Genomic DNA, 72,089 nt, shown 5'->3' on the forward strand with positions numbered 1-72,089 from the left:
ACCAGCCTAACTGTAGACCCTCGGGCCCCTTGAAGTGATAGCCACTGCTGGGCGTCTCTGTTGAACCTCCTAGGTCCGTCCAAGACCTGTCAGGAGGCTGTCCATTCCCTGAACCCCGTTCTGTGTCCGGGCTTGTGTGGGTTTCTGTACTTTCCCAAAACTCAGTTACTCCCTGATTTGGGCTAGAGGTGTTGTAGTCGGGACTTCGTTCCTCAACCACCTCCCTGTATGTTTGACCCCCTGTAGGATTTGGGGTAAGGTCAGGCCAACCTTGGGGATTGTGTGCCAGCTCTCTTGCAGGGAATGATTTGTTGGGATGCCCCCGGGTATCCTGCGTGACTGGAGTGCTGTGTGATGTGTGTGGAAAGTGAGTATGCCCCCGGGGTGACTCCCTGGCTGGAGTAGGCGTGGATGCCTGGTAGTTAGGTAGGCTCATAGAATTCTTGTTCGGAGCTCTCGCGGAACCCTGGGATGGGCCGTTTGTGGCTCCATCAGTGGAGATGGGCAGCAGCTCGTGCCCTTCCCTTTGCTCCAAAGGGTCCCCCTCCCCCCCTGGAAAAGACCCAGGAGTCTCATCTGAAAAGGTCCCGCCTAGGGCGGAGTTGGTCGATGTGCCGACGCAGGACACGACCGTTGTCCAGGGCTACCTCGTAGGAGAGAGGACCTGTGACCCTGGAAATTGAAGCGGGGACCAATGTATGACCAGGCCCGTAATTGCGAGCCCAAACTGGGGCACCCACAAGTAGTTGTCTAGGTGCCCTAGGATGTGAGGTAGATGAAGGCAGTCTGTCCGGATGCAACTGGTCAAGTTTAGTAGTAAGTTGACGCCCCCAACGAAGTTCAGCTGGGGTTCTCCCTGTAGAAGTGGACGGTGTGGTGCGATAAGAAAGGAGAAAGTCAGCCAACCTGTGATGCCAGTCCCCGTAGGTGAGTCTTTTCAATGCGTCCTTTGTGATGCGCACCATACGTTCAGCCATACCGTTGGTGGACGGGTGGAAGGGTGCAGACGTGGCATGACGAATCATGTTTGCCTGTAAGAAAGCTTGGAATTCGGAGGAAGTGAATTGAGGGCCGTTGTCGGACACAATGACATCTGGCAGCCCGTGTGCAGCAAAAATCCCCCTCAGTACCTGAATAGTCTTTGCAGTGGTGGTGGATGAGACAGGTACAACCTCAAGCCATTTTGAATGGCTGTCAACAAGGACCAAGAAGAACTGGCCCTGAAAGGGTCCAGCGTAGTCAATGTGCACCCTAGACCATGGGGACTGTGTTTCCTCCCATTTATGCACGGGAGCTTGGGGCATCTCTGGGCGAGATCGTTGGCACAGGTGGCATGCATGCACCTTAGCCTCAATATCTTTATCTAAACAGGCCACCACAAGTGGCTGCGTGCAAGAGCCTTCATACGAACAATGCCAGGATGACCCTCGTGGAGGGATTCTAAGACCCTAGTCCTCATTGAGGTGGGAATGACAACTCTGTTTCCCCAAAGCAGACAACCCTGAGAAAGGGACAGCTCGTTCCTTTTGGACCAGAAACTCTGAAACTCAGGACTAGGGCAGTGCTCAGGCCAACCAGACAAAACCCAGGAACGGACACGTGAAAGTGTGTGATCTGTACCTGTTTCAGCGGCAACATCCCTGGCACTAAGAGGGAGCTCGGGCAAGGCTTGGATTGATAGAATGTTGACAGCTGGCGCAGGGTCAGCTTCTACTACTGGCAGAGGCAATCTACTGAGGCCATCAGCATGGCCCATTTCTTTTCCAGGCTTGTGGAGTAAAGAAAAATCATATGCAGACAAAAAAATAGACCACCTACGCATTCTAGGGGAAATGATTTGGGGAGTCTGCTTACGTGTGGTAAACAGTCCCAGCAGAGGCTTATGGTCAGTGAAGACCGTGAAATGCCTGCCATATAGAAAATCGTGGAATTTTTTAATTCCAGCAACAACAGCCAGAGCCTCCCTGTCTATCTGAGCGTAGTTGCGCTCAGCAGAAGACAATGTTCTGGAGTAATATGCAACAGGAACCTGAGTTCCATCAGACCTGAGGTGGCTCAGGACAGCTCCAACCCCGTAAGGGGACGCATCACAAGCGATGCACACAGGAAGGGACTCGTTGAAATGTGCAAGTACACTGTTAGAAGTGAGCAAGGCCTTGACTTCGTTAAAGCAGGCCTCATGCGTCTGTGACCACCGCCACACTGCTTGCTTGTCTAGTAGCCTGTGAAGAGGCTCAGCTACACTAGCTTTATGTGGAAGAAAAGAATTGTAGAAATTCAGGAGGCCCAGGAAGGCCTGAAGTTTGGCCTTGACTTTGGCCTAGTGCTTCTAAAATAGCAGTTAGTTTGGATTCAGCAGGGTGAATCCCAGCAGCATCAATTTTGAACCCCAGAAATTCAGTAGAAGGCACCCCAATCTTGCATTTGTCTTTTTTGAGCTTGAGGCCTGATTTCCTGAATCTTAACAGAACAGCCCTTAGCCTTTCAGCTAGAATGTGTGTGGAGTCTCCTGCAATCAAGACATCGACATCAAAGTAGGGGCAAACCCCTGGTATACCCGTAGTGTGTTTTCCATTACGCTTTGGAAAATCCCAGGAGCGACATTCACTCCAAACTGCAGCCTTTTTACCTTAAAGGCTCCCCTGTGGGTCACAATAGTCTGAGCTATAGCAGCATCATCATCAACAGGCAGCTGTTGATACGCTTGAGCTAGGTCAAGCTTTGCAAAAACGCGCCCCCCCTTGAGGGAGGCCAGAATATGACTGACCACAGGAACAGGATAGGCATGTTGCTGCAATGCCTTATTCAGAGTGCATTTGTAGTCAGCACAAATGCGAATGTCCCCATTTGCCTTTAGAGGCGTGACAATGGGGGTCTCCCAAGGACTGGAATCAACAGGTTCTAGGATTCCCTGTTGAATCAGTTTGTCTAACTCAGTGTCAATTTTACTCTTTAAAGCAAAAGGGACCCTTCTTGCTTTAATTCTAATGGGAGTGACAGTGGGGTCTAGCTTTAAGGACACAGGGGGTCCTTTGAATGTGCCCAGCTGGGGGCTGAAAACATCTGCAAATTCTTTGCAGACTTCCTGTAGGTCGAGTGTTTGTAAACTGTTGAGTCCTGTGACGTGTATCCCCAGGGCCTCAAACCAATCGAGTCCTATGAGACTCGTTCGTTCACCCCCTACTACTAATAAGTCTAGTGGACCTTCAAAACTCTTGTATTGCACGTTAAGGGTGGCCTCCCCCTTAACACACACTCTTGAATTTTGAAAATCTGTTAACACAATGTCAGAAGGCCTTAACTTGGCCTGAGTTCCACTACCGGAACAAATCTTCCTAAATGTATGCAAGGAGATAATTGAAAAGGCAGACCCTGTGTCTAGTTCCATAGATAATGGAATCCCTTGTAGCTTCACCTTGAGTGACAGCTTTTTCTTAATGGGCTTGTGTGTGCCTGTCCTAAGGATGCTTTTTCGCGAAGCGCAAAACCCTACCCTATTCTGGCTGGGGAATCTGGTACCTTTCAGGCGCAGTTCTTCCTGAGGTTGTACCTTTCGTCGGCCCAGACACACAGCTGCAATGTGTCCTTGTTTGCCGCATGCCCGGCAGGTAGCGGAGCGGAACTTGCAGTCGGTTCTCCTGTGGCGACCTCCACAGCCGATGCACTTGAGCGGAGCTGAAGAGCTTCCCTTCTGTTTTTCTTCCTTCGTGGGGTGGAGACGGTCGACTTCCTCGTCCGGATCCTCCTCGGAGTTTCTTTGGACGTCTTCCTGGTGCACGGATGCAACCTCTGGACTGTTTCTGATCGGCCGCATGTTCTTGACAGCGCCGCCTGCTGCTTCTTCTGCGGTGACTTCCCTTAAGGCATCTTGGTAGGACAACTCTTCTTTAGCGAAAAGTCTCTGTTGTAGATCTCGATGCCTTAACCCGCACACGAATCGGTCCCTCAGTCGTTCTTCGAGGTCTTTGAACTCGCAGTGCTTGGCGGCCTTCCGTAATGCGGCGATGAATTCTTTGGCCGACTCACCGGGCCGTTGATCCCTCTGCTCGAAGGTGTGGCGCCATGCGATGACGGACATCTTGGGGTGGAAGTGCTCCTTCAGTAGCTTCTTCAGATCTGCGTAGCTGACAGACTCTACTGGAACAGGTGCTGCAAGGTTTTCTGCGATGTCGAAGGCGTCTTGACCGCAAACACAAAGCAGGGTGGCAGCCTTCAAGCTCTCTTCCCTCACTTGGTTTGCCTTGAAGTAGTTCTCCACCCTGGCTACGTATGACTCCCACCGCTCTGGATGTGAGACGTCGAATTCCGAAAGCCTTCCGATTTTCGCCATCTTCAGGAGATGGGTCTATCAGCCAGCCTACCCCCGAATGCGCACTGGATTGGCGGGTAGCTGCCGAGTCGACGCCGTTCCGCCGCTCAGGACTCACTTGGGTAAGCTTACACTTCTTCCTTTCCAGGCGGTGTAAGGCAATCCCACCTTCGTCGCCAGTGTTGAGTCCTTGGCGGAAAGCAGACACGAGAAGCAGTTGGAGTTCTCAGTTTTCTTTATTCTGCGTTCAGCTTACAAGTAGATGGCTTCAGCAGCTCCCAAAACCTCCCAGCTTCTTATATAGACATTTCCCGGGTAAATGCGATACTTTTCCCGCGCCAGCACCCGCGCATGCGCACGGTGCTGGCGACAGCCTGTCTGGTCCCGGGCAGCTTTGCACCTGCCCGGGACTGCCTGCAAACGCCCGAGCCATTTGCAAGGCTCGGGACATAACACAACCCATTAATTTACCACCAATAAATTTGGAAGGAATAATTAGAAAAAGTTGAAAGGATCACGCACCACGGTTCTAATTTACATGAAAGCTGGGACATGACCACTGAAATAAAGGCAAGGATAGAGAAAGCCTGAACAGCATTCTTCAAAATGAAAAAGGTCTTCTGCAGTCACAACATAAGCCTAAGATTGAAAATCAGGCTTGTCAGATGTTATATTTTTTCTATCCTGCTCTATGGAGTAGAGAGTTGGTCTCTGACAGAAGGCCACCTGAAGAGACTAGAAGCATTTGAAATGTGGATTTACAGGCGGCTGTTGTATATAAACTGGGTTGACAAGATCAGAAATGAGGAGGTGATAAGCTGCCTGGGAAAGCCAAGGGAAATCATCAAAACAATTAAAAAATGAAAGTTAGACTATTTCAGACATGTGATGCGACACCCAGAAAAATATGGCATACTCCATTTAATCCTCCAGGGAAAGATTGAAGGCAAACGAGGTCCAGGCAGAAGAAGAACATCGTGGCTTCAACATCTAAGGGACTGGTTTGGACAAAACTCAGCAGCACTTTTTTGTGCAGCTGCTGATAAAAACAGGATTACCAACATGATCGCCAATGTCCGATAACGGATATGGCACAAGAAGAAGAAGTGTTCTGCTTTGTTTTTTGTATATTTGCATTAAATATACATTTAATTATGTTTCAAAACCTACTTCAGAAGTCGTCAGTGCCTCTGACCTTATCTGCTATCAGATGGTAAGGAAAATCTGGCCTGATTGGAACTTGGATGGATGATCTCCACATAATTTGTTGTAAGCCCTCCAAAGTTGTTTAAAATAGGTGGTCATAAAATCTTTCTAATAATACTACAGCTGGAAGCTACACTGAAAAAAATATATCCCCATTGCTGTAAAAATAGTACATCTGTCTCAACTCTAATATCTACTCAAGGCAAAATATGTACGTTCTACCCCTCCCATTCCACAGCAAATGTTTTTATTTAAATAATTTTATTAAAAGATTTTATAAAGATTTAAAAATATGGAACTATGTAAGGAGAAATGGAAGACAATTATAAAAGAGTAAAAGGAAAACTCAAGGATAACAAAAAAAGAATGCAAGAAAAGGAAAGGTATATAAAGAAGCGAGTTCAAATCTTCTTTGTAGCAATTACAAATATAGTGCAGCTAGTCCTTGACTTATGAACTGAGCCCAAAAGTTCCGTTGCTAATCAAGCCCATTGATAAGTGAGTTTTGCCCGTTTTATGATCTTTCTTGCCACAGTTAAGCGAATCATTGCAATTGTTAAGTTAGGAACGCAGTTTTTAAGTGAATCTGGCTTCCCCATTCACTCTTATTTGTCAGAACGTTGCAAAAGGTGATCACATAACCTGAGGACCCTGCAGTTATCATAAATATACGTCAGTTAGCAAGCGTCCAAATATTGATCATGCGACCACAAAGATGCTGAAATGGTGATGTGCAAAATGGTCATAAGCCACTTTTTTTCAGTGCTATTGTAACCTCGAAAAGTCACTAAGCCAGGAGTAGGCAACCTTGGCTCTTTTATGACTCGTGGACTTCAACTCCCAGAATTCGTGAGCCAGCTGGCTCAGGAATTCTGGGAGTTGAAGTCCAAGAGTCATAAAAGAGCCAAGGTTGCCTACCCCTGCACTACGCCAATAGTTGTAAGCCAAGGACTAGATGTAGTTACCATCCCTGTCTTCCCAGATTACATAATATAGTTCCCTTCTTCCCATGAAAAACCTTTTTAATCAATAAATCCCGAAACCAGCAGTTCATTTTTATCCATTTTCAGCAAAAAAAAATCTGTAAAGGTTTCCAGTCTTTTCATAGCAAGCCTTTGTGAAAAAAGCTCGTGCTTACAATCTGAAGCTTGTGAAAAAGAATTGTAACTGATAAATTGCATGTTATTTCCTGTGAATGAGTTCATCCATTTTGGGAAGGTGCTCAAGTTATTTCCTTGATGCAACAATCTAGAGAAACTGAAGCAACAGAGCCCAAATCATTTACTTATCCTTTGTGTGCACTAAATGATTTTCAGTGAGCATGAATTAATTGTGGTTCTATCCCAGAGCTAATGTTCAAAAGTGTCATCCAATTAAGAAGTAGAAAAAGGTAAATTGTGAATTGTGAAGCCTAACTACAAGAATTATGTGATCAATTTCTGTTCATGCCTGGAAGGAATTAAGAGATGAACAAGTGCTTTAATTTCTCTATCCTTGGTGAGAGCTGAGAGATTACCTCTGCTTGTTCTAGTGAGGAACAAATTGTATTTGAGATGCTCTCAATATAGCGGGGGATTTTATTTATTTTTTATTAACTCTCCTTCTCTCTCTCTCTCTCTCTCTCTCTCTCTCTCTTAAATCTGAAGGCAGATTCTTCAGTGGTTACTCAAGCTTACCCAATCTTTTCAGAACTACCATCCATCTTTGTGATGCTAGACTGTGTGTCGAGGACATTTTAACTCCAATTACAGTGGTGGGATAGTGGTAAAGAGATGAATTATTTTTATTATCTTCTAAACTAGTTGGCAGCTCTGCCTTTGCAGTTTAATTGGATATTGTTCCAGCAAATCTGACAATGTTATGGGTGAATCTAGCTACTATATTTTATCACCTGTTCACCTTTTTTCCCTTTCTATTTTTTTAAAATGTTCCTTTCTCTTTTAAGTGTCAACAATGTATGGTGGAATAGAGGAAAAATAAGTAGGAAGGTATATTATACCTGGGATTTTTATTTATGTTTACTATTGGTCATTGCTATCATTAGTGAACTGTGGAAGTTTTTCACAAGTCCTTCGATGAAAATTAAATCCATTTTAATTGCAATGGTTATTTTTAATTAATTTAGGTTGATAAAGTTGAGTGTCATGGTTCCGACAGATGAAACTCTTCACAGAACTTCAAGGCATTGTTTACCTTAAAGAATCTTTATTTTGAGTAGCATAGCATCGGCAGTGCATAATCGAAGCCAAAAACTGGATTCCCCTCCCCTGAGCGCATAGTATCAAAGCACAATTCCCTTCTCTAATTAACTGTCATAAACCACATTCCCCAATTAGCTTGAAGCGTGGGCTTCCTCTCCAGTTCTCCAACTGCCAAATCCTTATCAGCTCTGGTTACAATAACTTTTGTTTCTCACCTAGGTTTGATGTGTTACGTCTAGCTAAACTCTGGTTCATATCCCCTCTCCCAGCATCATCTAACTCTAAAAGCAAAAGGAAAAAGATGGCTACATTTCCATCTGTTGTCAATGCAAAAACATCCGATGTTAGCAGCGTTGACATTGAGGCTAATATAGGTAGCCCTCAACTTACAACAGTTCGTTTAGTGACCGTTCAAAGTTACAACAGCACTGAAAAAAGTGACTTATGACCAGTTTTCCCACTTATGACCATCGCAGTATCACCATGGTCATGTGATTTACCCTTGGATGCTTAACAACTGTCTCACATTTATGACGGTTGCAGTGTCCCAGAGTCACGTGAACTCCTTTTGCGATCTTCTGACAAGCAAAGTCAATGGGGAAACCAGATTCACTTAACAACCATGTGGCTAACTTAAGAACTGTGGTGATTCACTTAACAACGGTGGCAAGAAAAGTTGTAAAATGGGGCAAAACTCACTTAACAAATTTCTCACTTAACAAAATAAATATTGGGCTCAATTATGGTAATAAGTTGAGGGCTACCTATATCACGAGTCATAAAAGAGCCAAGGTTGCCTACCCCTGACCTATACTATATAAATCAGTTTTTGATGTTTAGAATGATTTTCTGAGATAACTTTTTTTTTTTTAAAAAAAATCCTGTTACTATAGAGGTAGTTTTTGACTTACAACAGTGACCGTTTGAAGTTACAACAACGCTGAAAAAGTGACTTATGACCGCTTTTCACCCTTGCGACTGTTGCAGCCTCCCCACAGTCACATGATCTACATTCTGACAACTGGATCATATTTATGATGGGGTCATGTGATCCCCTTTTGCGACCTTCTGACAAGCAAAGTCAATGGGGAAGCCAGATTCACTTAACGACGGTGTTACTAACTTAACAACTGCATTGATTCACTTAAGACCTATGGCAAGAAAAGCCGTAGGGGCAAAACTCACTTAACAAATTTCTCACTCAGCAACATAAATTTTGGGTTCCATTGTGGTCAGATCTGTATTCAGGTGCTACTTCTCATTCTATGGGTGGAATTAGCGTAGTGCTCTCAAAGGCATATTTGAGAAACACCTCACTTCATTTTGCCCTTTATAAAGTGCATAGATTTCCTATAAGTGGAAAACAGAAGAGATCAAGTAGGCAGTTTTTATTATAACAAAACCTAGAATATATTAAGTTGTTATTCTACACAAGAAAACTCAATTAAGGACAAATGAGGTAGGTGGGAGAATATGTACCGTATTTTCCAGGAATAGAGTCCCAGCATAAATGACACAAAATCCTCCTTCAGCCGAATAGTCAATGAGCTAAATCTGATCTTTCCAACCCATAGAGGAAACAATAGCACCTTGACAATTAAATCTCTCAAATCTAGTAAGTAGGCAAAGGCAAGCCACTTCAGAAATCTTGCCAAGAAAAGTCCAGTCACCAGGAGTAAAAAAAAAAAAAAAAAAAAGTATGCAATGAATTTATGGTAGATGGTTATAATTGTTATGTCTCTTTTAAAACAGGGACAGTTGTCCTTGAAGAAATGACTGGGATTAAAAAAAAGTAGGGATGGTGGTAACAATCAATTTTTTTTTCTTTTTGCAGCATCCCTGTTTCAAACTCTCTTATGTGAACTATTGAGGTGGGGAGATTTGGAAAAGAAAAGCGATCATCCCTCTGACTGAGATAATTTCTCTGTAAAAGGTGTTTATTTCCTATTTAAAAGGGTATATGAACAATGTTACACTTTCCTAGGTCTTATCTATTTGTGTTTTTTTCAATGAACCGATGAAGGTGTTGTTCACAGCTCTGTGTGTTCTATAAATTCTGTAAAGTAATTCTGTACTATTCACATATGTATAAAAATCAGGAAAGCATAACTGTCTTGAGTCAGATAATTTCTAAAAATATTCTTGCAAGTTTTATTTAGTTTGAAAGTCCAGAGGATCAAAATGAGAAAGTATTGCAAAGGAGACACAAGTGGACTTTTGCTAGGAAGTACTTAGTTTAGGGAGGCAACACAAAGTAACTCTGGCATCAACACCACATCTATAAGAAGCTACAGAGGTGGAACACTCTGCAAGTTCCCCTGGAGATCTATACAGGTAGTCCTTGACTTACGACCACATTTGAGCCCAAAGTTTCTGTTGCTAAGTGAGACAGTTATGAGTTTTACCCCATTTTACGATCTTTCTTGCCATAATTAAGTGAATCACTGCAATTGTTAAGTTAGTAACAAGGTTGTAAAATGAATCTGGCTTCCCCATTGACTTTGCTCGTCAGAAGGTCACATGACCCCAGGATATGGCGACTATCATAAATATGAACCAGTTGCCAAGCATCAGAATTTTGATCTTGTGACCATGGGGATGCTGCAACAGTCGTTAAGTGGGAAAAACGGTCACAAATCACTCTTTTTCAGTGCTGTTGTAACTCTGAACAGTCTCTGAATGAATGGTTGTAAGTCAAGGATTATCTGAACTTTTATTTGGAGCTGAACAAATCATCTTGGTTCAGAAAATAAAGGTAGGCTGGTCATCGTTATCTCCTCTGCCAGGTTGCTATGCTGGTCTATGACCATAATAAAAGATTTGATTTGAATCCCAGGCTGATGATTAAAACATTCAGCTATTGTACGATATCTCCATAATAAATTGTACACACTGCATTTTAAAACATCCAGCAGGAGTTTACCTCTTGATACTTGTTAGTCTGTTGTGTTTTTTAAACCCGATTTGATTGCTTTATTACATTTTTGTTAAATTGTATTGGTTTTTATTGTGCGCCGAGTGCCCTTTCTATAGTGGGCCAACATATTATTACATGAATAGTGTCTGTTTCTCTTTTGCACTTAATATTTATTCACGTTCTCAAGAGACATGGTTCTGTTTAGCTTCACCTGGTCACTATAAAGTTACCTAAACTCTATTTGTTTTCTTCACGATTTTGTGTAAACGCAGATGGGAAACCCTCTTCTAATCCAATACCGCTCCCTCAAACAACTTCAAGCGGACAGAGTTGCAGAGGTTCTCACTCCAGTCGGCTTCAAAACGCTGAGAAGCAAACGGGGCTACTTGACCAATCAGAGTAGAGAAAAGAGCTTGACCCGCGCCACGCTCCAAGCACGTATGGGCTGTGGGAATGGAGGTGGCTGTTAACCTATCCTGCAAGACCGGACCCCCTCGAAGGCACGCAATTCAAGAAGTCGGTGCTGAACGTCTCTCTGTGTGTACAAGTCCCTGAAGTTTGCACTGCCTGGTTCTTAGGGCCGAGAGATTTCCCCAGCTCGCTTCTAGTTCTGCCTCAGGCGGAACTAGAACTCACGGTCTCCCTGTTTCTAGCCCGGTGCCTTCACCAATGTATCAAACTGGCTCTCTGAACTGCACTATAGTAAACGCTGGGAAAGGGGTCGAGAAAGGAAGCCTAAGAGATGGAGACTGGGCGGTAACAGGGCTCATCCCCCACCTCCGCAGAACCTCAAGCTCTTAACCTAGAAAGCGAGGTGGAAGGAAATGCACTGGGCAGCCGAAAGAGGACCACGGTGCAGGCGGCAGGCAGGCATGATGCCAGGCTGAGAGGAGCTGACAATAAATAGCCATATGGAAGTATCCTAAAACTAATGTTGCCATATCTGGATTGTAGAGTTCCAAAATATTCCTTGCCGCCGTTTCGTGGTTACCCCGTTATGGCACCTTCCTTCCTTCCTGGAAGAATGAAAGAGCTCGTGGATTGCTGCGCTTTTTTGCCTTCCTTCCCAATAGCCTGTCGGTGTTCGCGGGGGCAGAACAGCCGCGATGAGCGGCTGTGGTGATGGCCAGAGACAAACAGGGAAGCGCAAAGGACACGTAGGGCACGTCTAAGGCTGAAGTGGCACACGCACTCACACACAAATGCAGCCAAAGCGGCCTGTTTTGAAGGGCAGCGGAGTGGCGCTTGGTGAGCTGGTTCCCTCTTGGCGCAAAGCAGCGGCTTTCCGGACCAGTCACTAAAACAGGGATCTTCAAACTTGGCCCTTTTATGACTTGTGGACTTCAACTCCCAGAATTCCTCAGCCAGCATGCCTGGCTGAGGAATTCTGGGAGTTGAAGTCCACAAGTCATAAAAGGGCCAAGTTTGAGACCCCCTGCACTAAAACTACGTCGAGGATTTGCAGAGGAAAACGCGTAAGAGAGAGTTGCATTCTGGAAAGCCTTTGAATAAGTTTTGAACTGCAGCACATTTAGCATAATATTGAAAGAGGAAAGATAAGTTTATGAACCTTTGTGTGTATCTCACAGATCTTCAGTCTAGTACTTTTTCAATTATTCTGAGCTCAATAGCAAGTGGAAACATTTGGACTGTTGGCTGATATTATGGCAACGTATTATGGGAATTCAGCAGATGTAGGTACAGATCTGGAGGATGCAAGCTGAACAGCAAGACCACTCGATTGTGGTTGGCAGTGGCTGGATTTGCTGAGGATGTTAAACTGAGATAGATTTCATTTTCTGCTCAGTACGAACTCAAGTCAGTTCAAACAAACCACTGTTAAGCAAACCATGGGCTTACCAAAAGAGTGAACAAGTCACCAAATGACTGCAGACTAAATGTATCGATATAATCCATTTGATGGCTTGTATCCATGATGGTGAGTTTAAGAGGATGGAGTTGAACTTAACTCCTCATAACTTCATGGATTTATCCATGCCATTTTTTGGGCAACAGAAACAACTTGCCTTTTTCCAGAATGTTCTTCAGATTCCCAGTCTAGTCAGCATTCCATGGTAGTCTTCTGTCTAGTTACTAGCCATGACTGATCCTGCTTAGTTTCCAAGCCCAGGAGACCTACTGAGGCTTAAGGGAGACAAAATTAGTATTGGGCATAAACAGACTCTACATAATCTTGCCTTCCTCTTACCATCCTTGTGGAACCTTGATTATCTTTTTATCTGTACTAGTAATATGAAGACAATTGCCGACAAAGTCTAGTAACTTATTTACAATATAATCTTTCAGCACTAATACAAAACACTATTGTAACAGTTTTATGTTTCCCATGTGGTCTTCTGCGGGTAAACTATTGATTTTCACAAACATTTCTTAGACAGAGAAATCAGTTCTTTCAATCAGCATGCTTGGAATCAACGAGGAAATGCCAGCTTGTGGGCATTCAAATGTTTGTTGTAATATGTGTTAAGATAAGGCATAATTCATTTCAAGGAGTATTTTATGCTCCCTTTAGCACAGTGTTTCTCAACCTTGACAATTTTAAGGCATGTGGACTTCAACTCCCAGAATTCCACATGCCTTAAAATTGTCAAGGTTGAGAAACACTGCTTTAGCATAAGAGATAGATAGACAGACAGATGAACTACCAGCTGAAACTACTTATTTATTTTTATATTTTTATTCCTATAATCATCCTGCCTCAACATTGAATACTGGGAATTTTAGGAGGAACTTTAGGAGGAATCCTGACATCAATATCCTTTTGAATTATAATTCTAGGGGATATCTAACACTTTAATAATGGTTAGTAAGCAGTTTTTTTCTATATAGCGGAGTGGGAAAATTCTCCCCTGATAGATGCATTGGGACCTCTAAACTTGCAAAAGCTTTCAGTCTCATAAGAATGTTACTAAAAATATCATGCAGCAGAGCTCACATTTTTAATCACTTGAAGATCCTGAAGTACTATAAATGATTTTTTCCAATATACTTCAGTGTCATACTTAAAAAAATCATATCCCATTATTGAATGCATTATTAAAAATATTTAATTGCAATGTGGAAAAAGTGAAATAAAAATGTTTTTTTTCTATATGGTCTTGAGATTTTGTAATTTTTACCATTTTAGAGATCTTATGACTGCCTCCCCTTAAAGGGACGAAATGTGTGCAGCTTTAGTTACTATTTATTTATCTGTTTATTATTTAATTCAATTTGGCACCATGTGCTTTCAATTGATGAAGTTCCCATTTTCAAAAAAGAAAAAAAAATGAATCCAGGAAACCACAGCTCTATCAGCCTGACATTAATAACTGGAAAGAGTCTGGAAAAGATAATCAAGCAAATAGGTAGAGGCAAACAAAGTCACAACCAGAAGCCAACATGGGTTTATCAAAAACATATTATGCCAGAAAAATCTTATTGCATCCTTTGACAAAGTGACAAAATTAGTGGGCCAGAGAAATGCTACGATATGATTTACTTGGACTTCAGTAAGGCATTTGATAAAGTAGACCACAACCTATTTCTTAGTAACTAGAAAAATGTGGGATAGACAGGATGGATGGATTCGTAATTGGCTGAGCAACTGCACTCAATGTATAGTCTTTAATAGAACTGCATCTACATGGAGGGAAGTATGCAACGGAGTACCCCAAAGTTCTGTCTTAGACCAGTACTCTTCAATATCTTCATCAATGATTTAGACCAGTGGTTCTCAACTTTTCTAATCCGCGACCCCATAATACAGTTCCCCATGTTGTGGTGACCCCCAACCACTTATACATCACCGGGTGCCAGGGGCGTGGCCAAAGAAAAGGGGAAAAAATGGCGGACAGCCTTGTTTGGCGACCCCCGTGAAATGGTTGTTCGACCCCAAATGGGGTCCGGACCCACAGGTTGAGAACCACTGATTTAGACAAAGGGATAGAAGGGGAACTCATCAGATTTGCAGACAACACCAAGTTGGCAGGAATAGCCAATAATCTGGAAGATAGATTCAAGAAACAGAAGGATCTTGACAGACTTGAACACTGGGCTCTATCTAACAAAATGAAATTCAGTGATGAGAAAAGTAAACTTCTACATTTTGCCATTATGAAAAACTATTAGCGGTATAGAATAGGTGGTACCTGGCTCAGTAGTAGTAACTGCTAGAGCAGGGGTGTCAAACTACTGGCCCTTGGGCTGGATGCATCATAGCGAAACCACGCCCACCCCTTTGACGGCAATGGCAAAAAAGTCGTGATATGTTGCGACACGTCATGTGACGTTGCGAATTTGACACCCCTGTGCTAGAGGGATTGTAGGATCTAGTGGACAATCACTTAAATATGAGCCAGCAATGTGGTGCAGCAGCAAAAAAAAGCCAACACAGAACTAGTCATCTATTGGCTTCTCGTGGTCAATAGTTAACATAACACAAATGCTCTGTATTATCTATACTAGAATCATGGAGTAAGATAAACTGTCACTGTTTATGTCCAGTTCTTAAAATTTTGAAACAAAATGTTCCCTCTCATTTATTTCCTATAATCTACTCTTAGTTCAAGAATTTGTGCACGTACATGAATGTACATATATGTGTATTTAAAAAGTCACCTAAGGATCATATGATTTATGAAAACCAATAAAAAGAACAATGTTTTATTTTCTGAATTATTAGAGAAAATTGCAACATTTATTGCAAGAAGAAATGGGTAAATGATTTTGAAAACGGCAGTAAATTTTAGACTTTGCATTTCACTTTTGTAATATATAAACATTAGTTTGTTTTAAAAAAGGAACGCTGAGACCATTAACAACAGGGTAAGTTCCATTAATAGAGAAGTAATATGGACTTAAAGTAAATGCTTTAAAATTGCAGCCTTAATACAACTGTCTTCACAACATTTTACAGATGGATAACTAAAGCACAAACAGATTAGTAACCCTTGGTGCATGTTATTAGAAGGAGACTTCCTGTTCTTATCTGTCTGAGCACAGAAAATTTCTAATTTAGTTATCCAAAGCAAAGCGTCTTGTAAGCTGCAAAGATCTATGTTCCTGTTAAAGTCCATAAATGTTACTTACAGTGGACCAGTTTGCAGTAAAGCAAATCATTCCACATTTGAGTGAGATATATTGTTTTACATAGGAAAAATATGAAATTAAAGTGAAGCTTCTCTAAACACACAATGTCTTGTAGTAGCAGGGATATAATGTGATGCTAATAAGGCAGTTTACCTGTTGCCCATTGCTAATATTAATAAGAATAAAGTCACTGAACATCTCATTGGCCTCATTGAGAAAGTTATCTCTCTCACACACATGGACAGACAGACAGACAGACACACACACACACACACACACAAACACACGCGCACACACACTGAGTTATGCTGCAGTAGATTATTGCAGTATTAAAACCATGTGGATCAGTCCTGTAGTATGGAAAATCTTCATACCAAGGTATACTTTGCTAGTGGCACTAGCATTCTCAGTGGGTAACTTATAGAGAAAGTTCTTGAAATCTAACCTAGACAGTGAACCTTGATAATAGTTTGCCATTTTATCATTTAAAGTGTAGAAATCTAGGTTTTGACTGCATTGAAAGGTAGATAATATTAGTACAAGCCTGGTCTCTAGGGGGATTTCCAAAATGAGACAATTCTCCAAGCTCTAACTTTAGCTGAATTCTTTCTTTGTCATATGAACTGCTGTGCTGATTTTTGGAAAGGAGGTCAGTTTATATTTCAAATGTATCTGCAGCACTTCAATAGAGTTAGCTCCTAGAATGTAACATTTATTTATGCTGATTACTTAATCAGACCCTGTTCCATTTGCTATATCTAAATTTATTTAATTCAGTTTATAGACTGCCCAATTTCTTCCCCCTCCCCAAAAAACCCCTCCCTTGTAATGGTGTTATGAAATGATTAGGGAACTTAGGGCAGACCACTTAAAAGCAGTATAACAGATGTTTTTATGCTGAATAATTGTATTGATCCATTAATGTCTAGTAACATCTCTTTAGATTTCTAGGCAGGAAGTTTTTAAATTTCATTCATTCATTATCCATCCATCCATCCATCCATCCATCCATTCATTCATTCATATATATTTATCCATAAACATTCATTCATATATATTCATAAACATTCATTCATATAAATTCATTATTTACATATTTATTCACCCAGATGTATATATTCCTCCAATCCAAAGCCTTTGACATCTTGTTCAGCTATCACCTTGAGAAATAAAGTAGAAAAAAAAAATAAAAACAAAGAATATCTAACACCTTATATCTCTTTTTAAAATATTATACACCAATGTACTTAGACGTCTGAGGGAATGTAACTTTCTATCCTATCCCCACATTTTCAAAGGTCTTAACAGAGAGAAGACAGTGTGGATATCCAGGAGGAGGATATTCCAGAGAAGTGGACCTTCACTGAGAAGGTTTGACAATGGAATCCCTGGAGACTTTTCTTCTGTGGTGGAATTATTAACAAGCCACCTCTCCTTAATCTTATCAGATGAATAGATGTCACCCAGAATAGTTCATAGGCTCTAACTCATATAAGGCCCTAAAGTTGAAATCCAGCACCTTGACTTGATTTGCACTGAAAAGCTAACTGGCAGTTGATACAATTCATTTACTAGATGAATACATGGTCTAAGACTCTAAGTCTTCCCCACCCAGACCTTAACAGCTTCTGGACACTGAGACAAGACTTCATCTGCCTCTTTTGTCTAGTCTGGAATGGAGATGTATTTGATCCTCATCTGGATATTGATGATACTCAAACTGTGTGGATGGATGACTTCATGGGTTTCGCTCTTTAAAACATTGTCTGTTATTTATTTGTTAAATTCATTATCCTACCTTTTTTCAGGAAACAAATGTAACTTATATGGACTTCTTTCATTTGATTTGTGTAGCAAATATCCTGTGAAATAGGTTGGGCTGAGTGAGAGTGATTGGTTCAGAGTCACTCAGTGAGTTTCCATGGCTCAGGGTGGATCTGAATCTGGGCTTGTTTAGTACAAAATTTTGGAGAGAAATAAGTTTATCCTGTGACATTGATATAACTATTTGTCATAAATAAGCTATCTGCATTATGAAAACATGTGCTTTTCAATAGCTCTCTGACAATTGAATACTGATTGTCTTTTGAAATACTTATTGGAAAATATGTCTAGCAAGAAGTAAGTCCTAGTATTCAGAGAAATGGTGATGTGGTTGAACAGATAAATACCAGCTCATACCATCATAGATCTTTCAAATCATTTTATGAATTTTTTTTTAAAAATGAATTTCTTAAAACACCCTAGAGAGGACTTGCAAAGGTATTCTCTTGATATCTTTCAGCTTGAAAATGTATACTCAGTGCTGCCATTTCCTTGTCCTTCTTGTCAGTTTTGGATCAATATTATAAGGGAGATACAGATTAGTATTCCTAGCACACAGAAAAACATGGTCCAGCTGACTCAAGCAGTTTAAAAACTAATCATTTTAGTGTTCAGTGTTTATTTCCTTTTTCTACCAAAATCTATAGAATCTGTGCTGCTCAGACATGGTTAACTATTGCTTAAAGTTTCGATGTTACCAATGGTAAATGGAGTAAAATTGACATTGGACCCCAGGAAAAGAATCCCAACCTTTCTGCTAGACATCAGAAGGAATCTGTTATCCCCACATTAGGAATTACCACTTTTTATTGAAGGCATAAGCTTTCATAAAACACATTACTAGATTTTCTGATTATTGGCTACCCTAGATTAACATGGTTGTTTTCCTATAATAAATATGTTAGGTTCAGCTTTGTTAGGCTTCTCTCTAGTTCTGTTTTTACTCACCAAGGAGCTTGCATGTTTAGCTCAAGGAAAATTTAGACTGACTTCATAGCTGCATCTCTATGCTTTAAAAGATAAGAGATCAATATTTTTATTTTTGCCTGATTTTGATCCCCCAAATCCTTGGGAGAAGATTTCCAGGGAAACTATTTTAGTTTCTGGCAGAATCTAATCTGAATGCCTGAAATCAACTCCCAGTTTCTTTTAGAACAATGAAATTAGATTCATCTGCTTGGGCCTATCACCCTCCACTTTGTTTACCACTGCATTTGGGGAAAAGTTTTAGAGAACTCAAAAGCTTACATGTTATTTTTCAACCTTGAGCTAGCTTGGTAAGGTTAGTCTGTCCTTAGTATGAATTCTGAAATTCTTATCCACTGTATTTTTTTTTTAAATGTGCACTCATTGTATCATGCTTTATTAATATAATCAACAGAGCAGGATCAACTAAGACAACTCTTGATACGGTCTGTAAATTCTGATATTCCACAGGGACATAGATTATGACAAAAAAATCTTATTCTGTTATGCACTCAGGATCATAAATATTCTACTATACTTAAACTTCTGCCTCTATATGGAACATAAAGATCTTTATTAATTTAAAAAGAAGTTTTGGTTTATTAGGGTTGAATAACACATGATATTAAATAGTCTTTAAATCAGTTTTATTTTGTTTTTCAAAATAAATAAATAATTGGTGCTATAGTTGTCACCAGGATTCCCTGGGAAATAGAAGCTCTAATCAATATAACTTTTAGTAGTAGTTCTTCACGAAAACAATCTGAAATCCCTTCAGCCTAACTTTGGTGTTTTGTAGTATTGTTCATTCCTAAATCCATTGCTTCAGCATCAGTTTTCTAGAAACAATCTCCATCTCTGAGCTGCTTGTTCAGGGATCCACTTCTACAGAACTGAATTGTCCATGTCACATTAGGCCTGCACTTCTTCATATACTCCTCAGGTATCTGCCTTAATCTATGGATATTGGGGGATGTCCATGGGGTCGCGATGGGTCGGACATGACTTCGCAATTAACAACAACAAAAGGATAACAGGGCTGCCTTGTATCTGGAGTAGAGCCAGCATTAAGCTCTTTTCTCCCATGTGTGAATGTGCCAGAGTTGCAAAAACACAAATAATTATATGCTGCTTAAGGCTTAAGCATAGTGGTACTATCTAAGTTGTGTTTGCATATGCTGGGGGGCAGTAAAAGAGCAGCAAATGTTGTTACCCTGAATAAACAAAATGTGTTATTCTGTTTCTCTTTCACACTGAATTGAATTGTGGATCCATTTGTGTTTATGTGTCAAGGCAAAAAATAAAATAAAAAAATAAAAATAAGCTTCCTTTTAAAAATAAAAGCGTAAAACTTGAAGGTGAGATTTCCTTCCTTCCTTCCTTCCTTCCTTCCTTCCTTCCTTCCTTCCTTCCTTCCTTCCTTCCTTCCTTCCTTCCTTCCTTCCTTCCTTTAAGAAAATAAGTAATGGCTTGTACTATAAGGAGAAATAATAAATATTCCATAAAGTGAGGCATATCTATTTTGATTTCAGTCCAAAATTTATGATGTTCTTAAAAATATTGGTTGTTTTTTCTGAAAAACCACCTGTAATAATTACATTTTTATGTATGCGTCTCTCCGAAGTATATATTTTATTTTATAGAACCTAAAATTTATCCTTATATGTGTTGCATGCATCGTTCCCAATAATTTTATAGGGAATTATACTTGTGAAAAATATGTATGTAAAGAAATCACCTGATGCATGCCCATCATTTAATCTGCTATCAGCATTGGTTGAAGATAAGCTCTCTTTCGTTAAAAAAAAAATTGGATACCAAAGCTATTGGATCTGTGAGAGCTGTTTCCTACATAATAGTCAACATTTATGATCCATGCTATGGTAACAGCCATAAACCAGTAGAACACATGTTTTTGTGTACACAGAAGATTATTGGTCCAACTCTATCCTTCCCATCTGCAGTCTGAGACAGCTAGCCCACGCTAATAGTAGGATCACCTGCATTACAGCTTTTGAAAGCTATAATCATCTGAGACAGAAGCTGGAAGTGCTACTCAGGACAATGCTAAGTGCTTGGGGGTTTAGGAAACAAAGCAAGACACTGGCTGAATTAGACACAGAGTACATTTAAGAAGAAAAGGAAAAAAATATGACATTGCTATGGCTTAGTGACTAAGGCAATTGTTCAGGAACATTTCATGCTTACCTTGTGGCTGATTACTCTTGAGTGCTACCAAGGTCGGTGAAACCTTGGGTTATTTGACATATGAATGCCAGTTACATCAATTAATGACCCCAAATGCAGTAAGCCAAGTTTGCTCAGTTTTAAAAATCATAGTGCAAGTAGATGTTACCCCCCCAAAAAACACACAACAAAATCCATCCCAAATTCCATGTGCCTCTTAATCTCTTTGTAATAAACATACCAGCCTGCAATCTCTCACTTAAATGGCTATTCTAAGACAGGGTTCTTCCTTACGTGACCCTGACCACAGCATGAACATGCCTCAGTGGTCACTTTCTCCAGCATTGGCCATCGCCTTATAATGTTGCCTTCATTGCTTCCTCAGCCCATACCTGAGGCTGTCCTGACCCTTCCAATGTCAAAAGGAGCATCTTCTCTCTTCTGATACAATTTTTGCCATGAGGATCATTTGGTTGATCTCATATGGCTGTTGCCCTTGCCAAGAATTGGAGCCACCTACAGTACTTGTCAATTCAAGATAATGTGGACATGTCCCACCCTCTGGTAACTATTTTGGCTTGGGCTGCAGGAGAGGTCCAACATCTGGCTTTTTCAGAGGCATCTGTCCACGAAGTGGTCTCCTGATGCTTCTCATCATACTGTCTGGTCTTATATGACCTCCTTCCAAATGCAAAGTAATTCTTTAGCACCTGAAAAAGTGCTTATCTTATTTTATAAGCACAGGTTCCATGCTCCTTTGAAAGAGCACTGACCCTATGCTACCCAGAGGGCTGATTTAAACCAGGAAACAGAAACAGGCTATGTGTACAGTAGTTAGTTCTGCTGCTGCTTCCAAGTAAGAGTCATTTGTTAACCTGATTGACAAAAGAAGAGGACTGGAAAGAGAACAATACAGGTTAGACTGGCATAATTTTCTGCCACACACAAAGTACTGGATGGCAGATGAAGAATTAGAAATATAATATAAATACAACTTCATACCCATAGAAATAAAATAAAAATAATAAATAAATAAAAAACAGCAACGAAAGTGTCAATTTATTGGCACATTAAACACAGAAACATATATATATCGAGAGAGAGAGGGAAGGAGGGAGGGAGGGAGGGACAGAGAGAGGGACAGAGAGGGAGGAGGGAGAGAGAGAGGGATAGAGAGGGTGGGAGGGAGGGAGAGAGAGAGGGACAGAGGGAGGGAGAGAGAGGGACAGAGCGACAGAGGGAGGGAGAGGGAGAGGGAGAGGGAGGGAGGGAGGGAGAGGGAGAGGGAGAGGGAGAAGGAGAGGGAGAGGGAGGGAGGGAGGGAGGGAGAGAGAGAGAGAGAGAGAGAGAGAGAGAGAGAGAGAGAGAGAGAGAGAGAGAGAGAGAGAGAGATGGTCATGTCATCTGTCTCCTGCCTAGAAAAAACAAGCTGGAAACTCAGCAGTTCACAATGAGTCACAAAAGAGGGAACTGAGGGCTTTAATAAAATATAATTTCCGATGGGTTCCCTTAGGTTTGTGAAAAAGCTGTTTGCAGCTTTCCTATCCCATGCCATATACATACAACTCTCACAATTCCCAGCCACCTCACCAACAGGTGTGGCAGTTATGGGCACTGGTACCGTAGTTATAATTCAAAGTGTTTGGATGGTTCTGGGTTGAGAAAACTGAATTGCATCAAAAGTGTTATTTTCATTTTGCTACAGTTTTATTAGCTAGGGTACTTGGGAGAACCGATGCATAGGCTTTTAATATAGATTTATTTTTCACATCGATTCCAGTACAGTAACATATTATTATGTAACAGCAGAGGAGAGCTGTTAGTAGCTCTCCTCTACTAAGGTTGCTTAGCCAGGCTTAGCCATTTGTTTTAATCTCTTGTTAAAAAGCAGATTTCTTTGTCCAGATTTTCATTTATAAACATGCAAGGAGGTTTTTTTTTATCTCCCAGTATTAAGTGAAATTTAAAAAAAACTTTCATAGTCAAGTGAATTTACTGTTTAGCATGTAATCTTTAGAATTGCATTCATGGGGAGGGTTGTTGGGTGAGAGAGAAAAAATGCTCAAAAATGACGTCTAAGTCTAGGATAGCTTTGTGTTCTGATATATTCTTAAACTTAGTATTCTGGGCAGATGGGGCTATGTGTCATCTGTAGACAAACTGGACTTCTCCCATTATTTTTTTCCATTCTGAAATCATAGGACATATTTAGATTATGTGCTTAGCAGTTCCTGCCCTGTGCTGATGCTGGCTGGACTCTGTGGCTGAAGAAAATTTGGTTTGGATTCAAACAGTATGGGAGCAACTCACCAAGTCTCCACTTATCTTCCTTGCTTCTGTTTCCTCCCAGTATTTCCTGCTAAGAAGTAATAAATAGCCTTGCTCACAGTCACTCATGCTTTGGTCACCTCCCAGCTGGATTACTGCAATGTTCTCCTCAAGGGGCTGTACTTGAAGACCACCCCAAAACTTTAACTGGCTCAGAATACAGGAGCGTGCACAATATTGGGTGTCCCTAGATTTGCTCATGTTATACTTCTGTTGCGTGAACTGCAATGGCTTCCAGTTTTTTTCTGGGCACAATTTAAAGTGCTGGTCATCACTTTTAAAGCCCTATGTCAGGAATTCTGGGAGTTGAAGTCCACGAGTCATAAAAGAGCCAAGGTTACCTACCCCTGCCCTATGTGATACAGGGCCAGGATATTTACAGGACATCTACCCATCCTTTGAGGTCAGATAGGGTGAGCATGCTCCTAGTCCCTTCCAATAAATATTGCCCTCTGGTGGTCTCCACTCTTTTAGCCTTCCACAAAGCACTGAAGACCTGGTTTCCTCCCCAAGTGCTGGGAGAAGACTAGGTAATTTGCATGCTAGAGCTTTGATGTGGTGCTAGGTTTTTTAAATTGTTTTTAATGCTTTAATCAATTTGGTTTGTAGTTTTAGTGTGATTTTATGTGTCTTTTGGTTTTTGACTGAAAGCTATTCAGAGTTGGTTGAAAGATAATATGATTTTTTTAAATAAACAAACCAACCAACAAACAAATACCAATTACATTTCTTTCTGTGGACAGGTATTAAATATACATATATATAGTTCATCTCTTTCTTTCCCTTTCCCTTTCCTTTTCCCTTTCTCTTTCTCTCTGTATGCATAAGCATCTATATAAAAACATACATAAATGTAAGCGTTACCGGTAAATTAAACATGTATATAAATACATTTATATTCAGGCACAACAAAAAGCTTTAAAATAAAAATGTCTTTTTTGCCTATTTACCTAATATGCAGAGAATCAGTGGCTTAAAACCTAGCAGAGTTATTATTTTTAATTACTGTTTTGTCTATGAGCTACCAATTTTATGGCTACCACCACCACCACCGCCACCACCACCACTACCACCACCACGAGTTCAACAATGTGACGGTTTCATTGTTTTTTTCTACTATTACTTGAGGTAGAAGGTGTACATGCCTGTTTCTAAACAGCCCAAATATTGTGTCAAAGGAAAATAACAGCTGTTTCAGCATTTCAGTGGTATACTGGTTAACTTATTACTACCTTTTTCAGTCCAGAGGGAAGAAATGTGGATAGCTCAGGCGAAGAAAAATAGTACCAGGCGTAATAATAATATCAGCAAATACGAAGCTCAAATTCTATTAGAGATTCTTCTATAGGCAGTATTTCCAATGGCAGTTGAATCAGAAATACCCCTCCATGGGCACCCTTTCTGTGAGGGAGGGGCCTGTGATGTTCTGATGAGGTTCAGAGCTATACAGGCCATAATGTATTCTACCAGAAGGATCACCCATGCCAGACAGGCCCTAGTAGAAACGCCAGACTAACATCTACTCATTTATTATGGTCAGAATCCTAGAATAACAGAGTAGCAGAATAACAGAGTTGGAAGGGACCTTGGAGGTCTTCTAGTCCAACCCCCTGCTCAGGCAGGAAACCCTATACCATTTCAGACAAATGGCTGTCCAGTTTCCTCTTAAGAACCTCCAGTGTTGGAGCTCCCACAACTTCTGGAAGCAAGTCGTTCAACTTATTGTTTTGACTGTCAGAAAAGTTATCCTTAGTTCTAAGTTGGTTGTCTCCTTGATCAGTTTCCATCTATTGTGTCAATGTTGCTAACGTTGGATGTTCTTGCTTTGACAACAGATGAAAATGCAGCCATTTTCTCTATGCTTTTAGAATTAGTTGGTGGTGGGAGGGGGGATCAGAATGAGAGTTCAGTTGGTCATAATAATAATAACTCTGGCATAGGAATCCAAGGACAAACTGGGTCCAGAGCTGATAACATTTTGGTGGGCTGGAGAGCTGGGGAGAAAGCCCGCATTTCAAGCTAATTGGGGAATGTGATTTATGCCTGTTTATTGGGGGTGGGAATTGTACTTTGTTACCTTGCATCCAGGGGAGAGGAATTTAGTTTTTGGGTTCAACTACGTAGTGTCGATACTTTGTTTCCCGAATAAAAGATTTTTTAAGGAAAACAATGCCTCAAAGTTCTTTTGAAGGGTTTCATCTGTCGGAACCATGACATATTGCTTCTTGTCCTGGCTTCAGGTGTTTTGGAGAATAGGCTGACTCCCTCTTCTTTGTGGCAGCTCCTGAGATTTTAGAATATTGCTTTCATGTCACCCCTGGTCCTTCTTTTCATTAAACTAGACCACGGATCAGCAACCCATGGCTCTGGAGCCGCATGTGGCTCTTTCAGCCTTCTACTGCAGCTCCCAGTCCTCCTCTGCCATTTGCAGAGAGAGAGACAGAGACAGAGAGAGGAACTTGCGCTTCCCTTCTCTCTCTCTCTCTCTCTCAACTTCTGGTCACCTGGCCAGCTGGCCTCACACTGTTCTCCGACAAGCTGACAAGCTTATTGGGCAGACTCCCTGCCCTTGCTGCATCTCCGCAGGAAGCAGCAGCTCTCTCTCTCTCTCTCTCTCTCTCTCTCTCTCTCTCTCTCTCTCTCTCTCTCTCTCCCTCCCTCCCTCCCTCCCTCCCCCCCCTCTCTCTCTCACACACACACACACTTTTACTTACTTAGTGGGGGAAGAGGACTGGCAGACCAAGGGCAGGAGAGAGCCAGCCCAATAAGAATGTGTATCAGCTTGTCGGAGAACAGTGTGAGGCCAGCTGGCCAGGTGAGCAGAAGATGGAGAGATGGAGAGAGGGAGGGGAAAGGAGAGAGAGAGAGAGAGAGAGAGAGAGAGAGAGAGAGAGAGAGAGAGAGAGAGAGAGAGAGAGAGAGAGAGAGAGAATATGAATATATGTTGTCCTTACTGGACTTTTAGTAAAGAACATTTAATGAAATATTTTGATTTTTTTAAATGCTGTATTTAAAGATGGTAGATAAGCTACTAAAATTGTTTTCACCTGTTGGGATGAAGCAGAAAGGTTCCCCCCCCTTTCTCCAGCATAAAAAATTGTTTTCTTTGTAGCAGTTCATTGATTTCATAAATGCAACACACTATAGTTTTTATACATAGCATAAAGGTAAAAAAGGATATATGCAGTGTTATCTTCATTTTAGATGTCAAAAGGGTTTTGTGGCTCCCAATGTTTTCTGTGAGAAACGGGTCCAAGTGGCTCTTTGAGTGTTTAAGGTTGCCGACCCCTGAACTAGTCATACCCAATTATTGCAGTTATTCTTTATATGTTTTAGCCTCCAGTCCCCTAATTATCTTTGTTGCTCTTCTCTGCACTCTTTTTAGAGAAATCAGAAAAAGAATTCGATATCAGATTGGTTGTCATCCAGGTCAACCAGGGCCATGTCAGTTATTAGTGTTTCTAGAAACTGTTGACAACTGGGCAATGGGACTCAACCATACCTAGCCCTGTATGATTACTGGGAGAACAACCACAGATAAGACAAAAATATAATGTCTTTGAAAATCATACCATTATGACCTGCTATTATAAATTGGAACTAACAAATGGGAATACTTAAAATAAATGTTAGAACACTGAACAATGATTAGCAGACCAAAGGAAATTTATTACTAGAAATAAACTATTTAGGGATGCAGAACTGGAAGAGATACAGAAAAATTGTGCAAATGGAAGATCAAACAAACAAACAAACCCAATAGTAGAATGGTAGAAGAAACTCAGATAACAATTGCTAATATAAAGGAAAAAGCTCATATGGACTATAGAAACAATAACTTTGAAGAAGTAATAGTACAGAGCTAGTACAAGTTAGCACTGAAACAACCTATGATCTGACCCCTGTTAGTCCACAAGAAGAATTAAAAGAGAAAATTATGACATATGCAGAACTACCAGCAGAAAGCCAAAAACTACCAGCATTGAAAGTAGTGCTCCCAACATACACGGAATCTATAATGAAGGATGTGAATAAGGTGCTTGCAAGGATTAAAATATCATCTATTGAAGAGACAAATAAGCTTGCCTACAATACAGCAGTGGTGGTTGTAGAATTGAGTATTGACATTAGAAAAATGTAAGAGATCTAAACAGTGCTTTTTTTGAAAAAAAAAAAAAGGTGCCAGAACTCACACACATCATACAACCCACCTTGCCTACCCTACAAGGCTCCATCCCAAAAAGGTGCCGGAACTCCATTCTGGGCGTTCTATGACAAAAAAAAAAAAAAAGCCCTGGATCTAAACATTTGGCTGACTGAGTGACCAGCCATACTACTAAAACATTTCTGCAACGTTCTGAGCCATTGACCCTCTATATCAGGGCTTTTCAACCTTTTTACTCATTGTACCACTTTTAGGATATGGCAATATCCGAGCACCACCAGTCACCTAGCAAGGTGTCAAAAACTTGATGACCCAAAAAAAAGAAAAAAGAAAAAAATGATAAAGTACAGGTAGTCTTTGACTTACAACAGTTCGCTTAGTGACTCTTTGAAGTTACAATGGCACTGAAAAAGGTGCCCCCCAAGCCACAGCCGAGCAAGACACCTGCCTGCTCACCCGGCAGCGCTCTTCCTCCTGTCGGAGGTTTTCACTGTTGTGAGCATTTCTGTTGAGGATTGGCAGTGGGGGTGGGATGGGGGGTGTTTGGTTTTTATTTTCCCCATCTGCTGGGTGGTTGCAGCAGGTTTTGGTCACTTCACATGACCCTGGGGCACTGTGACCATCATAAATATGAATCAGTTGCCAAACATCTGAATGTAAATCACAAGACCCTGGAGATGCTGCAACATTCCAGATGATCGGTGCTTCTTCTGGGCTCAGCAGAAGTGTCAGCATCAGTGCTGCTTTCAGCTGATTGGGGCTTCTTCAGGGCTCAACAGAAGCACCAGGATCAGCGCCGAGCTCCAGCTGGAGCCTGGCGCTGATCCTGGCACTTCCACTGAGCCCTGACAGCCCTGAAGAAGCGCCGATCAGCTGGAAAGTGGCATTGATCCTGGCGCTTCTGCTGAGCCCTGACAGCCCTGCAGCTCCAGCCATCTCTCGATCAGGCTTATGCAGAGCTGCCACCGGTTCAGCTAATTCCCCTTCTCCGCTACCACTTTTCTAGGATGGTTGCGTACCACCTGCCAGGTGCCAATGTACCACAGGTGGTACCCATACCACTGGTTGAAAAGCCCTGCTCTATATGTCAGACAAATGTTGTAACCACTATGCTTCTGGAACACCAGGAATAATTAAGTGCAACAGAGATTAAACAGCTACAGATTTGCAACCATTGATCCAAGTTAGCAATCATTGTGGCTGAAAATGCTTCTTTTAAAGATGGAGTAGAGTAACGGGTAATGGTAAAATTCACAGCGGGCTGGGGGCAAGTAGAAAATGTTCTCTGTTCCTGTTCTCTAGAATAATTGGTGGCCAGTACTCAGTTTGGGCCAATGTGACTGTGCAGTACTCAGTTTGGGCCAATGTGACTGTTAATATAAAACAGATAGAAAGAATTATCTCCTGGGCTTAGATATCTCTTGCAAACTGGCAAATTCCTGACAGATAGAGAGTTTTTAGGGATTACTTTGTGTCACATTTTGTCTCTGAAGAGACAGAAAAATAATTTTGTTTTGGGGCTGAGGAAATAGTTTGGGATAGGTTTTCTTTAGTACTTCTGTTTCTTACAATTTAAATAGACACAGGTTTCTTTAAAATGACGGTCCTTTTGCTAGATTAGGAAAATCACTTTCTAAAGAAACTAATGGGATGCATAGAATGGAACATTTGGGAATCCTGAATTTTGCTGATAGTGCTGCTTAACTGTGCAGTGTTATGGATTCAAAGATGAAAGAGTGCTTTGGGGAGTGCAAACATACAATTGTGGCCCCAAATATTTCTTTTTGCACTGTTGCATAATCCTAGAAAAGATATAGAGGCATTCAGAAGTTGCCGAAAGCTGCCAGGTTTACCTGCCTGAATGTTCCCAGACTGTTTGCCTGGGAATTCAAAACACAGTGCAGCCCTCATATATAGTGACTGAGGCTATACCTTGAGCTGTGTCTCGAATTCTTTATCTATAGTTTATTAAATAAGACACAATTGGCTGTGCTTGCATGACATGCCAACTGGTAGAACTATGTTTTACAAACAGAGTGCCTGGCTTTATCTAACTTATGCTAAACGAAAAACGATAAAACCACTTGACTGGGATACTGAGAGATATCCGCAGAAGACAGGGACAAGGAGGTAAGTAAGAGTAAAAAAGGAGACTGAGAAATAGGATGAAAGAAACAAGCTTTTGTGGATTGGATCATGAGAAGAGAACTGGAATGAAATATTTCCTACAGAATTGTAGTTAGCTAGAGAAAAAAAAAAAAAACTCACCTTGAAGCTATCTAGCTAAATTCTGGCCTAGAAATCAGTTATGGAAAAATAGCTGGGAAACTAAAGAACTCAGCAAGTATAGACAATGTTGTAATGTTTCCAATATATATTTTAATGATATTTTTGAAGTATGGAAGCCAGGATGATTATTTAATGAGTAGGGTTATTTCCCCCCCCCCATCATAGTTCTGCAGTTGGGCAGAGGTAGTAGAAGAATCCCTGTTCCATGTTTGAACTAGAATTGCTGCTGCTGATCTCCAAAATTTATTCAGCATATTTAGGCCATATTTTCTCTCTTAGCAGTGATTTCCATTCTGGCACAGTCACTGACTTTTCTTACATCCTTTCACAGGCTTTTTCCCTGAAACATGAAGTTCACTTGTTCAAAGAAGTATACCAAGCAGCTTTCTTTTTCTACACATTTTCCAACCTGCTCCATTTTGTTAACCCATTATTCTCAAAAATAGGGATGCGATGACCTAGTTTCTGCTCAATTGATCAATGTTCTGCAATATGTCTGATCTGCCAAAAAACAACAGATTTTATACAGGTTCATTCTTCTAAAGACAAGACATTCTAAGATGGGAGTGACAAGTTCTATTTCTGAAGACGTTTCCCATTGAGTGAGAGGAGTGTGAATGCTGCCTTCAAGATGAAGCCTGCTATGATATATAACAATAGCAACAGCAATAGCACTTAGACTTATTTACTGCCCCATAGGGCTTTACGCACAATCTGAGTCCTCATTTGAAGGATGGAAGGCTGAGTCAACCTTGAGCCCCGTCAAGATCAAACTCCAGCCTGTGGGCAGAGTTTTCCTGCATTCTAACCACTGTACCACGAGGGCTCCATATAAATGCAAAGATAGCTATCTTATAATTATTAATTAATTAATTATTGCTCTTGGATAGAAATGTAGTTGGATCCAGCCAGCCAGTGTAACTGGCTAAAATTACTTAACTTCTCTGGAAGCCCTATCAAAATAGTTAAACCAAGTGTGATGTTGCTCCTGGTCTCAGAATCCAACTTACAGCAAGTTGATATCCTTCACGTACATTAAATCTAAGCTCACAAAACATCTGGAGGCTTCAGGTTGGGGAAGATTATTCTGTATAAATTATAGTTTAAGTGGACTTTTTAGCTAGCAGTTAAAATTTTGTAGCTTAGATGATGCTTTGCTGGGCATTTCTGACTCACAGCTCACTTCCTTCTCTTGTATCTTGGAAAAACAGCACAGAACCTTGTTCTGGTTATATTTATATGACTAAAATGTGAGAAATAAAGATCTAATCATCCTCTTTACTGCTTTTCTCATCTTCAACCCAAAATGCTTCTCCTTTTATTTCCCCCCCCCCCCGTTTTTTATCTTCATCTGTTCCTGGAATGCTGACCCATTTGCACATTAACAAAGTAAGAGAAAGGGTTATATCAGGGGTCTTCAAACTTGACCCTTTTATGACTTGTGGACTTCAACTCCCAGAATTCCTCAGCCAGCGTGGGTTATAGTATCTTTATACATTTCTTAACATAATATACATTCTGTAATTAACTCTTACATTATCATCAGTTAGAATCAATCCTGCAGGATGAAGCCTCTTCAATGAAGGTGTTGGACCATAATCCTATTATGCTGGTGCAGATAGGTGTTAGATAAGTTAGATAAGATAAAATAAATAAGTTCCCAGTGTAGGGCTAAGAGAGAGAAACTGGCCCAAAGTTAGCCCTACCAAGCTAGCTCTCTTATTCATTGTCTGATTGTCAGTCTGTCTCATTGTTTCTTATCTTTGGCAGCTTGAACACATGTGGACCTTCAACTCCCAGAGTTTCCAAACCAGCATATGTCAGCATATGTTGGCTGGGAATTCTGGGAGATGAATTCCACATGTCTTAAAGTTACCAAAGTTGAGAAACCTTGCTCTATCTCAACATGTGGTTTAATAAAATGGATAAATAGCTTCACATTTCACTTGAATTTATGTCATTGAACACTGCTGTTTTAAACACCTACTGATCTAATGCAGAACAAGAAGAATTAGCGTTTATTGAAAAAAAGACTTTTTATTAACACTTTTGTAACATATTCCTTAACATCCTTTGTTTATTTCAATGTTTTGCAGGCAATTAATTCTTGTGATAGTTAAGACTGAATATGTAGTACGCAACAGCATGAAACTGGCAAGTAAAAAAAGAAAGATCTTATCCATCCAAAGTTTTCTATCCTTAATATTAGCATTATTTACACTAAAACCAGAGTAGTAGTCCATTACATTAAAAATACCATGCATCTGTGATTTGAATTGGCACTTAGTGTTGCATATGTAGATCCTTCTAATGGGAAAACCTTTAATGCAGTGGTTCTCAACCTTTTTAATGCCGCGACCCCCAACCGGTCGTAAGTCGAGGACTACTCAACCAGTCGTAAGTCGAGGACTACTCAACTGGTGCAGCACCGTTTGCAGAATGGGACTTTTGGCGGGCTCAGCAGGGCAGAGACAGCCTGGACAATTCCTATTGGCTTTTGAAAGCCAATAGAATTAGACTCTATTCAAGAGAGTCTATTCTATTGGCTTTCAAAAGCCAATAGAATAAAAGGGAGTAGCACAACTAAGGAAAAGGGGGAAAAAATGGCAGACTGCGTTGTTTGGCGACCCCCGTGAAATGGTCGTTCGACCCCAAATGGGGTCCCGACCCACAGGTTGAGAACCACTGCTTTAATGGAAGTATTTTTAGTAAGTGCTTGGTATGTAAGTTAACCATTCAATACATAGTATTATACTATTTTATTTCTATAATGAGAAATCAAGAGTCACAAACATATACTACTGTAAGAAGCAGTTAACGTCAAGCTATTAAAATCCCTGCCTGTGATGAATTAAGCAGTAGTTAACAGAATAACAGAGTTGGAAGGGACCTTGGAGGTCTTCTAGTCCAACCCCCTGCTCAGGCAGGAAACCCTATACCATTTTAGACAAATGATTGTCCAATCTCATCTTAAAAACTTCCAGTGTTGGAGTATTCACAACTTCTGGAGGCAAGTTGTTCCACTGATTATTTAATTGTTCTGTCATGAAATTTCTCTTTAGTTCTAGGTTGTGTCTCTCCTTGATTAGTTTCCATCCATTGCTTCTTGTCCTGCCTTCAGGTGCTTTGGAGAATAGCTTGACTCCCTCTTCTTTGTGGCAACCCTAAGATATTGGTACACTGCTATCATGTCACCCCTAGTCCTTCTTTTCATTAAACCAGACATACCCAATTCCTGCAACCATTCTTTATATATTTTAGCCTCCAGTCCCCTAATCATCTTTGTTGCTCTTTGCAAGTAGTTGTAACACTACTTCTTTCTTTGTTACAACTCAGGGGTTTTATTCCCAAATAAATCTTTTTTTAGGATTGGACTGCAAGTGTTAAACTCAGTAGGATAACCTGATCATATGAAGAAGTCCTGAAAGTGGATTATTCCATTTGCTTTTACTATTATTACATTATTTACAATGTTTGCACCCTATATTTCTCTGGAATAAAAGTCTATAGATGGCATAAAGGAACTGGAGCTGGTGTCTCTTTAATTAATTGAGGTAGGTGAGAGAGTGTCTGCTCTTGTCACTCAGAAAGTTGCATGACTGGATGAAGACATGAACCATAGCCAAGTCTGACATTTTAACCACGACACTAAACTACACTGCATAGGGAAGCAATTCTTATTTTAAGAATGCCTTGTTCTTTTTCCTTTTTGCATTTTAAAAAGTTCTATTTTTATTACTACATTTTGAAAGCTTTTTTCAAAACTATTGTTGTTCAGATGAATTTTCATGGTCAGCTATTTTCAATAAATATTTTCATCTTATTTTTTTAATGTAATAAATGCCCTATTTTTTCACTTCTTTTTAAAGGAAATCTTATATGGAAACAAAAAACATTGTTTCCCTTTCAGAATAATCTAAGTATTAGATTTTATTAGTGCTCTATAGGGTCTACCCAGGGTTTTACCAAAAGGAAAAGGTCTATTCGATTCTTCAGTGTAGAACAGTTTATCTATAGCAAAGCAAATTCAGACTTTTGCCCTTCACCCTTTTCCAGTTATACTTGAAAGTTTTTCTGAGCAAATATGTTAAAGAAGGATCTTCAAGGGCTTGGAAAAAATACTGGGTGGCTGATTTTGAAAAAAAGGATAAACTGATGTCCACAGTGGAAAAGGAGAATTGAAGGAATAGAAAGTAAGGCAGACTGGTTGAACTTTATTATCATGATGTTTCATAATGTGTAAAGGTTATATCTCCATATATGTTTATAATGTCAGATTTAGATTTATATACGTATAAATCTCATTTATCTGAGACAGGTGCATTGGGACTGAGAAATTATTTTTTTGGGAGTAGGCATTTAAGCATCCCTTTTTTCTTGTTAATAAATTTAAACTCACTCAATTAAACCCAAGAACATAACAGAGATAACAAGACAATCAGCTAATCACTCATCTACATATAAGATCCTAGTAGGCAAAACAATAAAATAGTCACTTTGCTATTCAGATCAGAAAAGAAAAGTTGGTAAACATCTGCCAATCTATAACAAAGATTGGTTAAGGGGAAAACATATGTGACTGTTCTAATAGAGAGATCAGTTGCTGAACATATAACAATGATTTTTACTAGATTATAACAATTCAAGTCTTCTACCAGATTCCTCTTATATAATAAATTCTTGCAGGATATCTTTGCACAAGTCATAATGCTGAACAGCATGTTCAGAAATTGAGCGGAAAATAAAAATGGACCTATCAGTTGTCTTCTCTTAAAATATCTCCCTTGCCTTTTTATATGGCTTTGGTCCTACTGGAGTTTGGCCATATTATTGATTGGTTGGTTGGGATGTAAGGCTAAGAAATGGGATGGGATGTTCCTTTTCTCCAGGAGATCACCTGTGGCCCTCCAATTAATTAGGGGAGCAGGTTGAAGCCTCCTACACAGGGAAAGTCACTTATAATGTATCTGTATTAAAGCAATTTAAGAAATGGAATGATGAACTAGTGAAGCAGAAATAATATTAATTAGGCAAGCAGAATAACAAAATTAGGAGAAGCAATTTGGCAAAGTGAAGCATTCTTGAGGGACTATAGGAGACTGTCTAATAGTCCAGGGCAATCCCTCAAACTTTTTGTTCCTCAAATAACAAAGTTCTTGGAATATGGATCGTCATTCGTGCTTTAGAATGTAAAGGTAGACCTTGACTTATGACTAGTCACTTTGTGACTTAAGTACTTCCAAAAGGTACTTAAAACCTGGTTTCATAGTTCTGATGGCTGGCTCTCGCTGAAGCCTCACGTAACTGCACTTATGGCCATTTGCAGTGTCTCATGATTGTGATTTACAATGTTTTTGTTGAAAACTGGCTTTTACTTCCAGCTTTTGACAAAAATGCCTCATAGAGAACAATGGGTTTGCTTAACAACTGCTGATTTCACTTAACAACCACTATGAAAAAGGTTGTAAAATAAGGTCTGGTCACATGATAACCTCATTTATGAACACCACAAATTATGACTGCAATGGGCAGGCTCTATTATGGTTGTAAGTCAAGGATCCTCTATCTACATTTTTTTATCCAGATGCACCTGGGGAATTCATACATCCTTCTCAACTGTAGTTCATTTGAATATGCTGAGTCATGCTACTTGGCATATTCAAGTATTCAAAGCATATTGGATGCGATGGCTTAGTGGTTAAAGACACTGAGCTTGTCTGCTGAAGAACGGGCAGCTGACAAGACCCGAGCTCTGCACAACAGGGGGAGCTCCCGTTACTTGCCCTGCTCACCTAACAGTTTGAAAGCATGCAATGCAAGTAGATTAATACTGTGTTTCCCCGAAAGTAAGTTCTACACCAACAATAAGCCCTAGCTTGATTTTGGGGAGGTGGGCCTAATATAAGCCCTATCCCAAAAATAAGCCCTAGTTTTGGGGTGAGGCACATACCTAAAAATCAAACTAGGGTGGGGATGTGGAGATGCCCCACTCACCCCATATCCATTTACCTTGCAGCCAGGCATCTCCTTGCAGCCCACTTCTTCTGAGGCCTCTTCTGCAGCCAGGCCTGAATTTCTCAGTCACAGGGCTTTCTGGAAGGCCTGTGCAGCCAAGATTCAATCCATAGCTCGATTCTGCAAGACCTCAGCAGCCAAGCAACAAGCTATGGATTGAATCCATAGCTCGGTGCTTGGCTGCTTAGGCCTGCTGGAAAAGCCTGCCTGAAAAATGCAGACCCAAATGCAGCTGCAGAACTTCAGCCCCAGAAGAAGTGGACCAGCTGGGTGGGACTGTCGGTGCTGGAGGTGAGGTAAGGCCTACCCCAAAAATAAGACCTGCTGCCTCTTTTGGAGGCAAAAAAAAATAAGACCTAGTCTTATTTTGGGGGAAACACAATAGGTACCTCATCAGTGGGAAGGTAACAGGTAACCTTTGGTATATAGTATGCTGACCATATAACCACAGAAATTGTCTTTGGATAATGCTGGCTCCCTCAGCCAAGAAACTGAGATGAGCACTGTAATGTACTGGCACAACTGTTTTAAATCACTTGCTTAATGTCTGACCTACATTCCTGTATTGTTTAACAGTTGCTGTTACTGAAAGCCAGATTGGCTGTCTCCAAGCTGATAATGAGGTCTAGGGCAGGAAACTGTTACTTTAAACCTATTGGTTGCCATTTAGAGGCTAATTGTATAAATAGGTGCAGCAACCCTTAGGGGTGCTTCTATTCTGAGTTAATAAACTTGTTTGCTGTTTCAACACTTTGCCTCGTTCAATGCCTAAAGCAAGGCTTTTCAACCAGTGGTAGGGATACCACCTGTGGTACATTGGCACCTGGCAGGTGGTATGTGACTATGTTGCAGCATCCTTGGGGTCTTATGATTTACATTCAGATGCTTGGCAACTGATTCATATTTATGATGGTCACAGTCCGTGAAGTGACCAAAACCTGCTGCAACCACCCAGCAGATGAGGGGAATAAAAAACAATGCCCCCCCCCCACCGCTGCCAATCCTCAACAGAAATGCTCACAACAATGAAAATCTTGGACAGGGGGAAGAGCGTCGCCGGGCGGGCAGGCAGGTGTCTTGCTCGGCTGTGGCTTGGAGGGCACTTTTTTCAGTGCCATTGTAACTTCAAACAGTCATTAAGCGAACTGTTGTAAGTCGAGGACTACCTGTATTTTATCACTTTTTTTCCTTTTTTTTTTTTTGGTCATCAAGTTTTCGACACCTTGCTAAGTGACTGGTGGTACTCGGATATTGCCATATCCGAAAAGTGGTATAATGGGTGAAAAGGTTGAAAAGCCCTGGCCTAAAGAACCGAAGATATAACAAGCACCATGCCCTAAAGTTAGACATGGCTGACAGGGAAATCTTTACCTTTATTGCTACTTGGGAATCCTGGGACCTGTAAAAGATACAAATTAGGGGGGTGGTGTTATTTCTTACAAATTTTTACCAAGAAGAAAATAAATATTAGTTTTGTGAAAACCACAAACAGAATCTTGTTCACATATTTATTTATTTATGAGACTTATATACCGCTTTAAGTGCAAGCATTCTTTAAGCGGTGTACACCAGTAAGCAATGTATATATATATTTACATTGCCCCCAACAATCTGGGTCCTCATTTTACCTACCCTGGAAGGATGGAAGGCTGAGTCAACCTTGAGCTGGTGAGATTTGAACCACTGACCTGCTGAACACAGTCAGCTAAAGTGGCCTGCAGTACTGGACTCTAACTGCTGTGCCACCTCGGCGTTGTTGTTCACATTGTAAAAATCTGTAAAGGCTGGGGTATTTTAAAAAATGGATAGGTCATAAAGTCTACTCCCCGGGTCTGCTTGTAGCTGTACTGTTTGTTGTCAGCCTATCAGACATATTTAGTCACCTTTCCACAATCCGCTTATAATCTAAAGTTATATATAATTTAATCACATATTTTATCACACATATTTATCATACCTATAACCTACTCTGTCTTCAGATTGAACCATCTGCATGCACATCTGTCTTGCTATATGCTTGCATTTAGGCAGAAGTGAAAGCTCCTAAATTGTCATCAGTAAAACCATCCATACCATAATACAGCATCTGGAAGCCATCTGAATGTTCTATCTTTGGAATTACATAGATGGCTTCTTTGATATGATTCTGAAGTTTGCATGTATTAATTTGCAGGATGTGGAGTTTTTTTAGCATAAACCAAATATATGTTTATTGGGGGATAGGGTAGCTGTCTAGCTAAATAATATTGGTGTAGCATACCTACTTAAAGGTAAAATTGGTAATTTATATGAGTAAGGTTACAACTTCATGTATAAACTCTTGAAAGTTCAATGCTTTGAACTCAAGACTGACCTAGAATTCTGATGTAATTGTTGCTCAGGGCCCCACCAAAAGTCACTTAATAACCCCCAACAGATCCTATCATATAAAGTGAGGCAAAGATCGCTATTTTGTGACTACAAGGTCCTCACAAGAAATATTCAATCAACTTTTTTTTTGTCAGGAGAATATTGGATAGTCATAGCAAATTTTCATGGCATCACTAGCTTCTTCCCCATTGCCCAGATTAGCAGCAATAAGTGTGGCTTGATCATTGCAGCCAAGCATTGTTGGGCAAGCCTTGGCATACCATTATTTTTCCCTATCTTTTTTTCTGAAGGATAGATAGGCAAAATGGGAAGCAGAGTGGGCTTCAGAATTCTCATAATACATGTATTGAGGAGGAATTAGATTAACTGTGAATGACTAGCTCTGTTTTTGTTTAAAGATAAACAAATTAGTTAGCTGGGACAAATAAACCCCCCCATTTGACATTTGTCTGACATACTGTTCTCCACAGTTGACCCCATTATTGGGGGCATAGTCCCTAGTATTTTAGTAATCTTCATCTCCCCAGCCATGACCTTCAAATGATGTTCTGATATTTCTTCTACACCATTTCATTATTTGATCCATTATTTGAATGCAGTATGGAAGAAAAATTAGTCTATCTTCATGCTCCAGTTTTTAAGAAATCAATATAAGCACAGAAGAAAAAGGAACGTTTTATCTTGCCTCTGAAAGATTATACGTTGTTACCAATTAAACATTTTTTGAACACACTTGAAATTTCATGTTGCATTTTTCCTCTCCAGCAATCAGAAAATCACATCACTGTAGGAGAATTAATACTCCCAAGTGATTCTCCAAGCCAAATAATTTTATCAAAGTGGTGATGAATGGGACTATTAGCATCTTCAGCCTCACTGGAAATGATAGGAATTGTAGAAGGAAAAGGTTATTTTCTAATCACTCACTGAAATGCAGGCATCGCAGGAAATCATCCTTTAATAACATGTAGTCTGTTAAACATAAACTTAACCATCACTGGACTTATAAAACCACTATTACTATTCATCAACATTAGGCAGATGTCTTAGTAATGATCAAAGAGAATCCTTCAGAACTCATAACATGCGTTTGTTGTCTCATAGAATGTATGAAAAAAATGGTTTTCTTGTACATTGCTGTAAATGCCAGTTCAGCTTCTCCAATATTATACAAACAAGAATTCCAAAACATCTTCAGATTTATGTATGCCAAGCAGAATTTTACTCTCTATGAGCAGACTAATTTCAAAAAAGTTTGTAGCGCCCCTATGTACAACTGACCTTTGGATGACTGAGGTCCCTCAGTCTTTGGAATGAGAAGACATTGCTGGAAATATTTTGCATCATCGTATATATCAGGATAGCAGCGTAAAGTTTGATTTTATTATCTTTTTTTATGTGGTTAGGATTACATATGCATTAATGGGTTTAAGTGATATATTAAAATGGGATTAAATTTAATTGGTCGGGATGCAATGAGGATTACTTATTATTTGAAAAATATAAGATTCTGCTGTTATTATAATGGGCAATGAAAAATAAATATAAAACACAAGCTATTTTCTTAACAAGGAGCAGAGGGTTAAATTAAACCCTAACTTTTATTTCGCATCAATATCATATTTTTTTTAAAAAAGTTTAAATGACTTGATTAATTAACTTCAAGACAGATGGTAATCAATTAATATTCTTTAATCAAGAATATATACATATACATATATATGCTCTCTCCAAACACTTAATGCAGTATTGAATTTAATGTCCTTAATTGTGCTTTATGTACAATATATTACATTGCATTATGTTTGGTAACATCAACTAACCAAACGTTTTGGATTTGTGCAAGCCAATAAGCCACAAAAAGGGAGAAACTAGTTGTCCTTGTAAAAATGGAATTCCTATAATTTTTACTGACCTTGATAAGTACAAACGCAGCTGTGTTCTAGATTTTCCCATTTAATATGTAAGATATATCGTAGAATACATATGAAAAATTTAGCAGACTTCCCAACATTTTATGAATAATAGGAGAGAACTTGTGATTTTTAGAACTTTCTCTTCTATAGACCTTTGAAATTTGAATGTACATTAAAAAGTTACCATGGATTTAAATAATATTCAGTTGCATCCTGCCCCTCACTAAAATAGGGTTAAGTGGCTTTAGAGTAGAGAATTACAAAGTCATACAGAGGGAGGTGCAAAGTCATGCATTTAATAAAAAGAAATCAAATACTCAGGTAAGAACAATAGATACCTATCTTAGCAATTGTAATTTGAAAAAAATAATAATTACAAATTGAATATGTCTCAGTAGTGTGATATAATTGCAAAAATGCCAAGTGCAGTATCTGTTCTTGTTCTTCCATGTTGGCTTGATCCAACCATGACAACTGAATTTAGTTCTGGATATTGCATTTTTTTTTAAAAAAAGAGCTATTTGTTCTAGTTTGTTAAAGGTATCAGGCTATAAGCCAGGAGAAAGTGAATTCTAGCCCTATCAGCTGGTGATTTTAGGCCAGTCACTCTCTCTCAATCCATCCCTCTCACAGCGAATTGTAATTGTGAGGAAAAGGAAGAAGGACTAATAGGTAGGTTCACTGCCTTGAATTACAGTACTTCTAAAAAAGAATAAAGGCAGGATAAAAATAAATAGATGAATAAATAAGTACAGATTAACTGGAACGAGTTAAAGGAAAGGTAATGAGCCGAGGTGGCGCAGCAGTTAGAGTGCAGTACTGCAGGCCACTTTAGCTGACTGTGTTCAGCAGGTCAGCGGTTCAAATCTCACCGGCTCAAGGTTGACTCAGCCTTCCATCCTTCCGGGGTAGATAAAATGAGGACCCAGATTGTTGGGGGCAATGTAAATATATATATACATTGCTTACTGGTGTACACCACTTAGAGAGTGCTTGCACTTAAAGCGGTATATAAGTCTCATAAACAAACAAACAAACAAACAAACAAATAAATAAATAAATAAATAAATAACTTTAGAGGACTAAGACATAAATCCTCTGAAGAGACATTATAGGCATTCAGAACGTTTGACCTATTGAGGAGAAGACTCTTGTGGAAATAAGCAGGCCCTTTGCAAGGATTTGAAATGATGTTACATAGAAGAAGGTCAAATCCTGTTCTGTATCATGAAAGATCTAGAACACGAGGGCAATTTGGAAATAAACCTCCATTTGGTTATCAATGACAGACACTCACAGATACAGATCTTTTATTATACACATTAGAAAACTACAACATTACATTACTTTTTGACATAATTGCCAATTGAGGCATTTGTCCTAATGTCTTACAAGGTTTGAAATTCCTTAGTAGTAGTCGCTTGGTGCCAAATCTGGGCTATGGGGAAGGTGACACAGCAGCCTTGATGTAAGACACACTTCAGTGAGAGACACTGATTCTTCCCTACCATACCTTTTGGTCATTGGAAACAGTCTTTCCCTGAAGATTTGATGATGCTTTGAGCCCTAAAGAATTTCAGTTTCTTGAATGTCACTTGAATAACCTGCACTAAGAACAACAACCCAAAAAACCTCTAACAGCTGAAGAGTGCTGTAGTCTAGTGGCTCAGGCACTGAACTATGAACAGAGAAATCTATGTTAAGCCCATTCTCAATCAAAGAAGCTCATTGTCACTATCTGTCAACCTGAGATACTTTATACAGTTGTTAATGACACGCCTCCTTCAATTCCTGGAAGAAGGGGGGTTTTAAATCTAATTAACTAAGGAACAAATAACCCAATACCGCTCTCACAAATTACAGTAAACTCTGGAGAATTGAGTCAGAAGGCTGTGCGACAAAAAATGAAGCAAGGATAAGATACTCCGTTCACCTGTTCAATTTGGATGCTACTCTCTTTGCACACGTTGTTCCTAAAAGATGTCAGTTTTGCTTTCCATTTTTCTTTTGGTTATATTTTATGTATGTTTATGTAAAGATTAATCCAGTATTTGGAACAGAAAGCAAGAGACATCAGAGGGAGTAGCATAAAAGCACGGGATTTGCCACATCAGATCAAGTCACTGGTGCTTGAATCTAAGCTCTTGCTTCCAGCAATGGGCAGAATGGCAGATCTCTTTGTGAGAAAGGAACAGACCACCAAAATTGCTGCCTTTGTGAGATGTATCTCTTTATATCTCTTTATTTTCCAAAGCCCCAGAAGGCACAATAAGAAACAATGGATGGAAACTAATCAAGGAGAGAAGCAACCTGGAATTAAGGAGTCTCTTAAAAATTTCCAGTGATAGAGCGCCCATGATTTCTGGGGGTAAGCTGTTCCACTGGTTGATTGTCCTCACTGTCAGGAAGTTTCTCCTTAATTCCAGGTTGCTTCTCTCCTTGACCGGTTTCCAACCATTGTTTCACGTCCTTTCGTCTGGTGCTCTGGTGAACAACCTGACCCCCTCTGCCTTGTGGCAGCCCCTCAGATACTGAAACACTGCTATCATGTCTCCCCTATTTCTTCTTTTCTTTAGACCAGCCAAACCCAAGTCCAGCAGCCGTTCTTTGTATGTTTTAGCCTTCAGACCATTGATCATCTTAGTTGCTCTTCTCTACATTTTTTCCAGACTCTCAACATCTTTTTTGTAATTTGGTGACCAAAATTGGCTGCAGTATTCCAGGTGTGGTCTTACTAGGGCTTGTAAAGCGGTACTAGTACTTCACATGATCTTGATTCTATGCCTCTGTTTATACAACCCAGGATTGTATTAGCTTTTTTGAATGCTGCTGCACACTGCTGGCTCATAGTCAAATGATCGTCCACTAGGACTCCATGGTCCCTCTCACAGTTACTATTTTTAAGCCAGATCTCGCCAATCTGTATTTGTGCCTTTGGTTTTTCCTACCTAAGTGTAAGACTTTGCTTTTCTCCACATTGAAACTCATTTTGTTGGATAGGGCCCATTGTTTGATTTTGTCAAAATCGTTTTGGATCCTGAGCTTGTCTTCTGGGGCGTTGGCTACTCCTGCCAGTTTGGTGTCACATTTTCTTTTCTTTTTTTAAAAAAAAAAGTTTTACAAAAATTACAAAATATACCCCAAACTCACCCCCTCCCCCCTCCCCCCTCCCCCACTTACCAGAGCTGAATACAGGGTAACAAATATAATAATCATAATCTAACTAACATTAACTAACTATGTAAATAAACAAATATAATGCACTTTAACTCCCTTTTAACACAGAATAAACAATTTGCAAATAAACTTAATCATATAAACAAATTAAAATCCTAATTCATAAACAATACAATATAATAAAAATTCCACTATACTAAACTATTAATAATAATAATAATAACAACAATAATATTCTAAAATTTATTCATAAAATAAATGGAACTTTTTAGTCCCATATTTATTCTGAATATAATCTATTCATCTTCTCCAAACCGAAATGTATCTTTCTTGTGAATGATCCTTCAAATAAGCAGAAATCTTAGCCATTTCTGCTAAATTTGAGACTTTAAGCATCCATTCTTCTATAGTAGGAAAACAATCCTTCTTCCAATATTGCCCTACCAACAGCCTTGCTGCTGTTATTAAATTCAACATCAAATTAATTTGCTTAACATCAAAATCTACAATAATACCCAACAAAAATAGTTGAGGAGTAAACTTTGTCTTTCTTTTAAAAATATTTTGAATGTTCCACCAAATTTTAATCCAAAAAGCTTTTATATTTCTACAAGTCCACCAAATATGAAAGTAAGTTGCATCCAAACTACCATATCTCCAATATTTGGGCTGCAAGTTGGGATACATACAAGACAACTTTTGGGGATCCAAATGCCACCTATAAAACATTTTATAAACATTTTCTCTCAAATTTTGAGCTTGAGTAAATTTTACATTTGTAACCCAAATTGTCTCCCATGTGTCCAATAGAATCGGCTCTTGAATATTTTGTGCCCATTTTACCATACAACCTTTAACTAACTCTGTGTCAGAATCCAATTCTATTAAGACATTATAAATTCTCTTTATATGGGCTCAAGTTTGATCTTTAATCTGTTTTACCAAATTCGCATCCTCTAAAATAACACCAACCTTTTGATCTAAACTCCACCTAATTAACAATTGATTATATTGAAACCAAGAGTGTACAATATTTTCTTGCTTCAACTCAGCTAAAGATTTTAATTGCCAATCCTTCCCCACCAAACTAAGTAATTCCTTATAAGTAATCCTATCCAAAATCACTCCTCTAGATACCCCCTCTATCACGTGTCCAGGAATCCCCCAAATTGGAACTTTATAATTTAACCTATAATAATACTTCTTCCAGACACGTAATAAAGCGTTTCTTAAAATATGAGATTTAAAAACCTGATCTACTTTTTTATTATAAATTAAATACGCACGCCATCCATATAATAAATCCGATCCCTCAAGAAGAAGTATATTTTTATTTGTTAAGTTAAGCCAATCACTAATCAGAGTCAAAGCCACCGCATCATAATACAATTTTAAATTAGGCGCCTAGGTGGCGTCACATTTTCTGTTCAGGTGCGTTCTGCCCCATCTATTGTTCCTCCGGAGCCATGACTTTCCAGTCAGAAAGCAGGGAGATGACATTGGAGAAAATATGCAACAAATGTTAGTAAATGAATGCACATTCTCTTTCTCTGTCTCTCCCCCCCTTACTATTTTAATTATTTTTATATCTTATAATGTACACCATCCAGAATCATTTGTTGAGGCAAGCAGCTATAGAAATAATAATAAAATAAAATAAATAAAATAAAAATAAATAAAAAATAAAATAATTTAGAAATGTATCTGCCTTGAAAGTAGCCTACTGATAAAAATGTTTTATGACATTTTGTATTATGTCATAAAACACCTTATGATATTTTTATGTCATAAAATATTTAATAAAATTCAACAAATTTCAGTTCCATGTGAGTAATGGGTTCTGGATTTTGGATGCATTCTGTAATTTAGTCCGTTTCAGGTACCTTGGTTGAAAACGTTTTGCTCTATGTTGCATCTTTCCATCCAGTTAAAGTTGCAGATGCGAGAGTTTCAAGTTCAGCCTTGAAAAAGAAGAAAGTTTGAGAAACAAATTTGACCCTTCTTGGCTCTGTTTGTAAGAGGGCAGAAAATAAAACACTGTTGGTCTTTCAAGATTCTATTATACCCTGTATCACTAAAATACAATTCTAGTATTTTTTGTGGTATCTGTTTTCTGACCTGGCTTACCTTGAAGGTCTGAAAGCTTCAAAGATGGCTTTCACAGGAGCCCTTTAATGACATAGTTACTTGCTATCTTCCTTGCTATAGGAAAAAAACATCATTTCAAGAGATAGCAGGGAATATAAGCATTGAACACAATGTGGTTATTTGCTAAAAGCTGATCAGAGACTACCACATATCAATGTGGTTGACTAAGCAATGCTTTTGCTTCAAGGTATGTAAGAATAGGAATGTAGGCATACCTCACACAAGCTATGATGTTTGCTTTTAACTTACTATGATATATGGACATAATTATTATGACTTATTAAGTGCAAGCTACGTCTTGTATCTTATGCAACGAACCATGAATAAAAGCTATACACTTTTTGTTTCTGATATTCTCCACAGTTTCTGATAGCACAGTGCTACCAAATTGAAGCATTTTAGTCATGGTGAGACACAACAAATTTCTTCTTGCCAACTTACTAGCTGAAATTATGGGAATAGGGACAGGTTAATTTTTATTATATCTCCCTCATCACTGGAGTTGCAGACAGAGTATTTTATGGTCCTTGTCCTGTCATGCAATTACAGGCTGGTATTTTCTATTATATCATTGCACTATAACTGCATTAAAAAATGCTCAGTTCAAGTATACATCTTAAGTAGTTTTACATATACTATTGCCAAACACAAATATAAGGTGCTAAACAAACTAATATATGTTTAAGTATGTTCTCCATCTACATATTTTCTCTCAGACTGTTCTTCCTTTCTACTACGAGTTGTAGCAAAATAAGCCATTGGAATTTTCTATACCCAATTACAGTCAAGAATGACAGTCTCCTCATTAGGTTTATAGTTGGTTGAAGAGATATGCTTCAACCAACTGAAGCATATCTCTGCTGGGTGGGGCAGCAGCAGGAGAAATATACCTTGGAAAATTCAAAATGGATTAAAAAACCAGCATGCATACTATTATCACTGTTATTTGCTAACTAGATGTCGACTGGTGCTATTGAAGTCTTCTTCACCATCAGCAACTATGGAAGATCCTGGTGGTAGGCATTTCTGGTGGCCAACAAGTTCCAGTGCAGATGCTTGATGAAAACAGATAATTCTTCTCTTCCTGCTGATGGATGAATATTGGGAATTTTGGCTTCCTGGAGAAACAGTAATTGGCCTCATGGATTCTCTCTTTATCTGCTACTATTTCTTCTTAGTTCAATGTGGTTTTCATGAACTGTTGATGATTTGAAGAGAAGGAAGAATACTGAGGAAGCAGATTGGTTAATCCTTTTTCCTCCTCCTGCCATTCTTTTCTGCTTAATGGTTCCCTGAATTTTCAGACAGCTAGAAAGTGGAGGGGAGACAGTTTAAGAACAGAGAAGAAGTTAAACTGGGGAAAACATGATAGCTGAACCTTTGCTATTCCTTCATTCTCATTTCTAGTTTTGTTCAAAGCTATTTAACTTTCCAAACATTAGGAATTTAAAATTTGCTCTTTGTTGTTTACAATCTGAAAGGGGATTCATACCTTCCATTTGGAATTAGTGAGAAAGGAGAAATTAGGGCAGCAACTTACTATCCACCAGCAATGAATAATGTAGAAACTTTCCAAAAGATCCGAATGACAAATACACAGTGAAGCATCATATTCCCAACATAAGAGTGGAGAAGCTTAACATTTCTGGCTAATGTTCAATTCCAAGCAGTGTAATTAATCTGGAACTGAAGAATGTCACAGATGTTTAAAATTATTTTTCTACTGACTCAGTATTCTGAAAGCTTGCAAACTGTAGGCTATGGGTTAATAGCCCCTAAAGTTCATTGCCCACTGGGCCATCTTCCAAATTTGGTGCTCTGCAGAAAGCAGTATGCATGCATGCCAAGCCAGACTGTTTCTAAAGTTCCATCTATAAAAAAAAGTTTTAAAGAAAAATAAAATGGCTGTCTGACCTGACATTATTTTGCCCTCACATGGAAACCAAACACTAAAGAAAAAAAATACATATAATATGAGAACTAGACTGGAAAGCAGCTATGTTGCAGCATAGGATTTATTTTTAATTGTTTTAAATTTTTGGTGAGAGTCTGACTTTAATACATGGGACAGTTTATCATGTTTTGATTGTTCAAAGATAGAAATCCGTCAACTGACTGTGTATACATAGGTTAGCCAAGTGTTAGGAATGAAAGGCAAAGTATATCGATGTGCTTACATCCTTAAACATGCTAAGGACATGCTGGGGTAGGAGGCCTTTTCCCCAATCAGAAGAAACACTTTGGTAGTACTGCAAGAAATTCTATCCATGTTCAGATAAATTGTCTCTTGTATTACTGTGAATGGAGATCTGATCAAAGATGGGATCGGAATGCTACAGATCATGTTCAGAAAATATCATATATCAGAATTACATAACTGTTATGATGTTATTTGGGTTTATTACAGTAGAATCCTATATAGTTTTGCTCAGGCCTGTTCCCACTTGTAATTAATTATGGCACATTCAGACCCAATTTTCTCCCTTGACCCAACAACATTAATTTAACAACAGAATTACATTTCACCTTCATTTTGCACAACCTGAGGTAGCACACTTAATGCTCTTGCCTCCTCTTTTCCCCATAACATCAAACCTGTGAGTTGAATTGGGTTGAGAGAATGACTGCCCCAAAGTAATTCAACAAGTTATTATGCCTAACTCACAATTCAAATATGTGAACAACCAGTTCTCTGTGTGGATACTGCTTCCAGAAGTCCATTCTGGGCCTGGGCAACAAAAAATTAGCTACCGGTTCTGCCAAACTGGTGCAAAGTGGCTGAATCCCACCACTGCTTCTCACCCAAATTTTCCCCTCTCCATTACACATATTTCTCTATTTTGAATCAACTTTTCTTCAGATTTCCATCAAGGTAAAAAAGAGATTGCCAGATTTCCACCATTTTATTAGGGGAAGAAGAAGGGGAGGGTTTGCATCGAGTCTAACAGTATTCTGAAGTTGATTTTCCCCTCTAGATGCAACAACCCTACTTTTCCTCATTGTAATACTGTCAAAATAATGCTAGATATTGAATGGGGCCCTTGTTGGGTAATATATAGTTTCTCTATATAGTTTCAACAATCCCCCACTCCACTAGGAAAAACAAATGGAACAGTTAGCCAGTTTCAGTTCTGCTCCACAGGACCTCCCTGATTTGACAATGATGCAAGGTTTGCCTCCCTATTCTCTGTGATGATTTTGGCCTAGTATCTTTCTGCATTATTCTTTATCTCATATTAACTGTGGGAAATGCAAAAAATGGGCTTGGAGTTGCACCCAAATTAGCCTAGAGAAACCCAGGCAGCATTCTCTAGTCAGATTTACTCTTTTTCTGCTGATTTATGAATATTCTTCCTGCTGGTGGGCATGTTGATAGGGGCATACAGGTCGGAAAACCAACCACCTTGCCTTTAGTGACTGTGCACTCACCAGTTATAATAGCAGTATAAAATACTGGCTTGGACCAGACACACCTGTGACAGGGTAGATATTAGCAACAGAGGCAGCTGGCATTATGTCTGTTGACTTAAGGATGGCTAGATAGCATCTCTACATGGAGCAAAGCCTCCAGGTAGCTCATATTCAGATTAGTTTGTTTCTAAGACTGCACTCTTGATCCATCAGAACTTCAATACATATTATATTCAGCACTAGTCTAATGTTTCTGGAAGCCCATCCATACACGGGAACATGCATCTTACTTTGGTTTCCTCTGCCCCTCCACCTCCTCCCTGTTGTAATTGTTTTCTCTGATGCATTTTGCTTCTCATTCTGGAGTTTCTTTTTGGAATGTTGTCGTGGGGATATCTATACACCATCATCCTAAAATTTCCTTCTTAAAAAGCTATCAATACATGTTTATGACTCCCTTAGTTTTGGTTCTGGTCATATCAGGTTTTTTTTTCTCGTCTGTTGTGAAATACAACTTAGGTATTTCAATGAGGAATAGTTTTGTTGCTCTTTATATTGGTCCAGTGCACACAGACATAACATGCTTGATTGCTTAATCATGTGCTTCAACTATGCAAGGCATAGTGCTCCTAACTACTTCATCTTCTCTCTGCATAACCATGGTTAAGTATTACCTTGGCAGCATCATTAACTATGAGGAACGTTCATCAGGGCTTCTGCTGCACCAGAACTGAAAAAAAAAATTGGATCCCTTCTTCAAATCCTAGTTAAACTGTAAGTGAAATAGTTAAAGCCAGTGGGGGAATTAGGTTTGAAATGCGTAACACAGGAGGAAAAATGTGATACTATAGCTCGCTTCCAATATAATTTATATGGGGTTAAGCAAGTCTGATAGGAAAACTGAAATTCTTCAAATTTAATGCATGTTGAATAACAACAAACATATCATCCGTAAGATGTTAGAGCTAACTCCCCAGCAATTACCTTGAGAGAAAGAAGCAGCACAATTTCTTTACATCCATAATATATAAGTTGCACAGAATTTGGGAGTTGTTTTATGTGCTTAGAACTGATGTGGTCTTTCTCTCTCTCTCTCTCTCTCTCTCTCTCTCTCTCTCTCTCTCTCTCTCTCTCTCTCTCTCTCTCTCTCTCTCTCTCCAGTATTAGAAACATTCTGTGTCCTAATGAGCTTAAAGTTTTAGCATCCCATTATGGCTCTTTTCCACGGCTACCTCCATAGTTCGGATGAGAGTTAAAATAGAGGTTTCCAAAAATAGCTTGGATGTAAAAATAGTTCCAGCTTTGTGTTAGATAATTGGGAACTGAGATCCGTTTGATCATTTGCTCAGCAGTTTCCGCTTGTTAGCCCAAAATGTGGATTTAGTAACATTAATGTGATCATGAGTATGTGGCTCGAGTAATTAGTGTAGGCTTTTCCTTCCGTCATTCTGCTTTTGAAGCTTATTTGAAGCTCTTCGAGTTCTCTTTCCAAGAGTTGATACTGTTACACAGAGATATTCTTGGGAACATCACCCACTGAAAAGAGATCATTCCCTTCCTTTAACACCCACTTTCTTCTATGTGATAGACCACATCACTATAACTTCTTGTCCAGTTTCTAATTTTTTATTTAGTATTTTCATACTTCTAAATATCCCACGAGCTTCAAGCAAATATCAATAAACTATGGCAGTTATCTATTGTAGCTGCCATTTTGTGCACATTTCAGCTTATTGTTTTTTGTAGAAATTTAGGATTGTAACATTTTTACATTAAAAACCAACCCTCTCAAAGGAGTGCCTCCAGCTGATTAAATAGGAATTTCACACAAATAGCCATGTGTCTGGTCCCCAAATCCTTATTGTTTCCCTGTCTATATGCTCTTGTTTTGGGGCCTGCCATTCTGTTCGGGGTGGATTCATTCTGCTGGGGGAAGGGGGGATTTTGTTTTCGCTTGGGATAACTTTTGCTTTCTACCTTTCATCTCCTGCCCCTATCCACTTGGAAAAGAGTGTGAATCCTTTATCAGGAAGACGGTTGTAGAGAAACAAAACTGGAGAAGACCTTGAGATGCGTGCCAACTGTGCCTGTTACCCACACATTGTGCCACCTGTGGATTGGCTAGATTTCAAATGGACATTATGACTCTGATGGGAGGAGGAATATTGCTGGTTTAACTATACCGTTTTAGCAGGATTTTCTCCAGATCTCTCCTTGATTTCCCTACTGTCACTAACCCCTAATAAAAGTTTCCTTTTGAGACAATACCTGTTTCAAGAGTTTTGCTTTCTTGAGTGGTTAGCTGAGGTGGGTCCTTACACAAGGTGAGATCTGCATAGCACTCAACTCGGAGAAGCTGCTGCCCTACCGGGGGAGTCGCAACTGAATTTCACATGGAGGAGATCTAGGCAGAGAAATGGGCTGAAGATCTCCTATGCCTGAAACCAGATGAAAGCTCTCCAGGGACCTGGAAGAAGCCGGACCTTCTGGCAAAAAAGACTGAGCCAGATGGTCACTCAGAGTCAGAAAAAAATAAGGATGGGAAGAAAAAGCCCTGAAAGTCACCCTTGTCTGAGGTGGAGGGAAGAAAAAGGCAAAGAAAAAAAAAATCCAGAACCTGCCCCTTCTGATAGATGGGAAAAAGGAAGAACTGAAATCAGGGATGATGGAAGCTGTGATGGAATATGTGAAAAAAGCCCTTGACAAATTTAAGGTGCAGCTGAAAGAAAGCCCCGAATTGGAGGAAGAGTTGGACGGCGAATCGGAGGAAGAGGAATCAGAGGTCTGAGAGACGGCAGTGGCTGGAGCCCAGGAGGCAGCACCATGGTGAGGCTGTCCATCTCAAGGAACCAGAGGCAGACCACCCCAACTAGCTGAGGTGAAACTGATTCTGATAGGAGTGAAGTTTGATGGAGACCCAAAGCAATTGGGGCATTTCCTGGAACAAGTGTTCACCTACATGCAAATCTATGGGAGAACACTGCCTACTGAGAAGGTCCAGGTAGTTACCCTAACTTTGGAAGATGGAGGGGCTGACTGGATGGTGACTCTGTACAATTGCAACGCACCCAAACTGAGGAATTTCAACCGTTTTATGGCTGCTTTCTGCAAGTGTTTTGAAGACCGGCTGGTAGATAAGAAAGCTCGGGAATGCATAAAAACAGTGAAGGAGGGAAGGAGGCCAGTCACTGAGTACACTGAAGAGTTCAGAGAATTGGCCAGTTGCCTTTGCTGGCTGGAAGACATCCTGTAAGCTGTTTCCAGGATGGGCTCAATGAAGAACTATATAATGCCTGCATAGCTCACAGAGCCCCGGGACAGCTGGACGATTGGTGCCTGCTAGCTGAGGAAGTAGAGATCGATCAACACAAGCACCTACATTGCCTGGTGAGACAAGCTTCAAGAGAAGCTTGGGGAGACTGCACGAGATTCGCCTGTCCCATCTTGCAGCATCACCTGCTTCAAATGTGATAAAGAAGGACATCGAGCTCTGGACTGCTGCAGCAAGACACCTGCCAAGAGAGGGGAGCTGGGAGACCACTGAGAGCTTCACTGTACCCCAAGGAGACTGCAATGAGGTCCAGAGAAGTCATAGAGCTTCCCTGGAACTGCAATCGACAAGGTCCAGTTCCGATTCCATGCTACAATAACCCAGAAGGGACGGAAAGCAACTATGGAAACGAACCATTAGTGAGTGGGCCAATTGACCCATAACAGTGCCCCTAGAACTTTCCATACCAGGCACTGGGAGGACAGTAAAATTAGTAGCCTTGCTGGACTTGGGGTGCACCCGATGCATGATCAGCCCAGGACTAGTGGGGAAAATAAGGATAACCTTCAGGAGACTAAAAACTCCAATTACCTTGGACGGCTCAGTTGCAGGGGGGGGGTACCTGCCAGCTTTGCCACCTCACCTTTACATATTGACTTGGGGGACCATGCAGAGACTCTAGTGCTTATTATGGCCCCAGGGATGGAGTGGCCATTAGTTCTGGAGCTGGCTTGGTTAATGGAGTGGAACCCCATGATCAACTGGAGGGAAGGACAGCTAAAATTCCCAAAGGGGGGAGCCCCACCTGCCTCTAAAGAAAATGACGGGAGATATTGATTACGCTGCAATTTTGCTTCCGCTCTCAGTGAGTCAGACTTGCAGAATCTTCCAATGAAATACTGAAATTTAGCTGAAGCGTTCAGCGAACAGAGAGCAGACAAACTCCCTCCTCACTGGCCCACAGACTGTGCTACTGAAATCATTCCAGGGACGAAACTGCCAAAACCAAAAACGCCTCCCAGTGAATTAGATGAGCTGGGAAAGTTCATCAAAAAGAATTTGGAGTGGGATTTTATAGAGCCGGCTAGACCCTGGGTAGCAGGCCCTGTTATTCAGAGAAAAGAAAGATGTCTCTCTTCGTCGGTGTGTGGATTATAGGAGTCTGAATGCAGTCTGTGTGGAAAACATGTGTCCATTACCTTTAATGAAAGACGTGTTAGTACACTTGTTTAAAGGGAATTTTTTCCCAAGCTAGACTTGAGAGAAACGCATTACCACATAGGAATAAAGAAAGGAGATGAATGGAAAACTGCCTTCAGTTGCCCACTTGGTTGCTTCCAATTCAAAGTTCTCCCTTTTGGGCTGCAAGGGGCCCCTGCGGTGTTCATGCATTTGATTAACAAAGTCCTACATGATCACCTGTATAAAGGGGTTCTAGTTTACCTAGATCAGAGGTGTCAAACTGCTGGCCTGTGGGCCAGATGCGCCTGTGGGCCAGATGCACCCACCCCATTGCCGGCAATGGAAAAAAAGTCATGATACGTCATGTGACGTTGAGAGTTTGACACCCCTGACCTAGATGATATACTTATTTACACCAAAATCAAAGATGAACACATTAAATTGGTCAGAGCAGTACTGAAAAAGCTGTGCTCTGCCAGACTGTATGCCAAACTGTCAAAATGTGAGTTCCACAAAGATCATATTGATTACTTGGGCTATCGTATATCCAATGAGGGAGATGGACCCAGAGAAAGTGAGAGCAGTTTTGGACTGGGCTCCTCCAAAATCAGGAAGCAGCTCCAAAGTTTCTTAGGATTTGCAAACTTTTACAGACAATTCATCCCATCTTTTGTACAGATTGCCCTCCCAATCACAAACTTATTAAAAACCAGAGGGGGGAATAAGCCAAAGCCCAATCAACCATTAAAATGGACAGGAGAGTGTCAAGCAGCTTTTGAGAAACTTAAGAGACTTTTTTCTATGGAACTGGTTATGAAACATCCGGACCTAGAACAGCCATTTATAATTCAAGCTGATACCAGTGATGTGGCTGTGGGAGCATTTCTATTAGAAAGAAACACAGAGGGAAAATTGCAACCTTGTGCTTATACCTCTAGGAAATTATCAGAGACTGAGCAGAGGTGGGCAGCTTGGGAGAAGGGGGCCTATGCTGTATGAAGGGCTCTCCTCACGTGGAGGCATTTCCTGGAAGGGAGTAAAATACTGTTTCAAGTATGGACTGATCATAAGAATCTTGAAGACATGAAAACCCCCAGAAAGCTCTCCCCCAAATAGCCAAGATGGTGCCAACATTTGCATTGTTTTGATTTCACTATTCATTACCTCCCTGGGAGAAAGAATTTTTTAGCTGACGCATTGTCCAGATTACCACAATATAACAGTAAGAAAGCAGAAGTGACTAAACCATTTTTACACCCTTGTCAATTAGCAGCCCCTGTAACCACCAGAGCCTAGTCAAAGCCTATGGCTCCTGTCGGAAAGACTTTGTTACAGAACTTCAAAACTGCATTAGAGACCAATGAGTGATTTTGAAACCACAATAACCTGTGTGTGTTGAAAGATGGATTAGCATGGATTGGAGAAAAACTTTTTGTCCCAGCAGCCTTAAGGCTAATGTCAAGGTACCCACTTAGTTGAAGGCTAAGGCTTAGATGAAACCACTAAAAAGAACTCCAAGGCTAAAAAGTTTCCTTAAAGAACATATTTATTTGGCTACATAATATTGGCATGGTCAAAAGTGAACCCAAAACTGAACATGCCCCCCCCCAGGTTACAAAGTTACGAGTGAAACTTCCCACTCCTGTAGCATGTCATAAATCACATTAACTTCTTGTGCGGGTTTTTTAACGAAAGATACAATCCACCAAAATGCAGCTAGCAATGACCTTGATTTCCACAGAACAATGTATTGTTACGGCTAGGATAAAACTCTCATCTCCTTCCTCCCAAGTCTGTGGCAATCAAAAACAAAGGGAAAATGGCTTCAGATAAGTTCATTGTAGAGTTGGCATTCAGATCCTCTAGAAGAAAAAGAAATCCTGCAATTTAAGAAAATTTAATATAGGAATCACCTTGAGGCTTATTTGGATGTTTGTCAAAAATCTGTGTATTAACCTTTCAGCTTTTACGTCAGTACTTTTCACTCATGTGGCCTCTGATAACTGGATTTATGATCTGAACTAATGTATAGGGAAAGGTCCAAGATATTTCGGCCCTAACTTTTTACTAGGTAACTTGAGTCTTAAATATTTTGTAGAAAGATAAACCTTCTCCCCCACACGAAATGGTTTCTGAGGAGCCCTTTTTTTTCATCAGCTTGTTCTTTGTAGATTTTTGAAGCTTTCTCTAAAGCTTTTTTAGTACTGTCCCAAACAGCCTTCCAGGATGCCGCCCTTTAATCTAAAGTTGGGGAAGCAGGAGGGTCTTGTGGGTATTCAGGCATAGGAACGAACTCTCTACCAGTGGCTATTTTAAAAGGAGTGCACGGTGTTGTTGTAAGCCACTTTGGCAAAAGATAGGAGGTCAGCCCAGCTCGTCTGCTGGTAATCCACATAGCATCTGATGTATTGTTCCACCATTGCGTTCGCTTTTTCAGCAGCTCCATTTGTAGATGAGGTGGGTGTTTACACCATGACTGAGGAATTAGGAGAGTTGATGTCCCATACATATGGAGTTTACCAGATTGGCATTTAATGCATTTAAATTACACAAAATCCACAGAACTAGAGAATATAAAGGTTATGAATTGCTTTTCTCCTTGATTAGTGCATTTATTTACTCTTCCCCAAATACATGTTGATAAAGACAGAGATAGAAACCTTAGTTTACTTGTGTACAGAAATACTGTCTATGCCACATGCAGGCACTTCTTAAAAACCTTGGTGGTTATACCCTGCTACATAAAGTACAAAACCACATACACATACATATTTGTATAAAAGGGGAAGTAATACCACACATATCATGATGTTATTACACAAGTATCATAAATTATATAAGTGGTATGATTTGCTGAATGGTATCATAACGTAGCTTGTGACAGCTGTGACTCTCAAGGCTTTTGAACAGATTTATTTAGTCTGCCAATTATAGGAGAATATTTGTAGCTTAGGGTTGAAATGAAGGGGTCCTTGGTGCCCTCTGAGCTTGGTTGTTTTCTTGCAGATGTTTCATTATGCAAACTAGGTAACATCATCAGTACTAGCATGATTTACCTAGTTTGGTTAATGAAATGTCTGCAAGAAAACAACCAAGCTCAGAGAGCATCAAGGACCCCTCAGTTTGCCAATTGTCTATATTTGGACTGGGGATGCCAGAGAGTGACTTAGACCTTGGTCACTTTGCATTTGAATTATTGCAATGCGATGCACTCTATGTGCCCCTGAAAACCTCTTGGAAGCTGCAGCCGGTCCAAAATGTAACAACTCGGGCAGTTATGACCATGCCTTGGACTGCCCATGCAATATCTTTGTCCCAGGAATTGTATTGATTATCAGTAGGCTTCCAAGTGCAATTCAAAATAGGTCACAACCTATGAGGCACTTCATGACATGGTTACTTGAGGGACTGCATATCTTCCATAATTCCTGCCTGCTCTATATACTCTAGCAGAGTTAGCAGGCTTTGGATCCCATCTATTAAACAATACCACCTCATGGGACCTAGGAGGAGGGCCATTTCTGTTGCAGCACCTCCCCTTTGGAATGATATTCCTTCAGAAGTTCATATAGCCCTCTCCTCTTTACATAAACCTTTAAGAACTGCTTTTTTCCTCAGGCCTTCAACTAAGTGGGTAGCAGATCCCTTTTGGATCTGTGAGATGGTGATTCATTTCTCCAGGCATTTTTTTTTATTGTATTTTGTGGATTTGCTTAATTTTAAATGTTACATACTGCCCAAAGTTGTAATAGAGTGGGCAGCTTATAAATATAATAATATTTTTTAAAATAAAAATGGTTGTATTTTAAGAAAAGGTGATATATTACTAAAATTGTTTATACTTGTGATGAAGAGGAAGAAACTATTTGATACATTTTTTTCCTTTTTCTTTACTATTTCTCTTCTACTTCTCTTTTTATTCATTTATGTTTTAGTTCGTATTAGTTTTATTTTTATTATAATGTTTACAGTAATAAAATTGCTATTAAAGATTAAAATTAGATGTGCACAATGTCATTGTGACTTGTAACCAGATGTCAATGATTGCACATGTTATTATTTCAACAGCTTGGGGATTACAACATTTAAGTAAAGCTTTATCTGTTATATCAAACTAATTCCAATGGCCTATGAATAGATTATTGCTTGTGCAACAGGAATTTCTTCATACCTCATGTTTCTTGCAGTCCCTATGCAAATCTATACATTCATCCCCCAATCTTCTTTAGCAAATCTGAGGTATGTAAATATACATTGTGGGAAGGGAAATTTAATCCACCAGTAGTGTCTATTCTTTTGCCAGAGAGATACCATTGGAAGCAAATCTTAATTATCACCATTTCATACTACAGAATGATGGCTGATAAGAAATATGACCACACACTTATACACATTATATCACAATTATACAAAATAAGCTTAAATCTAGACATAGTAATTGGAGTCCTCACTCCCCCTGTAAATTATGCGTTGCTATCAATACTCACTTTTGTCCATCTTGAGCATCATTCATATGTATAGTACATCCATATATAAAGCATATTATGAAATGTTTGAACAAGTACCATGAATGATTATACTGATAGCTTTGACGCCAATGCTAAAAATTGCCCTGTTAGTTCAGTTTCTTATTATATGTGAGAATTGGAAAGGAAGGAAGGAAGGAAGGAAGGAAGGAAGGAAGGAAGGAAGGAAGGAAGGAAGGAGGGAAGGAGGGAGGGAAGGAAGGAGTCTGGAACTGTGATTCTATATATAATACAACAAGGAGAGAAAGAAAGAAATAAGTTATGTTAGTTGTATGTATAATGGAATGGTTTAGTTAAATTATTCTTTGAAACAAAAGAAAAGAGTTCAACAGTGCCATTGGGGAAACAGGATGTGGTTATACAAATATATAGTATAAATACATGAGTTAGACAGATGCTACATCTGTTAGAGATTTGAGAGTGTTTAATTAGTTCATCTAAGTTACCCTTCTATTAATTTCAAATTTCAAGAAGACTATAAGAATACAATTGTTAAGAGCACAGCTGTCCTTGGATCATATATATGGTAGACTCACTCCTGCTCATTGTATTCTTTACAACATATCTATTACTAAAAATCAGCACTGAAAATAATGACAAAGCATCATAAAGTGAGAAAAAAATGTTAAAACTATGAAACAAATTATTTGGTAAAAGTGGAAGTTCTCTGAATTATTTTTTACAAATTAGAGGAACTTATAATTCTGGATATTAGTGTAATATAGCATGAGGCAAACATGACACATCATTCTAACTTTAATATGATTTATTTTGGTTTATGGTTTATTTATTATTATATAAACCATACCTTTCTAATTTATTAGGTAAATTTGGCAAAATAACCAATGGCTTAGCACAATATATGAACCACTTCCAAGAGTAAAAATCCAGTTTTATATTATATGTTTTGGGGAAAATGCCCCACCTACCATCAATTTCCTTTGTGGTGTTCTGTCCTTCATTGCATTTACTTAACCATTTTCCAGGCTTCTATTACTGTCATTATGCCCAGTCCTGGGAACTGATAAACAATTCAGATGTTATATAGAATGGTTGCTTGTCTGTGCTTTTGGAAAACCGTCATTAAATCCACTCACAAGAACAAAATTTCAAGATTTTTGGGATAGTAGAACTTTCAGAAGTGAAGAGATGATGAGAACACACTCCACTAGCTATTGTAATGCAAACATTCAAGTAGGGAATAGTCTCCTTAGTTATTTGTTATATTTACATGAGCCTTAGGGAATTTTTTTAGCTAAAGTGATTGAAAAATGGGGGGCAGATGTAATATAAATAGTAACTCTTATTTATTTAAAATATTTATATATTGTTTGTCATGGAGTGCAGTTCCAATGGCATCTAGAATTATAAATGCAAATACAATAGTATAAAATCACATAAAATGCAATGACCATAGACCTTCAACTGCACTAGCTTGAGTTCTCAAATGTTGTAGAGAATGAAACATTCTCAGCATGTACCAAAACGATGCCAAAGATAAAACATGTTTTATTTTTGAGGAAAGAATTTTGCAAAAAATGACCACCGCAATAGAATAAGTCTTCTATATGGAAAATCTGTAGGATGTGGCCCAATCAGAAAGGCTTCTGATAATGATAATAGCAGTTCTAGTAATTCATGGTAGATGTCACTATCTCAGATTTTAAAATTACACTCACTGAGCTAAACCTCTCCTCTCCTCTCCTCTCCTCTCCTCTCCTCTCCTCTCCTCTCCTCTTTGGTTTCTCCAAATGATAGCTTAGTTAGAATACAAATGGCACTATCATAACAAGACATTGTGCAAATCTATAGGAAACTGATGGCTTTGGGTAATTGCTTGTAGTCAAAGAAAGTAAGATGATAGCTGATCTATGGTAAAGTGTTCTTCTGTGGCTAAAAGGCTTCCTGGAATCACTGATTTTCTATAAATTCCCGCAATACTGTGGGAAAACACATTAGGACTCTACATCATGTAGGGAATCTCCATAGATGGAAAAAGCTTGAGAAATTGATGTTATGCACAAGGGGGTGGTGAGAACAGAGATGAAAGGATCCTTTCATATATAGAATTAGATATTTTTATATTAAAATTACTTGTGATTGAAAAGTTCACAAAACAGCTTTTGGATGGAAAGTAAGAGGAAGTGGATTAATTCTGCTTTGTACTTAACAAATCTTTGTAATATTGTTTCTTGATCTGATATGGTAGAGAGAAAAGAACATGCCTTTTTAAAATAAAATTGAACTCTTGGGGGATACAATTAACCTCCTCCTCCTTCTTACTTGCTGTCTTATAAGGACATCAAAAGAGTGCATGATTTATTATGTGATTAAAATAAAATTTAGCTGCCCTATAAAGATCCCATAAAGATTCTTTACAAATATTCTTGTTTGCAAACCTGTCACCTTGAATTTTAACTTCCTATATTTTCACCCTTCCAGATTCTCCATAGCAATTTTTCAACTCATTAACTTTCAACAGCCAAGCTTTCATTAGTTTAAGTGGACACTGGTGAGATTCCTTGAGATACAGATATTTATTTCCACCTTGCTTATAATATTTTTTCACTTCATTATTTGGTTTTCCACTTTCAAGAACTTGGATATATTTCTCTCCATTAATAAGCAGCACTTCTTTTTCCACATTCTGTGAATCATTAATTATGATCTTGGTCTCCAAAAGGGGGGCGCTCCTATCTTTGTATAGCACTACACATGACAATATAAATCACAAGACAAGGCAAGCTGTTTTAAGGAAGCAGAATGGTCACTGAAATAGCCTTTTCTTTCATGTTCAAATACCTGTGTTTCCCCAAAAATAAGCCCCAGGGGTTGTTTTTTTTTTGCTTCCAAAAGAGTCACCAGGTCTTTTTTTTTTTTTTCAGGGGGTGTCTTTTCCATGGTCTCACATCATGGTTGGAGGCACCAATAGCCTTGCCCAGCTGGCCCATTTCTGCGTCCGAAGGAAATGCCTCTACAGCTGAAAATGGAGCTCTGGGTTATGATGGTTGCAGTGTCCTGGGACTCATGTGATCACACTTGGTGACTCTCTGACAAGCCAAGTCAATGGAGAAGCCAGATTCACTTAACAACCATGTGACTAACAACTGAAGTGATTTACTTAATAACTGGGGCAAATCAGTTCATATAATGGGGCAAAACTCACTTAATAACTGGCTTGCTTAGGAACAGAAATTTTAGTCTCAATTGTAGTCATAAATTGAGGTCTACCAGCAAATGTAATGTAATTACAAGTAGTCCTTGATTTATTACCATAATTGTTAGCAAGGTAGCTATTAAACGAGTTTTGCCCAATTTCATAATCTACTTTGCCACAGTTGTTAAGTGAATCACTGCAATTTTTAAGTGAATCATGCGGTTGTTAAGTGAATCTGGCATCCCTCTGTTGACTTTACTTGAGAGAAGCTGGCTCCCATCACTCTGGGAGAATGAAACTGTCATAAATACATGCCAGTTGCTAAGCATCCAGATTTTGATCATGTGACCATAGGAATGTTGTTGAAATGATCATAAGTGTGGAAACTGATCATTTTTTCAGTGCTGTTGTAACTTTGAACAGTCACTAAGCAAATGGCTGTAAGTCAAGGACTACCTGTATCAATACTTGATTTACATCGGCTATGATCATGGAAATGGAGACTGAATGTAGTACTAAACACTCTAGTGAACTCATTTTGTTAATGGGGGGATGGGAGACTATTTTTATTTAATTAAACAAAATAAAAAAAATCTATACATTACAATCTTCTGTACATCTATAAGCAACTTGTTTGAAAAAAAACCCCCTACTTTTAAAAAAACCTTCTTGCCTCAACTCAAAAAAGAGGATGAAGCACCTTAGCTCTAAGAGAGAAAAGGTAAATAAATTGTCACAGGAATTAGCTTTAATAGTTTTATCAGCTTGTGCGAGACTTACATTCTCTGCTTCATAATCCAAGTGTTTGACATAGAATATTCTATCATTGTTGCAGTCCTCATTTTAATCGCTTTACTTTATAGAATTGAAAGTTATTTAAAAAACAGTCTTCCTTGTGTTTCAAAAGTTGTCCATGTATAGGATTTAAGTCTTAAAGCCTTTGGAAACTGCTGATGCATTTTTACAAGTACTAATATTCATTTACTGTATTCAGCTTTATGAGGAATACTAGCAAGGAGAAAAGAAAACTATTAACAATCATGGGGAGATAAAATGAAGTTTTTGCTCTTCTCTAACTGGAGAGATTAAGGAAATGTAAAGTCTGTTTTTATTGGCTGTGTATGGACAACTCATTTATATCATAAGGGAGATAGGGTCTATGTGTGTATGTGTATGTGTGACAGAGAGAGAGAAAGGGAGAGAACTTCAAGGATTATTTCCAGAGTTAAATAATAAAATATTTAAATTGCCCACTATTGAATAGAAAATTAAAAAAGAGAGTAGTTTTTTTTAAAAAAATCTAAACTTTCCATTAAATATTAGGATATTTTCCATTTTTGTTTGTACTATATGATGTTTCTGCACATTTCTGAAAGCAGGAGGCTTCTTCCAAAAGTATTATCTCCTGCTGAGTAGTTGCCCTCCTATTTTATAACATGCAGTGCAATTTTCCACATGTTCTTATTTCCCTCAGCCTTGATTCCCCAATTTTTCCTTTTGCTCTCAAAGGCAGGGAGATGCAGACATTGCAACTTGCACAACTCTGCACTGTATGCAAAGTGCTACCGAACCAATGTACCCATTTCCCACATTCCCCTCAGCCAGGATATCTTTTAACTGTGGTTATTATAGTACAAGCTGCCTCATGTCCTTGAAAAAAGGAGCTGACTTTGAGGATGTTGGGAAGCTGACTTTGGCTCTTTAAGGACCAACTGGGGGAAAGAGGGGATCAGGAGTATTGCTGGCAGGCTTCCATTTTTTTCTGCTGTCTTCTGTATAAAAAACAAAATCTGACCCAGGGGGACAAAACATGATAGGCAAGTGTGCCTGACTGTGCACTGGTTTGTGGTGAGAAAAAAACCCACAAAAACATGATTCTCTGAGGACATGCACTTGGGGGTTGTTTCCAATATTGATGACAAACCTTTTAGAGACTGAGTGCCCAAAAACTGGCCCTGCCCCTGCTCCACCCCCTGCCCTGCCCCCGCTCTGCTCCGCCCCCATCCCCTGCTCGCAGTGCCACTCACCGCCTCCAGGGCCCACTGCAGATCACCCAGGCAGCCCAGCAGCACTATGGCAGTCATGCCCTCTGCCCGCGTTCTGCAGCATCAACTGTGCACGATGGGGTGTGAGGGCAGAGTCTTGTCTATGCTGCCTGGCTGCCATGTGGGCCACGCTCAGGGGTCACTCTCCTTCAGGGGGGCTGCTGGAGAGGAGGGGGTCGTGGGAGGAGGCGAGGCTGGGGCAACAGCAGGTGTGCCCACAGAGAGGGTCCGAGTGCTGCCTCTGGCACCCATGCCATAGATTCGCCACCACTGCAATAGGCTGTGATTGGCTTGTAGGCAGAGGAGTAAGAGACATGGTGGGAAGGGCATATACAGGTGTTTTCACTGATCAAAAATAGAGACTGCGGAGAACGGAAGAAACCCATCATTGTCATTTTCATCTGCAGCTTGTGTGTTTTGTTACATTTAGAACCCTTAATCTAGTTTCATGCAACTTTTGGACTTATTTCAAAAACTTTCTGCTAGCAGGCAGCTCAAGTCTCTGGTCAATGGAATCACTTGCCTGACAGTTTGCTACATGGAAAGAAAAAAAAAGAACAAGTCAGAAAGAAAAGAAGAAGGAAAAAAGATGAGTCACAGTGAGAAAGCTTCAAAGAAAAAAGAAAGAAAATAGGATCCCCTACCCCTCATCCCCAGTGCTCACCATTGGTCTGTAATGCCAAAAGATTATTTCCAAGGTAATGCAGTGCTTGACAGGGAATATGTTGCCCAGGCTATGGGTAGTTTAATATTTTTGGATAATTAAAATCAAGAAGTGCTATTTTCTTATTAGCAAGGAATCTCCCTGCCTCCTTCTTAGAGATTGACAACATCAGATTTTTTTTCCTCCCAACAGAAGGTAGGTAATCAGGAAAAGAGAAACCAAGCATATCACTATAGTTTATGTCATTTATATACCTGCTTCAAAAATGACAGATATTGTACTTCATTATGCATATAAGTATGCTTGATGAGCATTCCCTTTCATGTAATATATTGAGAGGTTAAAAGAAAAATTAGTATTTGATCATTTTAAGAACCCATTCTCTTGGCTTTAAATCAGTGGTTCTCAACCTTTCTAATGCCGCGACCCCATAATACAGTTCCCCATGTTGTGGTGACCCCCAACCACTTATACATCACTGGGTGCCAGGGGCGTGGCCAAAGAAAAGGGGGAAAAAATGGCGGACAGCCTTGTTTGGCGACCCCCGTGAAATGGTCGTTCGACCCCAAATGGGGTCCCGACCCACAGGTTGAGAACCACTGCTTTAAATATATGTAAGATACTGGTTGAATTCTATTTTTGAGAGTTATAGGTAATTATTGTAATGCCTCATAAGGTATAATGCCTTTTAAGCCTCCAGATTCTCATGTGTGTTTGTGTGTGTATGTTTATCAAAAAGATAAAATAAAAAGACAACTTAGCAGTTGCAACAGCACAAGCTTCTTTTTATGTACATATAATGTAAGTATCACTTGGTTCTAAGGCCATATCCACATGGTCAGCTTGCCCTGTTGCAAGGATAGGCTGTCAGCCATTTTTGAAAACCAGGAATAGATATTATTATCTTCTACTCATCCTTAGGCTATGATGAATGTGGCCTCTATCCTTAATTTTCTGCTTTGAGTTGCTTATGAATGCACTATTCTCTGGGGCCTGCTGTTTTCCACCTCATTTAAGTAAAACCAGAAGACTTTCACACACACACATACACACATGCACACATGTATGTATCTAGGCATATTTGTATGTATGCATGCAGGAATTTTAGTAAAAAAAAGTGAATAATACACAAAATGTCCTGGTTCTAAGATAATTTAGTTGTGGCTTTTTATTTCTTTCTTTTTTCTTTTTTTAGATATTCAAAGTTTATAATAATAATACTAGATACATCTATAAAACAGTAATATTAACAATTCAACCTATTTATTAAATGAAGTAATATCACTTTCCAGGTCAGTAGTTGAGTGATTGCTGATAAAACAACAAAATGATTGGCAAAAATAAAAACAGTTAAGAATAAAAACACAACAGCAGCTGTAACAATATAAAGGGGCTGGTACAATAACATGTATTGCTCGGTACTGAAAAGATAACTGTAAGGGAATTAGTAAAATCACACTAAAGTGAGGATTCCAAAACAAACAAAGACATTTTCTCTTGTCACTGCCCACCTGTCCTGATCTATCACCGTCCATCACTGGGAATGTGTTTTGAGTTAAACAGATAAAATGTGTGGATTTAGCAATAATTCAGAACCCTGGACAGTAATTTAAGACCCCCAAAATCTAAAATACAAGTAGGACCACAATTAAATTAAATGTGCCTAGCCAGAAGTAATGTCGGTTTTCATAATCTAAGTTAATTACTTCTTTCTCTGCTGTATGTTGTATATTTTTATACCTTATGAGCTTATTTCCTGGAATGGTGTGCAGAATCCAAGTTTTAATTATGTTAGATTTAACCCATCCCTGGAATTACTGTTGAATAACTCAGCTTTCAAGGCTTTTTTGTCTAGTTATAACACCAACTAGGATACCTAGAATAATACCATAGATTACAATAATATATTTATAAATTGATACAGGAATAGCTGCTCTTAATTTATTCAGATCCAAAACTTTGTCACCATAGGTTAAGCCACATATTTCGGACAGCTCTCAAATATGGTCTAGAGACCAGCAAGGTTATTTCAATATCTCTACATTTTATTCCCAATAATCCAGAATCTGCATAATGTACTAATTGTGATTTCCTTGTCTTCAAGGATAATGTCTCATATAATACATTATAGCTGTAGTGCACAGTTATATATAGTTCTTACAGTTCCCTCTTGCAGTGCCTGGAGGCTGTTAGGGACTGGATTGGGAGCAATGGGTTGAAAGTGAACTCTGGCAAGACTGAGTGGTTCTGGGCTTGGGGTTCTTTGGTCCATGGAGAATTGCCACCTTTGGTCTTGGATGAGTACCACGGCCCCAAACAGACCCAATGCATAATCTGGGGGTTCTCCTGGACTCGAGACTCCTGTTCGAAGAGCAGGTGGCAGTCGTAGCCAGGAGGGCAACTTTGGATTGTGCACCAGTTACATTCTTTCCTGGACCAACAATCCCTACTCACAGTCACTCACGCTCTAGTCACCTCCTGTCTTGACTATTGCAATTCGCTCTATATGGGGCTCACTTTGAAAAGTATCCGGAAGTTCCAGTTGGTGCAAAATGCAGCGGTCCACATGGTTTTGTGCAGACCTCAGTGTACACATGTGTCACCTCTCCTGCAGGAGCTGCATTGGTTGCCGATTTGCTTCCAGGTGCAATTCAAGGTGCTGGTTGTCACCTTTAAAGCCCTTCATGGCTTGGGACCAGATTATTATTATTATTATTTTAAAAAACATTTTATTAAGTTGTAAAGTAAAATACAAAATACAAAGCAAATAGTAGGACACAATGGGTAGTAAGAAGAAAGGGAGGAAAAAAAGAGAGAGATTGACTTCCAACTTCCCCTATTGCAGTAAAATAAAGCATTAACGTTGAGCCTCACCTTTTTACTTTTTCACAATAGTAAAAACTAGCCATTTCTGTAACAACAAATCAATCTAATCAGTGAAACCTAAAATCAAAGTTTCATTTTTTTCCACTCAAGTACAAAGTCCAGAAGCGGTCTCCATGTAGAAATGAAGGTACTTGTATTCTTTTCTTTAATCAAAACAGTCAATTTAGCCATCTGCCAGCTCCATCAACTTCGGTAGCCATTCGTCCATAGTAGGAATCGAAATGTCCTTCCATTTTTGTGCACACAGTACTCTTGCTGTGTTCAACATATACAGGATCAAAGTTCTGAATGTTTTTTTCCAAATCTTTTTCCATTAAACCCAAATTAAAAGTTTCTGGTTTCATGTTTATTTTTACTTCAAGGATTTTCTGTATCAAAACGAGAATCCTGCTCCAACATTTCTTTGCTTTATCATACGTTCACCATAAATGATAAAAAGTTCCTTCTCTACATTTACATTTCCAGCATTTATTTGAAATACCTTTATACATTCTAGATAGCTTGTCTGGTGTTAAATACCAGTGATACATCATCTTGTAGAAGTTTTCTTTTAAGTTGTAATTCAATGTAAATTTAAATATTTAAACATTGTTCCAGCATATAATCAAAATTATAACCAAAATTTCTTGCCCAGATATCATACAATATTTTACATGTTCTTTTTCCAAATTCAATTTCAATAGCATTTTATAAGCCTTAGTAATAATATGTTTATCACCGCCACACAATAATGTTTCAAATTCATTTTTTTAATGAAGTCAAGCCCAAAATACTTTTTATCTAGTTTAAATCTTTCTTTCAGTTGTTGCTATATAAACCAATGACAAACATAACCCTCTGGTTCTAACTCTTCTCTCAATTTAAGAATAAGGTCACCTGAGTTGAAAAGTATTATTTTACTGTAGGTCCACCAATCTGGTTTCATAATCATTTCTTTTCTAAAAAAAAAAAAAAAGCTTCCTGTGGGGATACCCAAAAAGGCAACTTTGTGGAGAATTTTGTTTTCTACTTGTTCCATACTTGTAAGGGACCAGGTTATCTGAAGAGCTGTCTCTTGCCAACCCACTAGAGCAGGGAGGCAAAGAGTGTTTTAGCCTCATCTCCTAAGGGGGTACATCTAGTAGGATCCAGAAGAAGGTCTTTCTCTGTGGTGGCTCCCTCCCTCTGGAACATCATCCCTCTGGAAATTAGACTGGCCCACACTCCGACACTCTTTCAGAAGGCCCTGAAGATATGGTTCTGCCAGGGGAACCCAGAGCAAGATGGAGTCCATTAAATGGCAGGTATGAGTATGTGCTGTCTCCAGGGGTGGGGTGGGTTATTTATTATTGCATTATTTTTATTTATTTTTAGTTTTATTTCTTTTATATTGTGTTTTTATCTCCTGTAAGCCACCTTGAGTCGCCATGAACAAGTAGGCAGCAATATACATTTTAAAAATAAATAAATAAATAAATAAATAAATAAATAAATAAATAAATACAGTTGGATCACTCTGTATGCAAATTTTTATACACACACACACGCACACACACATATTACTCTCATGGCTTATCTATTGATTATTTTGAATTTGTCATTGTGGATACTACTCCCAATTTTCCCTTCCTTAGGCATTGTAATATTTCTCCATTTTATCATAGCCTTTATCATAACATTCTAAAATTGGTGGGGGTTCACTTTCATGTAATTGATAATCAGGCCCTGAGATTGTATCCATTACATGAAAATCAGTTATTGTGATTATTGTTGAAGTGTTATGAAGATGCCATTCATTTAGTGTGGCCTGCCAAAATGAGTCTGTCTCTAAAAATGAAGTCAGTACTATAGCTGTGACTATCCCCATATGGAGGAAGTTATTCATGAAGACATCAATGCAAAACTAAATATTCAGAATTTTGAACATTTGTTTGATAATTCAGCTTCTGTACCGCAGATGGTAGCTTTCTTAGTCTTATTCACTAGCTTAGCATTTATAGTTCTATTAATGGATGTATGGCATGATATAATAATTTGCAAAAATCAAGGAACTTATTCATAGTAGGATTATAAGTTTTTTCTGTGAACTACCAGTAATAAAATCAAAGACAGTTTTTGCCAATCTGGTGCCCTTCAGATGTTTTAGACTACAACTTCTTGGTCTTTGCCCACTTGCTGAGATTACTAGAAGTTGAAGTCCCAATATATTTTGAGGGCCCTACATTGGGAAAGTTTGAACAAGACCTTTTGCTAGAACAGGGGTCTTCAAACTTGGACCTTTTATGACTTGTGGACTTCAACTCCCAGAATTCCTTAGCCAGCGTGCCTGGCTGAGGAATTCTGGAAGTTGAAGTCCACAAGTCATAAAAGGGCCAAGTTTGAAGACCCCTGTGCCAGAATGTCAACAAATTTTGTCTCTACTGGTTACATTTGGAATCATTCTGAGTAAACTTTTCTTTCTGAACTCAGTCTATAATGTAGCCTATCTTCCTACAGAGTAGAATTGCCTCATCTGTCATGTATATGATTAAGATATTGTATTAAACATGCTTAACTGATTTTTGTCTTTATCAGTTTAAGGAGTGATATTTTATTTATATCTGTGCTTCTGTTTATGGATGTTTGTGTATGTGTGTGTGTGTGTGTGAGAGAGAGAGAGAGAGAGAAATGGAGAGAGAAATGAGTGTGTGACTGAGCATAAATAAAACAAATAACTTCAAAATATAGTTCATATTTCAGAACATTAAATATGTACTTTTTATAGTGGAAGTCTCTCCAATGTTTTAAATAATCCAACAGGAAAAATAATACACAATGTTCAATATATAAATCATTGAAATAATGAATAAGATAACAGCAATAGATAAAATGTTAATTAAAAACATCATATGTTACAATTAACAAAATACACACTGGTGTAACTATTTAAATATTCCTAAAGGAAAGGAAAGCCATTTTTCAGAACATTTCAAAGCTGTAGAGCTTCTGCTCCTAGTATTCATAAACCTTATAATTTTTATTCTTAGACCAGAGAGAAAGATGTTATATATACTGTGGTCTTTCTTTACGTTAGCCCTTCTGCCTTTACACTGGCAATCGAGCACTGGAGTTTGGGGTAAATCAGACATACAGTATCCTGCTGCAGTGACCACAACACTGAAGGAAAAGGCATCTGGTTTTACAGTACCACTCACAGCTACTTTTTCCATTTGTAAATACTCTCCTTATTTCAGCAATAGGAAGCTGAGACCAAACATGATGGAAGACACTTTAACCCCCCACCCCCCTACTCATTCTGAGAATTATGGGGGAAAGAGAGGACTTTTTGATGGAGGATTCCCTGCTCCACAATTGTCTCCAAAAGAATGCTTATCTGCCATCCAAGCTGCTGACTTTTCAAAACTGAAGTCTATTCACATTCCTTCAAAATTTTGAAGTATTTTATTAGTGAAAATTCTAACAATTTTGAAATATTGTTTTAAAACCAGCACCCACCAAATCTGTAGGCAGAGAAACCGAGTGGAAATATGTTAATGATTTTTTTTAAAGGGGAGAAGAAATTACTCATCAGTTTATCAAAGGCATGACTCTTAAAAGTAGCAGAATAACTGCTGCATAAAAAGGCCTACAAGAGGTGTTCCTTTATTTTGTATTTTCATAAAATGTAACTGAAGTGCAGGAAGTTAGAGAGGTTGAAGAACACTAGAGAACTGATTGTACAAAGACAGAATATTCATAGGCACTCTTTGGCTGCTTCCTAATTCGCTTCTTCAAAATACCTTCTAAAGCAATTTATCTTTAATTAAAATGAAAGAGAATTGATAGGAAAAATTGTACAGTCTCGAGATTGAAAGAGCAACTTTCATTCACAGTGGAAGTTTTCTGTTTTTGGAATAATGTTCCAGAGACATAACAATACAGCAAGAAGAAACAGCAATGGCTAGCTTCTCTATCAGTTTCCTCTAAAATACACAAAATATATGTATGCATATATGTATTAAAAACGCCTGGGAATTCCTAGGAGCTTGGCATTCAGACAAATTAGCTATCAACACACAGATAAAAATAAACCATATTAACACGCGATTCAAAAGTGACAATAAAAATGCTAAGAAGGAGACAAAAAGACCAGAACATACCCTCTCCAGCAAGAAGAGATAAGCCGGGCTAAGCAGGGATTAACACCCGCAAACAATCAAGCAGAAAACAATACTCTAACCAAGGAATTACCAGGGAGAAAACCAAACCCTCACCAACACTGGCAGGACATGCTATTGAATATAAAAACAGAGAAAACCCCACATTAACTTGCATTGATGATGTTACCTGATTAGGTAATGAAACAGGCAAAGTACCAAATTTAGAGAGCATCAAGAAGCATTTGAAATGTGGATTTACAGGCGGCTGTTACATATAAGCTGGGTTGACAAGATCAGAAATGAGGAGGTGATAAGCCGCCTGGGAAAGCCAAGGGAAATCTTCAAAACAATTAAAAAACGAAAATTAGAATATTTCGGACATGTGATGCGACACCCAGAAAAATACGGCATATTCCATTTAATCCTCCAGGGAAAGATTGAAGGTCCAAGCAGAAGAAGAACATTGTGGCTTCAAAATCTAAGGGATTGATTTGGACAAAACTCAGCAGCACTTTTTCGTGCGGCTGCTGATAAAAACAGGATCGCCAACATGGTCACCAACGTCCGATAACAGATATGGCACAAGAAGAAGGGCTCTACACACACACACACACACACACACACACACACAAACACACTATACATATACCAGTAAAGGACAGTTTTTTTAATATAGCGTGAGTGTGTGTGTGCACATCAGCTGTTTAAAGGAAAAGAAAACAAATCTATTGGGTAAAGCCTTGCTCAAGCTTAAACAATTATTTGATTCCCAGCCATGCATAACTGAATTATAGACAAGAATGATAAATATGAGCCACACTTTTAATAAGAATGTAAGGTATCACAAGTTACATAAACTCTGCAGAATATATGTGGAAGAAGAGTTGGGGTGAAAAAATGAGAGTCTGAAGCCTTGCCTCAACCTTCTTGTTTTCAGAATGCAAGTGAATGCTTGACACACAGAGCAAGTCAAATCTTCAGACCTAGCAAAAACAATGCCTGCATATTTGGCAGACATCACAGCCAGTTCAGGTCAGTGTCTGCCACAGTAGGGAGGGTGGGACTAGAGAAGAAGTTGGAGGAGGGGAGGAAAGAGGGTAGGAAAAGAAGTCCTGCACCTAAAAAACGGGAGGAAAAATAATTCAGAGGAAAACACAAGGAATAGTATGTGCAACTGTGTTAGCTGCAGCGTTACTATTACTCAAGGATCAACATTTTTACAGCCCTCTCAGAGCACTTCCTCCTGTGCACTGAGCTGGAATGTTTTAGTAACTGGGGGGCTACTTTGCAAGGAGGAACAGGGAAGAGGTGAAGAAAAGGTCAATGCTTTCAAGCTGCTACCATAAGGATATGAGTGAGACTTTTTAAAAAATTAAAAACATTGAGGATTTTAGAGGAAATAGTACATCATGGTAAAGAGTTGCCTGCTTGAGCAGGGGGTTGGACTAGAAGACCTCCAAGGTCCCTTCCAGCCCTATTCTGATTGATTGATTGAAATAACATTGGTTGTTAATCTGATTCAAAATCATCAAGCCAGATGCACGAATAAGCTAGGAAGAATCAAATATAGAAACAAGGTTGCTGTGGAGAGTCATAAGCCCACCAGAATGGGCATTCATGTTGCAGAAGCCTACCAGTAAGGTATGCTTTAAAATACAATGGAGAAAAAAAATGCTTATAACTTCCAAGTTTGGTTTTGGGAGTTACCAAAAAGGCACTA

Source organism: Crotalus tigris, unplaced genomic scaffold, assembly GCF_016545835.1.
Source record: "Crotalus tigris isolate CLP2741 ecotype Arizona unplaced genomic scaffold, ASM1654583v1 scf7180000018030.5226217, whole genome shotgun sequence".
Classification (NCBI taxonomy): Eukaryota; Metazoa; Chordata; class Lepidosauria; order Squamata; family Viperidae; genus Crotalus; species Crotalus tigris.